A 60948-nucleotide genomic window follows, 5' to 3' on the forward strand; every position below is an offset into this window, starting at 1 on the left:
CCGGCACCGGGGGTTATGGTACGTGAGGGTGAGGAGGCAGGGAACAGGCACTGAGGTGCGTATGTGGCCGAGCAAATAGGAAGGGTGCTGTTCTGAACACAATCACTCTTTTCACATTTGTTCCACACTGGAGCGAAGTCTGAGAACCCCGGCCCTGAGCTTATCCTAATAGAGGAAATGGCCTAGGGATCAGAGCCTCGGTCAGGTGCAGTAGTAAATGGTGTCAGTTCGTCTAACTTTAACCTGCCTGTGGAACCACTATGTGGCAGGTGTGACCCTGTCCTCGGAAATCATGGGAGATGGAAGTATTGTAGCCGGTTCTGCATGCTCATATTGACACCAGACTTCTCCTTCCAGAACCAGTACAAGTCAAGATCACTTCTATCCAGACCAGACTCCACGTTCTAGCAGGATAGACCCTTCTATGACAGCTTCTTCTGATGGTGTCTGAGTGGAAGTAACGGCTGCCATGCTGCAACCTACTAAAGACATTGATTTCTGGAAGAGCATATTGGGGAATGCAAAGCAGCTGTGAATGTAGGAAGCTCCAAACTGGAGAAGACAACTGGTCCATCTGATCCAGTATCCTGTCTCTAACCATGAGCAGATACGTTTTAAGAAAATAAAATTCCCTGCTAGTTTGCAACAATTAGAGAATGGTTGATGAGGGATTAAATCCCTTCCAAACTTTTGGAGATTTTTTCCAAAGTCCTTGCGATTTTTAAACCACCCAGTTAAAACCACGTTGATGGCTGCTTTTCCATCACCGGTGTGGTAGAAAGCAATTGAGGCATAATACTGGATCTCAGCCATTGCCATGTAAAGCCACACATTTACACAGTAAGTCAAAGGAAAAAAATGTGAACGTATTTTATCTGCACATGGCTGCCGATCAAGTCTTGTGTCTCTATCTGTATATGATCCCATGCAGATAAAAGTCAAACCGAATCCAAGGTCCTAAATTCATTTTAAATAAAGCTGGAGGTGCAAAGTTGGTTGCATCTCTCCCAAATAAATAAAAGGCGGGTTCCTCTACCCACCTTCAGACGGGTCACATGATCTTACGTTCCAATGCAAAGTTTTTTCTTTAATAATGACGTTTCGTTCCAGCTCTTGGCCTTGATTCATAGCTCTGGTTCTCCAGTTCCATGCTCGTTTAAGCCTTTTGATTTCAATGGAGTTAAACCAAAATGCACTGCAATAACACAGTGGTGAATAAAGCCCTTCCTACTTAGCATGGTTTGTTATATCTAAAAACCCTTCCATTCTCGGAGTGTACAATCGTATACCAAACACATGATGTATTTCCTTGGCATTTTGATAAACTGTTCCTTGTTCCTCCATTAACAAGATATGTCTGGACAAGACGCCACAGAGCCTTGTGAGAGCAGATATCCATTCCTGAGCCCCTGCTTCTCCCTAATGTCTATTATATGTATAACCCCCTAGTGGATATTGCAGGTGTATATTTCTCACCCTCTGCCCCCTAGTGGCTATACGGTATAATATACATCACTTAAATTGGATTAACTGGTGCACAGAATGTCTGATGCCTCTCTGAACATAGGTCTTAAGTTTTTTGTTCAGCATCTTTTCACCAACATCCTGATTATATCCCCAAATAGTTGAATAAAATACAGCCTCCAATAACCAGCTCTCTTTCTTATGACCCTGCCATAACAGAGGCAAAACCTGCAGACATCTTTCTGCTGTAACGATGGTCAATATCCTCCCGTAACGCACCTTTCAAGGGCCTTCACATGCCTATCACAACATGTGGTGTACTTCATCCAGTGAACTAAATGCCCCCAGCAAGAGCTATGAGGGTGAAAGGAGACAGTCACTACGTTCTCTAATGAATTTGCACAGAAAAGTGATAGATTAAAAATATCACATCGCCCTGGGAAAAACAGTTTTCCCACAAATCACTCCTCTCAGTCCTCGTCCTCAAAGAAACCCTGCACAACACAAGCCTGGGAGCTTAATCCATAACTTTGCTTGACACTAAAAATCATGGACTTGGTAAAGATGCTGCCGTAATGAGCCATAAATCCAATCTGTAACCCACTAACCCCTTTTTCTCCTACAACTGCAGTGGTGTTAACTGTTTGCGTCACCTTGACTGGTCTCTTGTAACATGTGTTAACTCCTTATGCTAAACAATCTGCTGCACCTGGTATTTAGCTGGGACACTCTGTTTTTTGGTGTAGACATACCCAAACAAAAATAAACCAAGGCAGTGAGTCTCAGAGCCAGGGTGAACTGACTTGGGCTTGCAGGGCTTAACAGGTGGCTAATTTTAGCCCCACAGTGACATTCAAACTCAGGCTGGTGCCCAGGTTCCAAGACCCTCCCCATTTGCCGGGTTTCAGAGCCTCGATTCCAGCCCAAGCCTGAATGACTAGACTGCTATTTTCAGCCCTGCAGGACAAGCCCCAAAAGTAAGTGACCTGGCCTCAGACTCACTGCTATGGGGAGTTTTTGCTGTGTAGAAGTACCCTAAGAAGACGAGCCCTGTGTAAGCTCGAAAGCTTATCTCTTTCACCAAGAGATGTTGGTCCAATAAAAGATATTACCCCATGTCACCATGTCTCCATGGGTCACAACTGAGAATACCAAATTCGGGACAAACTGCTGAGAAATAGGGCAGATACACCCCAAACTGGTGGTTATTCTCCCATAAGGTATACCAAACCAGAAACAAAAATAAACTGTTTCACCACACTGGCTAACGAAGTCATAAAAGCAGTCTCTCTAGGCATTCCAGTCCTTGTATCACGCCCAAAACACTGGATTAAAGATGAATGGTTCTTTACAATCAGTCTCATCAAGCAAAAAGGTTCTTCTGGTCGCAAAGGACCAGCCACACACCCAGGTCAATATATAACTTAGATCTTACCCCAAAATCACAATGATGCCAATCACTTAGTATCTAAAATCTAAAGGTGTATTCATAACAAGAAAGAAAGGTGAAAGTTAAAATTGGTTAAAGGAATCAGTTACATCCAGTAATAGCAAAGTTCTTGGTTCAGGCTTGTAGCAGTGATGGAATAAACTGCTGGCTTAAGGCAAGTCTCTGGCTGCTTCCAAATCATTAGAAGGTCCTCAGTCCCTTGGTTAGAATGCTCCCATTAGTGTAAGTTCACAGTACAGAGGTTTGAGCAGGAAAGAGTCAAAATGGAGGCATTTCCATGGTCTTTTATATCTTCTACCATGTGGAGAGAATCCCATTGTTCTCACTGTGGAAAATTACAGGGAACAAGATGGCGTTTGGTGTCACATGGGCAAGTCACATGTCCATGCATGATTTCGCTTAGTCACAGCAGAAGCCATTGCCTCTGCCCCAGATGGAACATTCACAGGAAAGTCCATTTAGTGATACATGCATCCAGATAGCATAATCATAACCAGCAAATCATAACTTTTCCATAGACACCTTACTTGACATACTTTGTATAAGATTTATTGCAATTATATAACAGCTGTAAGAACAATGATCTACATGGTCATATTTTAATCAGATAACGTCACACCCAACCCACCTTTTCTCCTCTTCCTTTGTGTCTTTAGACAAGCTCTGGGGCAAGGAGAGTCTATTGCTCAGTGTATGGTCAGTGCCTAGTACGATATGGTACTGATATATATATATATATAGTTGCACTGTATTTGCAATTTCTTCAGATTAAACTGCAGCAGCAAGTGGCTCACATGGATAACTGGAGCACAGTTGCAGAGTTCATCTTGAAAGGCTTCCCCCACAGCTGGCAAACAGATCATCCTCTTCCTCATGTTTTACCTGGGCACCCTCTTGGGCAACCTGGTCACCACCACCATCCCTGTGGCAGACCACCAGCTCCACACCCCCATGTACTTCTATCTGTGCAACTTCTCCTTCATGGAGATCTGGTTCACCTGTTAAAGTGCCCAAGCTCCTGGCTGACTTGCTGTCCCAGAGAAAGTGTCCTTCACTGGCTGCACGGCACAAGGCTTCGTCGATTTCTTCCTGGGTGTGACCAAATTTCTCTTTGCTGTCATGGCGTTTGACCACTACACTGCTATCTGAAACCCGCTGAGATACATGGTCATGAGCAACCATTTCTGCCTACATCTGGTCTTGGTTGCTTGGATTTGGTCATTTTTGTCCATTTTCTCCCCAAACATCTTATACCAATTGCCATTCTGTGGCCAAATGTGGTGAACCATTTTTTTCTGTGACAGCACACCACTGGTGAAGCTGGCTTGCATGGATACCAGCAACCTGGAGCTGGTGAACTTCATCATGACATCTCTGCTCATTCTCAGCTCCGTGGCGGTCACCATGGTCTCTTATGTGCATATTGTCATCAGTGCTCAAGACAGGCAAAAGGCCTTCTCCACCTGCACCAATCACATCACCATGGCCAGCACTGTCTACAGGAGTCACATCTCCATGCATGTCCAGCCCACTCAGAAAGCTCCTTGGAGAACAAAGTGGTGGCCTTGTTGACCTCTGTGTTCACACCATCCCTCAACTCCTTCATCTACACCCTCAGGAACAAGATGGTCAAGCAGGCCCTGAGGGAGGCCAAAGTGTGGAACGAGCTCTCTCTCTTCCAAAGGCAAAAGTAGTCCTAGAGCGTGAGTGGGCATGTTACTGAATATTCAAGGACTATTGCATTAACTTTATTAATGTTGTGTGTATCTTTATGGACTGGCTAGTGATGGCATTCTGGGCTAAATAGATAAGATGAAGCATGTTTCCTGCAGGAAGCAAAGTCAATGGGGGTAATTAATGCAGATCTCCCATGCTGAAGACAATGCAGGTAACAATTATGATCATCTAATCCAGGGGTTCTCAAACTTTGGATCAGGACCCCAAAGTGTGCCACAACCCCATTTTAATGGGGTCGCCAAGGCTGATGTTGGCCCTGGGCCACAGCAAGTCTGAAGTCCAAGCCCAAGCCCCACCACTCAGGGCTAAGGTTACATGCCTCCCGCCCAGGGTAGAAGCCCTTGGGCTTCAGCTTTGCCACCCACCCCCTCCACACACACACACCTGGGGCAGCAGGGCTCTGGCAGTCTCGGTCTTCGGTCCCCACTCCTGGGGTCATGTAGTACTTTTTGTTGTCAGAAGGGGGTCATGATGCAATGAAGTTTGAGAACTGCTGATCTAGTCTGATCTCCTGTATGACACAACGCACTGACTGTCTCCTAGTCTAGCAGCTAGGACACTTAGTTGGGGTTCAGGTGTCCTGAGTCCTGCTCCCAGCTCTTCAGCTGAGCTGTTGTTGGACCTTAGACATGTCACAGTGCCAGTCTTTCCAATTTCCCTTGGTCTACTAAGACTGCAAGCTCTTTGGGGGCAGGAATGGTCTCTATGGGCTTGTACAGCCCTTGGTACAAATGGGCTTTGATCATATTTTAAACTTCTAAGCACTGTGGTAAAAACGAACAGCAGTAATGCCTGCATTTGACAATGGACATCCAACCTCGATGTAAAGACTCCAAGTGATGTATCTTGTAGTTAGTTATTCTCATCTCTATCTATCCATCCCTTACTTCCCATATGATTTTTTTTTCTAGCTTCCACTCCCAGACATTGTTTCTTCTTACTCCTTTTTTTCTACTAAATTAAAGAACACTATTGTACCAACGGTCCTGAGCTCCCCTACTCCACCTTCTCTCCTCGCACAGCTGTCTGTGGCTGACTCATTGTTTTTTAGTTTCTTGCTTCCTTTCACATTCCCAGTTTAGCTCTGCTAAGACAAACTGAAACCTGAAATCTAGAATCCATCAGATCTGAAAGGAACAGCTGTGCTTTTTGGCATGGGGTAATTTCTCACCCATTTCTGCTTGTGCAAACTGGACTCCCAATTTAACTTTACCCATAGAAAATATTGAATAAGAGGGGACATGATGGATTAAAAAATGGGTAATATATTCATAGATAACCATTGATAGTGGTCCCTTCTGACCTTAAACTATTGGCATTCTTTATACACAGGCCATAGATTCCCTCCCCAAGAACCTAGGGGGTCCAAGCTATGGAGCTTGGGAAGCTGTTTCCTGGGAAGCTGTTTCAATATTTAATTTTACTGACTGCGAGGAAACGACATCTTACTTCAATGCTGAATTTGTCTAACTTCAAGTTCCAGCCCCTAGATATTTTAATGCCTTTGCCAGCAAGATTGAAGAGCCACCACAATCAGGTATCTTTGGCATGGGTAAGCAACAATACACAATGATCAAGTCACCTTCCAAACATCTCTCTGGTAAACTCAATAGATTCAGTTTCTTCAGAGAAGGTAAGACAGTAGCCTCTGTTCACCTTGTTCCATTATAGAAGAACCAGGGGACATTGATAAAACTGAAAAGCAGTGACTGTAAAACTAATAAAACATGCATGAAGCCATGCAACATACAATGCATCTGTGGGACTCATTGCCACAAGATATCATAGGGCCTAAACCTGAGATTTTTGAAGATGTTTGATGGATTTGGCACCCATTTCCCAATATTTTAATTAGAGCTGGTTGTTCAACCCCTGCTATGTAGCTTGGGGGGAAAAACAGCAAATAATCTTAGAAAGTTTCAAAGACAGGACTGGACTTCTGAATGAATAACGAAAGCTACAAGATCTAAAAAAAACCAAGCGATTTGGAAGGAGTATACATTCTGTTGCTTCGTGGCATACATAAAAATCAAAGTCAGAGAGGTTAGGAAGAAAATTTGCCATGGAAAGATTATCCCATAATTATCCACTAAGGAATTTATTGCAGCTTCCTCAGAGGCAGTTAGTAGCCTCCATTGTCAGAGACGGGCGAGTAGAGTGGGCGGACCAGCATGCATTTTCCTCTGAGCCCGGATGCCTTGTAAAATTGTGAAGATAAAGGCTGAGATGTCCAAAGGATTCTAAAAGGGAGCGAGGTGCTAAATTCCCATTGAAATGAGTGGAGTACCAAACTCCCTTAAGCTCCTTTGAAAGTCTGTCCCAGGATCCACATATTGAGGCAGACAGACACTGAAATGGGTTTTAAAAGGCCATAAAAATATAACAATTGCCCAACTGGATCAGATCCAGGCTCTAGTCCAGAATCCTGCTTCCAACAGAGGCAGGAATATATTTTTAAAGGGAGGTGCAAGGAACCCAGAGGAGGCAGATGTGGGATACTGTGCCGCCACATAGGTCTCAACTTTGTCTCTAATGAGATTGGCTCCAAATCCCAAAGCAGGTGATTTAGTACCCCTTCCATTTGTTGTTGTCTTTATAGTTTAATTCTGATAACTCTGGCTATCCTGACAGCGACAAGGTGGGGGAGGTAATATCAAAGAATCAATCCTGAAGCACTTGCATGAGAGGAAAGTGATCAGGAACAGCCAGCATGGATTCACCAAGGGAAGGTCATGCCTGACTAATCTAATCGCCTTTTATGATGAGATTACTGGTTCTGTGGATGAAGGGAAAGCAGTGGATGTATTGTTTCTTGACTTTAGCAAAGCTTTTGACGCGGTCTCCCACAGTATTCTTGTCAGCAAGTTAAGGAAGTATGGGCTGGATGAATGCACTATAAGGTGGGTAGAAAGCTGGCTAGATTGTCGGGCTCAATGGGTAGTGATCAATGGCTCCATGTCTAGTTGGCAGCCGGTATCAAGTGGAGTGCCCCAAGGGTCGGTCCTGGGGCCGGTTTTGTTCAATATCTTCATAAATGATCTGGAGGATGGTGTGGATTGCACTCTCAGCAAATTTGCGGATGATACTAAACTGGGAGGAGTGGTAGATACGCTGGAGGGGAGGGATAGGATACAGAAGGACCTAGACAAATTGGAGGATTGGGCCAAAAGAAATCTGATGAGGTTCAATAAGGATAAGTGCAGGGTCCTGCACTTAGGATGGAAAAATCCAATGCACCGCTACAGACTAGGGACTGAATGGCTAGGCAGCAGTTCTGCGGAAAAGGACCTAGGGGTGACAGTGGACGAGAAGCTGGATATGAGTCAGCAGTGTGCCCTTGTTGCCAAGAAGGCCAATGGCATTTTGGGATGTATAAGTAGGGGCATAGCGAGCAGATCGAGGGACGTGATCGTTCCCCTCTATTCGACATTGGTGAGGCCTCATCTGGAGTAATGTGTCCAGTTTTGGGCCCCACACTACAAGAAGGATGTGGATAAATTGGAGAGGGTCCAGCGAAGGGCAACAAAAATGATTAGGGGTCTAGAACACATGAGTTATGAGGAGAGGCTGAGGGAGCTGGGATTGTTTAGCCTGCAGAAGAGAAGAATGAGGGGGGATTTGATAGCTGCTTTCAACTACCTGAAAGGGGGTTCCAAAGAGGATGGCTCTAGACTGTTCTCAATGGTAGCAGATGACAGAACGAGGAATAATGGTCTCAAGTTGCAGTGGGGGAGGTTTAGATTGGATATTAGGAAAAACTTTTTCACTAAGAGGGTGGTAAAACACTGGAATGCGTTACCTAGGGAGGTGGTAGAATCTCCTTCCTTAGAGGTTTTTAAGGTCAGGCTTGACAAAGCCCTGGCTGGGATGATTTAACTGGGAATTGGTCCTGCTTCGAGCAGGGGGTTGGACTAGATGACCTTCTGGGGTCCCTTCCAACCCTGATATTCTATGATTCTATGATTTCACTGGAGGAACTTCTGCGCGTGAAAGAGACATGCTTGTGAGCTACATGGGCCAGGTAGATGTGCCCTTCTGGCCCTATCTCCTATTTTCCTAATCTGCTGTGCATGAACATTAAAAATTGTGAGCCAGGTGTGTATGGGACAGATTTAAGAGGTTTAGGTGCCTAGTGGGATTTGCAAAAACAACCCGTTTGATTTAGGTTACCAAAGGCCCATTGAGTTCCAGTGGGTTGTAGGTAGATAACCCAGCTGGGAGCAGAAACCGGACAACTTCAAATGAGAAATTTAGGCTCAAACTGTAAAAATGAGAGGTGATTGACCATTGAAATAAACTACCAAGGGAAGTGGTGGATTCTCCATCTCTTGTCATCTTCATATCAAGACTGGAGCTTTCTGGAAAGTGCTTTAGTCAAACCCAAGTACGGAGTTAGCTGCATGAAAGTTAATAGCCTGTGATGTACATGGTCTCTTTTGGCCTTAAACTCTACAAATCCATAAAAATCTACTTAGGTGCTTTGGTAATGCCCACAAGGTACATAAATATCTTTCAAAATCTCACTGTGAGCCTTTCTGTGCTTCAGGCCCCATCTATAAAATAGTAAGAATAGTACTTCCTTACCTCCTAGGGGTTTTGTTCAGGATAAGTATAATGACCATGGAAATGTTTGGGTACTACGATAATGAAGAGCATATAAATACGAGAGAGAGAGAGAGAGAGAGAGAAACTCCTACTGAATGACAAAGGGACCTGGGTCTTTAACTCTTAGACCACTTTGAAAATCCCATCCAACAGGCCTCAAGGGGAGGCAAAGAGTCATCACCAGCTATGAAGGTTGGTCTTCTGGTGAAGGCACTGTCCTGGAACTTGGAAAATGTGGCTTTATGTCTAAGCTCTTCCACCTACTCATGTGACCTTGGGCAAGTTGCTTAGACTGTGATCTTCAAAAAGACCCAAGAGATTTGGTGTTCAAATCCCATTGAATTTCAGTGGCACGTTGGATGCCTAACTATCTAAAGTATTTCCAAAGTGCCTATGGAAATCCCAGCCTAGATTTTCAAAAGCTTCAACTGCACTTAAATGCATCAGTTCCTATTGAAAGTCACTGGAAGTTAGATTTCTAAGTGCTGTGTGTACCTGTGAACACTTACCCTGTAATCTTTTAATATCCCTCCTCTGTATAATGAGGATAATCTGGGTTGCAAGGAATATGTAAGAGTTTGTTAAAAATATGGAGGAAATTTCATTATCAAATTTTGACATTGAAATGAAAAATTAAATTGCAATTTCAAACTTTCATGATATTTTGCCACTGTTATTCAGACATTATGGTGACTGGGCCACCTAATAATCTAGATAAAAATAAAAATGCAATACCTAGACCCTGGAGAGGAACATAAACATTAAACCCAATCTGAAGTCTTATTCATTTAACTGAAAGGAAGATAAATTCTGTGACATCTAAAGTTATTGGGCACTATCCTGACCTACTGTAAACTGAAGTGTTGTTAACTGAACATTGGGGCTCTTATTAAAAAATAAAAATGGATTGTGACAAGAGCAGAGTGAATATTATTCACTGAAATTCAGTTTTGGGTTGACCAAAATTTAGTGAATTCAGTCAGCATTCAGCCAATAGCTTTGAGGTGGGTGGGAGGAGGGGGGGATTCCAAAACTTTAAATTTCAAAATGTTTCATGTTGATATTTTCAATTAGATTTAACTAAAAACACACCAAAGTTAAACAAAATGTTTTGTTTTGGGTCAAACAAAATGCTTAATGTTACCTGAAATGAAGTGTTTCAGTATTTTGTTAGAGTGACCAAAAAAAAAATAAAAATAAAAAAAACAATTGTCATTTCAGATTCACCTGAAATTCCCCACCCCCCCTCAGATATTTCATATTGACCACCAAACCAGAAAACCCAACAATTATTCACCCAGCTCTAGTTATGAATACTTTAAAACAATAATCTTGTTTGATCAAAGTCTTCTTCTGATTAAGGTACAATTCTTCAAGGGAAGACTCAGTAAGGGCCTCCTATGAGAAGCACAGCTGTTGAAAACTTATTCCTGTCCCTTGTCAGTTGGTGTCAAAGAAATCTGATGTCTTTCCCCCAAGCCACCTTAATTCAAATGTCTGCTTTCTCAGAACTCCAATATAGCAACAATGCCACCCTGGGTCTTTCAAAGGACGCACATCTTCCATTCTTGAAACTTGCAGGTGTCTTCATTCTGAGAAAGACAGACTAAAATATCTCAAACTCATTCTCTGAAACCAACTGTCAACCACTGCCATTTTGACTAGAACGGCTTTTTAGGGATTATTCTAACTGTCATTTTTAAGCATCTAAAAATATAAAGGGACAATTTATTTTGCTTATGGTGTTAAGGTGATATCCTGGACTGATGTGAGTTATCAAAGCTCTGCTAAAGTCAGTAGACTTATGGTCAACATAATATCATAATATCTAATATCTGATCTGGTCTCTTTTTTTAAGAAAAAGGAGAGGAAGAGTATGGTGAATAGAATAAACAAGGAGTCCTTGTGTAACCTTAGAGACTAACAAATGTATTTGGGCATAAGCTTTCATGGGCTAAAACCCACTTCATCAGATGCATGGAGTGAAAAATACAGTAAGCAGAACATATATTATAGCACATGAAAAGATGGGAGTTGCCTTTCCAAGTGGAGGGTCAGTGCTAACGAGGCCAAGGCAATCAAGGTGGATGTCGCTCATTTCCAACAGTTGACAAGAAGGTGTGAGTGTCAGCAGAAGGAAAATAGAATGTGCATCAGTCCCTAAACAAGAAAAGATTATTATAGACACGATTAAAAAGAAGAAGCCTACATAACATGAAAAATATCCATACTGTCCCAGATCTCCAGCTGCTGAAAAATCAGCCCTAGTTCCGGCGAAGTCAGTGGGTCAGATCTCCCGCTGGCGTACACTGACCGAGCTCCATCGGAGTCTATGGTTCAGACTCAGCTAGCGTAAGTCAGTGTAGCTTCACTGAAGTCAATGAGCCAGATCTCCAGTTAGTGTAAATCAACCGTGGAGTGAATAGACCAGATCCCCAGTGGGTGCAAATCAGTGTCGCTCCATTGGAGTCAATGGAGCCAGGGCAGTTTATCCCAGCTGAGTTTACGGCCTATGGGTGAAATTCATCTCTGCCAAATGGCAGCATAAAGCCTAAATAACATTTAAGTCTCACATAAGTTCCATATTGAGGGATTCAGTGGGCCATAAGTGGTGCACGGGGCTTCCGTGGTTCCTCCGAATAGCAAATTTCCCCCTATATTAAGAAAAGGATTATTTCCTTCCCCCCCACCCCACCCATCCTCACAACATGTGTCAGGAATACCTGGGAACTCTTGTCAAATTATGAGCCAAAAGGAAGGCGTTGAGACAGTCCAAGGGCAAGATTGCTCATTCTAACTCATCTTGAGTAGCATTTTACTCCATGAGTAGGTGCACTGAATTCATTGGAATGGCTTGTGGAGTAAGGTGCTACCCAAGGTAGAACTGGCAGAATCTGAAACATAAGGTACTACAGTATCTAGACAAGCTAGACCAATTCAGACTAGAAATATGGTTTAATTATCTTCCATCTGCAACTTATCTAGTTGTTCATAGTCCATCACTTGAAGTCTTTAAATCAGGACTCTCTAAACAGACAGTTTCAACAAAATTTGTTAGTCTCTAAGGTGCCACAAGTACTCCTGTTCTTTCAACAACATAGGAGCTTGAGGCAAGAGTCAGTGGGTGACATTCTCTAGCCTGTGTTATACAAAAGGTCAGACTAGATGATCATATTGGTCCCTCCTGGCCTTAACACCCATTGATCTAAAAGGTGAAACATGATTAAGTAGGGCAAAGGGGAAGTCCACATTTTTAACTCTTCATGTTAGGTAGCAATGAGATCTGTTGGACTGGAATGGTGACCTGAAGAAAATGGAAGGACAGCCATCACTTGGGTCACCTAAAATGAAGCCAGACAAATAACTGAACAGCACACTGAATGAAGTTAAACCCTGCTTAAATCTTAAAAAAACAAAACAAACAAACAAACAAACAAAACCGTGCCTTAAGTGACACACAGGCTTTGTGCTGGCCTTATACCAGAGAAATGCTTCATCCCATAAAAAATAATCTCGCACTGGCTGGGAAATGGGTTAGGTGGGTGAGATTCTGATTCCATTACTCATAGAATTATAGAAATGTACGACTGGAAGGGACCTCAGTAGGTCATCTACTCCAGCCCCCTGCACTGAGGAAGGACTAAATATTATCTAGACCATCTCTGACAGGTGCTTGTCCAACCTGCTCTTAAAAACCTCCAGTGATGGACATTCCACAACTCTCCTAGGTAACTTGCTCTAATTCTTAGCTACCTTTACAGTTAGGAAGCTTTTCCTAATGTCTAACCCAAGTTTCCCTTGCTGCAGTTTAAGCTCATTATTTCTTGTCCTGTCCTCAGTGGATAAGGACAATGTATCACCCTCATCTTTATAACAACCCACTACATACTTGAAGATTGTTATTGTCCCTCCAGTCTTCTCTTCTCCAGATTAAAACACACCCAATTTTTTTTTCCAATCTTTCCTCATAGGTCATGTTTTACAGACCTTTAATCATTTTTGTTGCTCTCTCTGGACTTTTTCCAATTTGTCTTTCCCGAAGTGTGGTGACCAGAACTGGACACAATACTTCAGGTGAGGCCTTATCAGCGCTGAGTAGAGTGGAAGAATTGCTTCTTGTGTCTTGATTACAACTACATCCCAGAGTGATGTTCACTGTTTTTGCAACAGTATTAAGTGTTGACTCATATTTAGTTCGTGATCCACTATAACCCCCAGATCCTTTTCTACCGTACTCTCCTAGGTGCTCATTTCCCATTTTGTATTCGTGCAACTGAATATTTCTCCTTAAGTGTAGTACTTTGCATTTTCTTATTGCATTTTGTGCTATATCAGCCCATTTCTCCAGATCATTCAGAATTCTAATTCTGTCCTCTACTGCACATGCAACCCCTCCCAGCTTGCTATCATCCGCAAACTTTAGAGGTGTACTCTCTATGCCTTTATCCAAATCATTGATGAAGATATTGAATAGAACCAAGCCCAAGGCAGATCCCTGGGGGACCCCACTCGATGTACTCTTCCTGTTTGATTGTGAACCACTGATAAACTACACTGAGTTCTCTTTTCCAGGCAGGTGTGCACTCACCATATAGTAGGCTCTTCTAGGCTATTTTTCTCTAGTTTGTTTATGACAATGTAGTGTGAGATAATATCAAAAGACTTGCTAAAGTTGAGATATATCTCATCTACTGCTTCCCCCCATCCACATTATTTGTTACCCTGTCAAAGAAAGATATTGGATTGGTTTGACATGATTTGATGAGAAGTAACTGTCAACATAGAAGAAAATAAGGTGATAAACCCAAGTGCTTACAAATTGATTATTTGCTCCATTATCTTTCTGGATACCAGAATATAGAACAGAATATCAGGGTTGGAAGGCATCTCAGGAGATCATCTAGTCCAACCCCCTGCTCAAAGCAGGACCAATCCCCATTTTTGCCCCAGATCAACTTAACAGGCCCCTCAAGGATTGAACTCACAACCCTCGGTTTAGTAGGCCAATGCTCAAACCACTGAGCTATCCCACCCCCCAACTTAACCTAAATAAATCCCAAAGTTAAGCTGCCTGGTCTATAATTCCCTGGGGTGTCCTTATACCCCTTTTTATAGATAGGTACTATATTTGCCCTTTTCCAGTCCTTCGGTCTCTCCCCCATCCTCCAGGAGTTCTCAAAGGTAATTGCTAATTATCTCAGGAAGTCTCAGAGATTTTTGGCTAGTTCCTTAGTATTCTAGGGTGTATTGCATCATGCCCTGCTGACTTGAAGACATCTAATTTGTCTAAGGCCTTGTCTACACTGCCACTTACAGGACCTTCCTTGCTCAGGAATGTGAAAAGCCACCCCACGGAGTGATGCAAGTTTCAGCGCTGTGACGTGCCCGTGCAGACAGTGCCCCAGCGCTGGGAACTGCGCCCCTCCTGGGGGTGGCTTTCCCCCGGCGCTGGAGCCGCCAGGACACAGCCACCTTAACGTGCTGCCCCAGCCGTGCTGTTCTTTTCCTACGCCAGCCTCAGAGCCTGTCCCCGGCACCCAGATGGTCAGTGTCAGTTGTCTGATCACGGTTAACTTTTTGGTGAAAGCCGAGGACTAAAAAAGGCATTTAACACTTTGGCCACTGCTGCGTTTTCTGCTGTTGTCTTTCACTCTGCTGAGTACTGGGCCTGCCCTGTCCTTTGTCTTCCTCTAGCTTCTCATGTATTTGTCAAATGCTTTCTTATTACCCTTTATATGCCTAGCTGGTGTAACCTTATTTTGTGCCTTGGCTTTTCTAGTTTTGTCCCTCCATTCTTATGTATTTTTAAAGAAAATATGCATCCTTTGTAATTTGACTTAGTTTCCACTTCTTGTATGACTAAATTTCAGCTCTGCCGCATTGAAGATTTCCTGTTTAAGAAGCTCCATGTTAAAAAGTTGTGTATTCCAGAAAAAAAAAAACCTTACTAAAATAAGTGGACTAAGGTGTTATTCATTGCAAGCAGGGTAGCAAAAATTTTGCACCAACAACCAGATTTTTAAAGGATTTATTTTTAGGTATTGCAACTCTGAGTGGAGCGATGCCTACCTGATTTAGGAGCCTGATGGTATTTAGGTTCCTAAAGATGTAGACAGGTGCTTAATGCACATTGATTTAAATGCGTGATGGGCAAATAAGTACTTTTGAAAATCCCAGCAGGTGCCTAAATACTGTTAAAAATCTAACCCTGAGTGACTAAGGCCTAGTCTACACTTGAAAGCTTTACCTACATCGCTATGCCGCTTAGAGGTGCAATTTCTTTTAAAAGGAACCCAGCTATGCCAGTAAAAGCTCTAATGGAGACACAGTTGTACCAGTATAAAGACCAGCCTGGTACCAGGAAAGGTACCAGCCCGGCAGGTCCAACTGAGATGCACCTGGCCTGAGATTTCTACCCTCTTCAAGCACCAATGCACCTCAGCAAGTATTTGCTGTGACAGCAGGCAGCGTTTTCAAAACAGTAAGGTTTGTTAGTCAGCTGGAACACAGTGTCTGGGAGCCCTGAGTTAAGCGCAGAGAAACAGAAGTTAAGATACAGTCTATGGTGGCCAAGCCAGCACTTCATTTCCTGCTCTTTCCCTCTGTCTTTGTCAGTCCCAGTTGAGAGCTGCTCAATTCAACTAAAAGCCAGCTCTTAGCCTCCCTCCCATGCTGAGTTCACATGTTCCATCTGCCGGAGATTCCCCGTGGATAGGTGTCAACCGGTCAGTCACTGTGGCTCCCATGGTCTTTCTAGATCCTCCATTGATATGGGTTAGTTTTCAGCCAGTCCTTTAATGACCCAGACACGCTGCCCTGGACAGTTAGGTGAGACAACACCATATGTCTCCTGCTCTGTCCCAAGAGCAGATTAGTAACCCTTTTGCCGTACCCACTAGCTAGCAATGCAACATAGAGGGAAACTGAGGCACCATAGGAATCAAAAGCACTACAGAACATTCCCACTTCATCTATGGTGACCAGACAGCAAATATGAAAAATCGGTACGGGGGTGGGGGTTAATAGGCACCTATATAAGAGAAAGCCCTTAATATGAGAACTCTCCCTATAAAATCGGGACATCTGGTCACCCTAACTTCATTGCAGCTGGGGTATAGCTTATTTTGCTTCTCCGAACAAGAGAAGAACTTTTATAAGTAGAACGGCTCTGAAATTTTCCAATGGAATGTTTGTCCATTAGAAAATTCTGATCACTTGGAAGGGAAATGTTTTGCAGGTGTGTTTCCTTCCCAAAAAGCTTTTGGCAAAAGCATCACTTTAAAGACAAAATATTTGGATAAAGTCAAAACATTGTTTCATCCTTTTCAGAAGGAAACATTTCAAATTTCCATTCTGAAATGGCTTTTCATTTCAATTTTATATTATATTCATCAATAATAGAGCAAGAAGGGACCATTATAATCACCTCATCTAAATTCCTACATAACACAGGCTTGAATTAATTCCTATTTGAACTAAAGCAGATCTTTTTAGGAAAAATCCAACCTTGCTTTAAAAATTGCCATGGATGGAGAAAACACCATTCTTCCAATTGTTAATTAGCCTCACTGTTAAATGTGCAACTTGTTTCCAGTCTGAATTTGTCTAGCTTCATCTTCCAGCCATTGGATCATGTTTGCCCTTTCTCTGCTACAGTGAAGAGCCCTGTGTGTTATCAAATGTTTATTCCCCATACAGGTACTTCTAGACTGTTATCAAGTCACCCCATAACCTTCTGTTTGATAAGCTAAAAAGATTAAGCTCTGAGTCAATCACTAGAAGGCATCTTTTCCAATCCTTGCATCGGTCTCATTAATCACAATTTATGACGATTATTGTTGCAAGTTTGGATATTCTTTGATTTTAAGGCCAGAAGAAGCCATTAGGTCATCTAGTCTGACTGCCTGTATAACACAGGCCCGACAGGAGTAACCGGATAAACTTGTTTCAAATCAAGCTTTTCTCTTGGCCTCAAGAACATCTTGTGGTAATGAGAACAGGAGGACATGTGGCACCTTAGAGACTAACAAATTTATCTGAGCATGCTTGGGGGTCGCATAACTAGCATGCTCAAATAAATTGGTTAGTCTCTAAGGTGCCACAAGTCCTCCTGTTCTTTTTGCGAATACAGACTAACACGGCTGCTACTCTGAAACTTGTGGTAATGAGTACAGCAGACCAATATTCCATTTGCAATTATTATGTTTTAATGATTCCCCCACACACACACATCTCAGCCAGTGCACTGAAATATTTAGTGTCTACCTAGTTTATTTTAATCACACTTTGCCGCACTGGTTTCCCCTACAACACTGTCAAAGGCTTTTTTTTAGTGGTAGATCCCAAGCAAGTTTATATCCCCATATATCAATAATAAAGAAAGCCTAAAGATTACAGCAGTGATCACTGTGGGGCCCCTTTCCAGTAAAAAAAGTAAGATCATAGTATTGATTTCCATTCAAGGGGTCAACCAAAAAGATAACCTTGGGCTAATAATACCACCTTCCAGTAGCTGAAGTCACTCACTCTTGCAGTTCAGAGCAGAAATCAACTCACATGATCCATCTGTTTCCTATCTGCTCCGAGCACCTGCTCATTTCCTCACCTTCTGAAAGCACAAACTGAGACGCTACGGAGTAATTTTAGCTGCTGCTTGCAAATTAGTTTGAAGCAAGCAGAGTGCAGTGGCTGAGGTTCTGATCTCCAATGACCAGGGTGTTTTATTATTTTTATTGTTGTTATTTGCTGCAGCACCTAGAGGCCCTGCATGATACCAGACCCCCCGTTGTCCTATGTATTGCACACACACACACACACACACACACAAAGACATAGGCCCGACCTGAGTGGGAATTCAATCTGTGGGCTGCCCCATGCTTACAATGTTACCTTAGAACTCAGGAATCTTGGATTTGATACTGTTCTTTGCTACAGTCACCTTGAGAGAGATCTTTATCTTTCAAATGTGGTTCAGAGCCTCCAAAGCATTTAGGAGCCAAACTATCATTGAAATCAATGAGCATTAGGCACCTAACTACCTCTGAAGAATTGAACCTCAGTTCCACCATAAGTACCCTGGACTAATAATATTTCCATCCTCATAGGAGAGCCATGAGGTTTAAGTGCAGTGAAGCCTGTGAAGTGCTCAGATAAAATGGAGTTAGGGGTATAGAAGTATCTTATGTGATATGGCGGGTCTGTGCCTTTAAGGGTTGAGCTTCCCAGACAGAGAATCATGGACTGGTTGGGCTCTTCTGCACCTCACACCTAGGGTTCTCCAAAGGAGGCCAGAGGAATTAGAGGCTAAACTGCCCCTGAATTTCAATGGAATTTGGATGCCTCTTAGGGCTTTTCTACCCAGAGGGGTACGCCCTGTAGGCAGACCCTGAGCCCTAGAGAGTTCAACCTGCCCAATTTCAATACCTAAGCCAGGGTTTGCACACGGATCCCCTGAGTCCTAACCTACCGCCCTCACCCCCAAATCACCCCTCCTTTTAGATATCAGCACACTATTTCTAGAGGATCTCTCTTGGTTTACATTCATCCAGTCATCTATACAAATGTCTACTCCATTTGCGCAATCCTGCTAAGCTTTCATACGCCACAATATACTGTGTCGATGAGCTCCCTGGCATCTGGATGGGACAGAGCTAGTGTGATGCTGTAGCTAACTAACAAAATGTTGTGGTTTGATGGTACATCCCTTGTGGAGAAAGGTATTTTAGAGGCAAAGGGCTCAATTTGCCACTGTTACCCCAGTTGTGGATATGTATATATCGCCCATTCCAGTAAATGAACTAGGATCAAAGTTGGATTTTCATTCAGGGGCTCACCGAAAGGGCTAAAACAATTACATCTGTCTATTCTGCATGTCATGGGGTGTGATTGCAACTTGCCTAGGCACACCTGAGCTAGCTTTAATCTAGCTCACTTGTGGCCCTGAGTCGTGAATCTGTGGTACCGCGTGCTAGATGCTGGTTGTACAAGCCCACCCGGGACACAGCTGCCAGCACCCAAGCTATCTAGCTTAAAACAAGCTCAGGAATGTATACTCGAGATGAGATACTGCAGTCGTGAGCTGGGGAGACACACTCCAAGTGACCTGCCCACGGCCACGCGGGGAGGCTGCAGGACAGCAAGAACTAGGCCTCGGCTTCTGAGTCTTAGGGTCCCTCTCTAAGCAGCTCCTCTGCATGCCCGTGGCTTTCTGGTTAAACCAAGTCAGTACCAAACAAACCTGCATTTCCATCAAACCGGTTCTTGCTTCCCCCCTCCCCCACATACACACACTAAATGCTGCCCTTTAAAAAATGAAGCAGTTTGGGGGAGGGGGCGTTTGCTGCTGAAATTGTGGAAATATTCAGTTTGGGGAGTTTGTTTTGCTGACAACCTCCCCCGCAAACCTCCCCCCCCCATTTTAACCAAAACCAGATTTGTGTGTGTGTGTGAAAAGCTCCCTTTTGTCAAGAAGCTGTTTTCAACAGGAGAAATCTTTCCATGAAGATTTTCAAGCAGCTTCAGCAGCCAGCACTGAGTCTGCTGCCAAACATGCTGAGCGTCTCCTTCTTTCCTTGCACCCCCCACCCCTCTCCCATCGGGGTGTCTTTATCCACCTGCTGGCTCTTGTCTTTTACTTAGATCAGTGGTTTTCAACCTTTTCTCATTTACAGACCCCCTAAAAGATTTCAGCTGGAGGTGCAGCCGGCCCCCTTTGGAAATATTAGACATGACCCAGAGGTCCACAGCTCTGGTGTAACCCCTGCCATGAGGCAGGATTCATTGGCTAAGACACCCAAGACAGATGGCTCTTTTTGAAATCCTCCAGGGAAGGCGCTTCCATGATTTCCCTAGGGAGGTTGTTCCATTGTCCTGCTGTTCTTAGTTCGGAAGTTTTTCCTGAGATTTAATCTAAAGCTGCTTTGCTGTAGTTTGAACCCGTTAGAACTATCTAACATTTTTCACCCCAGCCCTCAAAGCGCTGTTTAAAGATCAGTACCACTAACTAGCGGATGTGCTTCTATCCCACAATGCAACTTTTGCAGCCTCCCAGAATTCCCTACTGTTCCAGGAATTCTGAGCTCGACGTCCATAGCGTTTAAGGCCAAGACCTGGTGGTCCCTTCATTTGATCTGACCTGTTTATCACATGCCAGCAAATGCCACTCCACACCTGCGTGCTAAACACAACAGCTGAAATGAGACCAAAGTGTTACAGCACTTGGGATACTAGCCTGTGATGTTCCCCAGGCAAAGAACAGGAGGGACCAAGGCAGGGAAGTGATTAAATGAGATATCCCCAAATAATCCCAGCAAATGACCTGCACCCACATGTTGCAGAGGAAGGTGACTTAGACTCATAGACTATTAGAGTTGGAAGGGACCTCAGGAGATCATCTAGTCCAACCCCCTGCTCAAAGCAGGCACAATCCCCAATTTTTTTTGCCCCAGATCCCTAAATGGCCCCCTCAAGGATTGAACTCACAACCCTGAGTTTAGCAGGCCAATGCTCAAACCACTGAGCTATCCCTCCCGTCGTGACTTGCCCAAGTTCACAGAACCAGTTATGACAGAACTGGGAATAGAACCCACATTTCCTGACTCCCAAACCAGTGACCTTTCCACTAAACCACACTGACTTCCCCTCCCCTGCCCCCAGGTCACCGCTAATCTGACCTGAGGGAAATTCCTTCCTGACCCCACATACAGCGATTAGTAAGACCCTGAGCATGTGGGTGAAAAAATCAGCCAGCCAAGCTCCTGAGAGCCCCAGCCTTCCCTGTCCGATGGAATTGGTTGAGAAGGGGCAGATGCCACAATGTTTCCTCAGATACTTCAGACTGACTAGTTTGAGTGCACTCAGCTATTTCTGACTGAATCAGTTTGGTAGAATTGGTTCATAGAGTCTTAATCTCACAGTGGTCTCTTCTGGCTTTATCTAGTCTGGTGTCCTGGAGAAACACAGGCCAGACTTCCCTGATTTCATTCCTCTTTGACCTAGAGCACATCTTTCAGAAAAAGACATCCAGTCTCAGGCTACAACCCGTTTGGTTCTGGAATGGACACATGGGGCAGGGCCTGTACACACCAGCTGGAAATCTCACCTTTGTAATCCAGTCCATGGCTCTGGAAGTTAGCAAAAGCTGGGTCCTAATTCTCATTCTGCCACTACCTTGCCAGGCAGCTTTGCCCAAGTAGCTAAAGTTCCTCACCCCAAAAATCAATAAGCACTTTGGAAAGGGCTGAGCCACTTCATAGATTAGGGCCAGAAGGGACCGATAGTCTCCACCTATGCGAACCCGGAGATGAGATGAGCTCTATCACCCAGTGACCTCTGTAGTGAGCCCAGTAAGTTGGGAGTGATTAATTCATAAATTCCAGAAAGGCCTCCAGTCTTCCCTTGAAGACATTGAGCAACAAATGTCACCACTTCCCTTGGCAGCAAACTCCACTGGTTAGTCTCCCTCAGTATTTCAGAATTGTGCCTTGCTTGATTTTCTGCCCACTGGGTCTGGCTCTGTCTTTTGCCACTAGACTAAAAAGACCTTTAGTAGCCAATATTTTCTCCTGATTCACTGTAAGGACTTTCATAATCAGTTCACTCCTTGGTCAACTTTCTGACCAGATAGACTGAGCTCCTTTAGTCTCTCGCTCAGACAGTTCCTAGCCTTTGAACCCTTTGTTCCTTTTTATATTTGTAATGTTTCCCAAATACAGCCTTACCAAAATACCAGATTGGTCACTCACACACACACACGCGCGCGCACACATGAAAGAGGGATAGGATAAAGTAAAGGGAGGGGAAGCAGCATATTTGCCTTTAGGGCCTACATTAATCCTAAACCTCTAAAAAGTCAACCCAAAATTGCTTTGAATTTTTTGAAGCTTTTCCCTTCTCTGGAAGGCCAGTCATTCATTAGCTGCAAACTCTTCCCTATCACTGAGCCAGGTATCAATGTTTGGTGGGGAAATCAACTTTTCCCATTTTTACAGAATTCATTTTTTGTTTAGTAACCAAAGCTCCATGGCATATCCACACGGCCTTGTTACCAGGTAACTCTGTGGCTCATTTCTGCACCCGCTTCCATTTTCTGCACCTGCTTCCATTTTTTTTTAACCTCTCTTTAAAAACTGACTGGTCCAGTCTGTGGCTCCAGAGAAAGCACATGGATTTCAACCTCACTCCCAGTGGGGAAGGATCTGACACCTGCATCAAGATGCCCCTACCCCTTTGACAATCTCAGCAGAGAAACCAAACCATGCAGAGGACATAGGCCGTTTTGACACTCGCACCGAGTTCTCAAAAGACAAAGCGGAAGGTCTCTTTCTGTTGGGAGATCGCACCACTGCTGTCAATCCAGTAGCTGCTCCGTGGAACTAGAGCACATGGGATCAGATCCTCAGCCGACGTAAATCAGCTTGGACTTGAATGGAGCTATACTGTGTCCTCCAAATGAGGAACTGCTCCAATGTTTAGTAGATTACATTTTCAGCCACTACCGATTTATTGAGCCACAGATTTGGATTTGTGATCATCTAGTCTGGCATCCTGCAATGTACAGGCCAGAGAATCTCACAGTGACCAACAGGAGTATCTTCCAGAGGTAGGTGTAGAAACTTGGAGCACTTTCCCCCCCACTCCCCCTCCAGTTACAATTTTAAGGGGGGAAAAAGCGGCAACATATGTGCAATTTTATATTTCTTTCTCTCTCTCCCCTAATGTCAGTTATGATCGTAGATGGATTGATTTAAATGCCTTCAATCAACTGCATTGCCGTTTGATTTTTATATTATATACTTTTTAAATGTAAAGAAAATTCAATAACATCTTTTCAAGGAGCTATCGCTCTGATTGAGAAAACAAGCTGGGGACCAAAGCAGCCAGCTGTTAGTTTACAGAAGGTGCCTTTTCATTTGAATATGTCACTAGAATAGCAGCAACCAAAACTGAAACTTGCATGTGGACGGCACTAAGAAACAGAGGCCTTGTAAACACGGCTAATAATGGCATTCTTTAAAGCATCTTATTCTGTTTTCAGATCAATTTATTTCTACTCTAGCCCCATCTCTTAGGACTTGTCTTCACACACCATTCTTCTAGATTAACCAAAATTGGCTTTCAGACTGATTTCATGGACTCGTACATTTTTATAGGCAGATCATTTAGTGTGACTCCCTGTAGAACACAAGCCAGAAAGTTCCACCTCGTGAAGAATTTCATCTAATTAAACTGAAGCAAACTCCTCTGTAGACACTGAGGTTTACCTCTGGTTTACTTTGATTTTCTTCAAGTTGGCAAGGAACTGATTTAAGTTAAATTGATAGAAACCAGGAATACATTGAATAAAGAGCATTTTTGCACAGGAGTTTGCATCACTAATTAAACTGATTTAGGGCTCCATAGGCAAAATGGAGGGTTTACTTAGACTCCAGCCCCTCTGGGTACATGGAATGGGTAGTATTTTCTAAGGCCCAAGGGCTAGATTTTTTAAAGCTATTTAAGGACTGAGTGGGACTTTGAAAAACACCTGAGGTTCAGGCCACTAGAAGATGGTTTTGACAGTCTCACTAGGAACCTAAATACCTTTAAAAATCTGGCCCTTGGCCTCATTCCCCAAATCCCACTATGGGATGTTAACTGCAGGATTCCTCCAAAGCAGCAGGTACAAATCACTGGTGGAGACGGGGCTAGAACCCTGGTCTGATTTACTCTGGCTTTCCTTCAGTTGCTAGGATGAAATCCCCAAGTCAATGGCGAAACTCATATTGGCTCAATGGTGCCAGGATTTCACTGTCAATGGTTCGCCACTAGACTCAGCCCCCATGCCCAATTATAGACTCATAGAAATGTAGGGCTGGAAGGGACCTCCAGGGGTCTTCAAGTCCAGCCCCCTGTGCTGAGGTAGGACCAAACCATCCCTGACAGATGTTGGTCCAACCTGTCCTTAAACTGCCAGCAATGGGGATTCCACAACCTCCCCTGGAAGCCTGTTCCAGAGCTTAACAACCTTCCTCCAACCATAGTTAACTGCATCCCACAAAGTTCCCGGGGCTGCACTAAAGTTGTGTTATTTCTGAGTCTTTGAGTTACTTTAAAGCCACCAGGGACTGGCTACATGAAAAGGATGCAGGATTATGCTATTGGGACACTGCTGTGGGTGTGAAGTTTCTTACTGTAGATGATAATGATTTATATTACATGGCCCAGGATGTGTTGTGCTAGGAGCTGTACAAACACAGAACAAAAAAAGATGGCCCCAGCCCCCAGACCTTACACTCTAGTTTTCTTTTCCAGACCCGAGGAGTTCTGTGAACCTTGAAAGCTCCACTCTTCCCCCAAACAGGAGTTGGTCCAATAAAAGATATCACCTCACCCACCTTGTCTCCTCGTATCCTGAGACCAACACTGCTACAAAAGTGCCAAGTACAAGATAAGTGTAGGATGCAATATGCAGTATATTTTAGGCGTTGGACATGTGAAAGAACGTATGATTGGCAGGGAACAGCCAAGTAAAAAAGCTGAGCCAACAATCCAAACAACTGGGTCAGCAAACGAACCAGAAAGAGAGTTGCTATGTTATAGAATGAACAGCTTTGTAACAGTGTATTGAAGGCAAGCACCTGAATTTGGGGAACTCCTGTGTTTAACCCTACGCGGTGCCCTGTTTCGTGGACCGATCACTCACTGAAGCAAACAAAACAAACAACCTACTTCAGCTCAAGTGCCCGGCTGTGGACCCGTGCGGTCTGGAGGCAGGAAAGAACCAGTGAACAAGAGCTGGCTGCAGACAGACAGTTGGGGAGTACAAGGAAACGGTACTGGGCAACATGGTGAGCCATGGGCTCGGCCTACCGGCTGCCTCTCCATTGTCCTGGTTTTCATCGGCACCATGGCAGAGGAGAGTTTGAAGGAGGGGGTTTTGCAGATGTTTTTCCCAGGTGTGAGGGGAACATGGGAGACAACAAACTTTCAAACAAGCACCTGTCTAGCAAGGAGGCAGTGAAGGCTGCCCCATGGGCTGATGAGAAGTGGGAGTGGACATTACAGTAGTATATGAGAGATGTTGGGCAGGGTTGGAGGAGGCCATGAAGGGCCTTGTGTTCGGAGGGGGACATAGGCAGTCTGGGCTAGTGGGTGGAGCAGTCACCCAGGTCAGTGGGGAGGGGGGTCAGAACCAGCATCAGCTGCCAAATATCAGAGCCAGGGGTGGATCCAGAGTCAGAACCAGGTATCAAAGCTGAGGGGCAGAGCCGGGGCCAGATAGCAAATGCCAGAGGCCAAGGGTCAAGCCAGGCAGAGCCAGAAAAGTACTCAATGGTCAGGAGCAAGGTTTACTGGCAGGAACCAGGGGAAAGGCCAGGGTCAGGCATGGAGCAGGAGCCAGGTGGGAGCTTGGAGGAACAGGGTCAGGAGCAGAGCAGGAGTCAGGAACAGGGCTGGATACAGATTGCAAGTGGCAGGCAGCAGCAAAAGGGAGTTTGCACAGCTGCTCAGACAGCCCACCTGGGTCACTTCCTGGCCTAAGTAGTGGGGGCAAGCCAGTCAGGTGGCCACAGGCCATGGGTGCTCCAACAGGACTCCCAGGGGGGCTTGACCTTCTGGGCTCGATGAGACGCTGCTCAGGCATCGCCCCAGCCATGAAGAAGGAGTGTTAGTGATCCAGCACCCCCCCAGCCCTGCGTTCTGGACTCGCCCCCCTCAGATCCTAGACAGTTAAGACAAGGAGCGTGTTGTTAATGTGGTGAAGAAAGGGGGCCTTGCGAAGGCCTGCAAAGAACCCTGGCTCCTAAAACCTGGGGGGGGGGCTTTTAAAAATCTCCCCCAAAGTTAGCTGACTCCGAGTCACATTTCCCACGTGTTCATCACCCCTCCAAGAGGTTGTGTCACTCCCCGAGTTCCCACTTTCTGCAGGCCATGGTCAGGGGAGGGTATTTATATAGCAGTGCTGCTGTATTCACGGGGCCCCTCCAACCATTCAGAGGTGATGAGACCCCCGGCTACAAATGTTCCGTACCGGCTTGTACTCAGCTGTCTATCCATCCGTCTGTCCGACATGGTCACAGTGACCTGCTGGGGGAAATGATCGTTAATTGTATCCATAATGGATGGGATTTTTCAAGTCACCTTGGGGAGCTGACCGTACCACTCTTGTTCGTTTTTATAGGTGCCCATCATCCCAGCCTAACAGGCAGCTTTGAAAGCCTCCTCCTACCAGCAGAACAGCATTGTGGGTGTTAGCAGCAATGTTTGCAGTAGGCCATGGTGTTACCAGGGGGCTACGTTATACCATGACAGACCCAGGGCCGGGAAATTCACCCCCTGTGCAGGCAGTACAACGAATACACCGGTTAAGCACCACTTAAGCCCACCAGGCAGGACATGAGCGATCCCCAGGCCCTGTGCTGCACCGTACAGGCGGGAATTTCACTGGGGGGCACGGCACCGTAATAACCAGAACGAGCTCGGAAAGGGCTGCGATGGTGGAGTACCCGTTGATCCCCTGCCGGGTGAGGCCGTCTGCTTTGGAGCCCCTGTCGGACGAACATGGTTAAAGGCTTAGCTGGGAGGCCCTAAGACCAGATGGGAAGCGTGGTAGAGAATGAAGAGGCTCGGATGATACAGGATCTGGTAACGTTCAAAGGCCCAAAGGTGCAGCAAACAGGCCAGCCAACAAAAAGACAAATACGTCCGTGTTAAGTGATATTACCGGACTGGCTGACAAACTTTAAAAAAAAAAGAGAGACAGAGGGCATTGGCAGGGCTGGGGAGGAGTGAGAAGTCCCGAGGTGGGACAGCAGGTGACTGTGGGTCTGGACTGAGGGGTATTGGCTGAATTGTGGGGGCCAGGGCTGGGGAAATCCCAGGGCTGGGATAGCAGGGGGCTAAGGGCCAGGATCAAAGAGGATCCTAACCATGAGGCCTAGGACTTTCTCTGATAAACCTCCAACAGAACAGGGAAGCAAAGCGACACGGCCTACTCAAGGAACAGCCCGGGCACTGCAGTCTGGGAAGATTTTCCCAGTGAATTCACCAGGAGAAGCCGTGTGAAAACAATTCCGCCCGTCACACGCTTGGTGCCTGGTTGTTCACGCTTGCAGGGATTCCATAGCGACAGATGTTCCTAACCAAGCAAGAAGCTGAATTCACGCCTGGCTGGGTTTGCTGAGCGTTCGGTGGGCTGGCTGTCAGAGGCGTGGAAGCGTTGCATTAATAGATCACAGCCAGCTACTCAGAACAGCAAAGCAGCCCGAGGCCTCTCGGGAGTTCAGTGAAATCAAGGGAGTCACACTGCTATACACCCGAGAAATATCAGCAAAGGAAACAACAGTTGAACGAGCCAGTTGTTTAGTTTCATTTGCCAAGAAGCACAAGGCCACCAATAACACAGCTGAATGTTGCAGCCCATGAACTAAGACGAGGTAAAGAACCGTCAGCGTCATGGGACCCGCTTCTCGTGGGCAACGCAAGTAGTTCGGTGGCGATTCTCCCAGCTCACTCACCCCAGCCGCAGCGCGGAGTGACTCCGGAGTTTAACGCCCGAGTCGTGAGGGGCAGTTGGTCCGGCTGACTCCAGTGGAGCAGATCCCCATTTACCCCACAGTGAAGGGAAAGAGAATCAGGCCCTTAAGTGATAGAAATGTAGGACTGGAAAGGCCCTCGAGCGATCTAATCCAGCTCCCAGCACTGAGGCAGGAGCAAGTATAATCTAGACCATCCCTGACAGGTGTGTCTAACCTCTCCTGAAAAACCTGCCATGAAGAAGGACTTCCCACAGCCTCCCTAGGCAATTTGTTCCAGGGCTTAACTGCCCTTTAGTCAGGAAGTTTTTCCTAAGGTCCAACCTAAACCGCCCTTGCTGCAGTTTAAGCCCATTGCTTCTTGTCCTGTCCTCAGTGGATAAGGAGAACAATTTATCACCCACTTCTTTATAACAACCTGCTACAGATGTGAAGTCTTCTTTTCCCCACAGGCTTTGCTCCAGACTAAACAGATCCGGTTTTTAAAATCCTTTCCTCACAGGCCATGTTTTCCAGGCCTTGAATCGTTTTTGTCACTCTCCTCCGGACGTTCCCGACGCGTGGTGCCCAGCACCGGACACAGTGTTCCCGCTGAGGCCTCAGCAGTGCTGAGCAGAGTGAAAGGACAACTGTGTGTCTTGCTTAATTCCTAATCCTCAAGTGGGATAAACTCCAGTCCCGTCAATGGGCTCGGAATGATTTGCATCACCTGACGATATATCCCATTGTCTCCAAATCCCCACCCCTTTTGGCTACAATTGCTTACCCCTCAATCATCCCCTGCCTTATGTTTTTTGGGGGACAGTCACTTTTCACAGAGGGGCAGCAAAAGTTCTAAGCACCCTTTAGATCCCACTGAAACACTGTCAAAGCCCCAAGACTTGCCTAGCCCTCTATGTCCATTATAAAGGACTGTCAACTAGAGTTAACAGCAAGGGAGAGGGTTGCGTTCATTCCACTGCCTATGAACTTGATGCAATGCCCCTGGATGTGAGTGGATGGATTCCCTGGCCATATAGCTTAAGGGTGGGATTTTCAGAAGTGGATAGGACCCAGGAGATCTGCTCTAGTTCCAACAGGAATTAATTCAGGGCAGCCTATGGCCTGTGTTACACAGCAGCTCAGATTAGGGGACCACAAGGCTTCCTGTATAATCTATGAATAAGTCACAGGGCCACTTTGAACCACAATATTCTCTCCTCAACCAGTGTATGGGTCCTTTATCCCAAGTGTTCTTGGAGTAAATGCTTTGTACAAACTCAGGGAAAGATTTGGAGAAGCGATGAGCCAGCCTGCTTCAGAGCATGAGCCAGGCTTTCATGGGAGGGGTTAGGAAGAAACATTCATTATCAGAGTTTTATCTTGTAATTGCCTATTGCAGGGATTTTTGAATCTTCTTCTGAAACAGCTAGACTTCCCTTGGAGATCGGAGACGCAGGACCACAGGTCTGATCTGGAATGGGCAGTCCTGTGTTCCTGCATGATATTAGGTGATCAGTAAGGATTAAATTAAAGTGGTATTAAATATTTTAATGAATAGTCCAAAGGATACTTGACATGACATTGGGCCAGTGAACATAGCCCCCTCCACAGAGTTACACTGATGGCCATTCGCCAAGTATCTGGCCTATTGTTTGAGATTTCCAGTGCTAGCTAACACCTGGGGTTGCTATTTGAAAAACTGACACGTACAAAAACCAAGAAAACCCCACAGACTCGTTATGAGCTTCCCTGCTGCACTAAAAGAAACAGTTATCAACTCTTTTCCAAAACTTAAAGCTATTGATTAGTTCCCAGGCGGTCAATTAGCCACGCGCTCTGGCTACTTCCAAACATGAGGTCCCTAAAGGGAAATGATCATCCCACGTTAATTAAAGCTTTTTTACTTTTGGTAATTAACCCCCAGGGAGACGAGCTGGAGCTGAGACACTGCACAGGTTAACTTTTGTTTTGCTGCTGGCTTTGCCTGCTTCTGACTCTCGCCTTTGGAGAGAGATTTTAGGCCTAAATCAACAAGAGGTTTTAGAGACACTTACTTGGGACACCATGGAGGGGCTGCATTTTCAGGGTGCCGAGCACCTGTCCTGAGACTCAAGCCCTTTGAAGGGTCTCATCTCAAACAGCCCCAAATGGAGGCACTGAAATCAAGCCACTCTCAAACCCACAGGCCTAACAGGCCAAAACATGCAGAACGGCAGCTCGCGATGTCCAGTCGCGAGAGATCGCCACCACCTCTGTAGCTGCCCCTCCGCAAAGCAAACACCTGGCGGAGCAGGAGAACGGGGGCCAGCACCCGCCGCAGGAAGAGCTGGAGAAAACTGAATTTAAGGAGGAAAAAAAGACCTGTTTGTCTAGTGAGCTTGTTTGGATTCTGTACCTGGTCACGTGTGTGTGTGTTTGTGTGTGTGTGTGTGTGCACAAACACACACAGAGTATTGCCAACCCCAAACATTCAAAAATCATGAATCAGGTCGCCCGCAAATCATGAGGCTGTTTAAAAAATAATAAATTTTGGTGGTGGTTTGTTTTAGGCCTTAAGGGTTCATGTTTGCAAGTTTTCTCCTTTCCTCATTCTGAGGGCTAGAAACTTTCAGATCTCGTTGAGAAAAAAAAAAAAGGTGATTTTCAGCCGATCACGTGAATCCAGGAGCTGGGGCTTTAAGAAACATACATGTATTGGTAGATTCATGATAATTTCACACGAGCTGGCAATTCTGGTTGTATTATAGATGCTCCTGGAGACCCCCATCCCAAAATCAGGGGCCTACTATGTGAGGTCCTGTACCTTCAGAGCTGAGACAGGCCCTTCTGCCCTGAGGACCCTCCCAGCTAATCAGACAAATGAAGTGACAGGATCCCTATTATACATCTGGGGAAACTGAGGCATGGGGCATTTGTTTGATTCGTTTCCAAAGTCCTAGAGCGAGGCTGAGACAGGTGACAACTGAACCCACATCCTGAGCAAAAATCAAAGAGGAGGCCATGGGCTTAGTGGAGAAACAGCTCGCGAGACCCAGATCTAATCCCTTCAGGTCACTTCCCTCTGCGTTCCTCAGTTTCCCCCAATGGCAGACTGTGTAAGAGCTAGGTGTTATTAACTGCTTGAATCCCACTCCACAGCCCAACCAGCTTCTCAGGACTTGCTAGAGATGACTGGGAGCAGTGAACGAGGCTGAGTCTGTGCAAACAAAGCCATTTGTGAGGCTTACAAAAGAAGGTACACCAAAGCGGTGGATGCTTCCCGATGTTTGACCATAATTGTGCCGTGCCTCAGTTTCCCTCTCCATAAAGTGGAGATGGTGACAACAACACATGGAGGGGCTAAAATGAATGATCCCTTTTGGATATGACCCTTCCTCACCTCACAGCAGGGTTGTGAGGATAAATGTGTTAATGGGGGGGAGGGGGGATTTCAGAGTGTCAGGGACTGACTGTATCTCAGGGGAGGGGAGGCTGTTTCTAGTGGAAGGGTCTCACGAGGCTTTATTCCTAGTTCTTCCCCTGGCCTTCTTGGTCAGATTGCACAGGTCACGTCCCCTTTTTGTGCCTCAGTTTCCCCCATCTAAAAGAGGGATGATACAGGCCTCCTTTGTAAAGTGCTTTTTGAGATCTACTGATGAACACGCTAGATCAGAGCTGGGTGTTATTAGTGTCGGTGACGTGCTCAGCCGCTACAGAGACAAGGAACTTAGACAAGCTTCTAAAATTAAACTCCAAACAGTGTTTCGCGCTTGTGGGGTTTCCTGACGGCCAGATGGGCCTATTAAGAAAAACACACTGGCAATGCAGATTCCCCGAGACGCTCAGACACAAACCTTCACTCACACACCACCAGGCAGTCACACTCCGCCAGCACACGCAGGGTCTCGCCCGCCGGTGGGTGGTGGGTGTCACGAGAGGCAATGCGATCGCCACCATAAACCGATCCACAGGAGCAATACATTTCATACGCCAGCCACACAACACACATTCACAGTGTGTTTCCCATGACACACAAACACGCAAAGCTGGGGGGAGCGCATACCAGCTACACAGCTTCCCAGCATTTACAAGCGTATGTATGGCACCTTCCTTGTGCTCTCCACAGCCCTGCTACACAACTCCCCTGCGCAACCATGCACACCACACACCACTCACTTACCGCACACACCGACATTTGTCTGTTCAGTTCGATGCGAATGTGTTGTCGTGACAATCCACACACCCGTAACCCAATGGCCCGGCATGGCGAGGAAATGTCTGTTTCAGAGGGTCACCACGACAAGCAACACACTGTGCCCACTATTCACACAACTCACCATACACCTCCACACATCCTCTTGTGAATACACACGCACACTCACACACAGCTTGCCACTTCTTTGACCCCACAGGCTGCTTTTCCCATCCCTGCCCGGCTGGCTCCCGGGAACACCCATGGCAGCTGCCCATCAGGGGAGATTTCGGGGACCCTTTGAACTGGAACAAAACCAGGTGCTGCATTTCAGCCAGCAACATCCATTTAGACACTAGAGTGCCCTTGGGGGCACCCGTATCCCTGTCCTGAGAAGGAGCCAGTGACCTCCAGACAGGGCCAGGGGAAGTGCATGGAGTGTGACCAGAAACCCACGATGCCTTGACTCAGAGCCCTTTTCACCCCTTGTCTGTGTCCCTTCCTCCCTCCCAGAGCCGGTCACAACGGTTTCATTGAAATATTTATTGACCAAAAATGGCTTTTAGACCCAAATGAAAGATGCCACCCAATAATATTCATTGTGGTGATAGAGTTTGGTCATTTGCCCCAAACCAGAAACTGATCAATGATTAATAATAGCGGGGAGGATAAAGGAGAGGCAGCAATACCTAGTGGGTAAAGCCCTGGACGAAGCAGACGTGGCTTCTATCCCCAGCACAGCTGTTGGGCGCTGCTCCAGGACCTTGGAGAAATCGCTTGACCTCTTTGTGGCTCAGTTTCCCAGCCTGTGAAATGGGGAGCTGGATCCTGACCTCCCCGTAGAGCGCGTAGAGATCTACTGGTGGAAAGCGCTAGAGAAGAGCTAGGTGTTAATGATTTCAGCTTAAAAACCCCCAACACCTTTCCATTTAAAGAAATGTCCGGTTGTTGAAGAGGGCAGCAGGACCGTTTGGCGCGGCGGATTCCGTCTCGGGTTTTCCCACGGACACGCAGGTCCTGGCAGCAGGGTGGACAGGCCGGCTCTGCTCAGCCCAACGCTCAGCGGCCGCTTCCCACCTGGTTATCCTTGCTGCCCCCTGCTGGCCACGCACTGTATCCCCTACAGCTCCAGAAATGGAGGGGGAAACATCTGCCCCTGGCTGGCAAACTTTTTGGCCCGAGGCCACATCTGGGTGGGAAAATTGCCTGCAGGGCCTGAATGCAGGGCTGGGGTAGGGGGCTGGGGTGCAGGAGGGGTGCGGGGTGCAGGAGGGGGCTCAGGGCAGGGAGCTGGGGTGCGGGAGGGGTGCGGAGTGTGGCAGGGGGCTCAGGGCAGGAGTTTTGGGTGCAGGGAGGGGTGCAGCAGGGGAATCAGGGCAGGGGGTTGGGGTGCAGGAGGGGTGCAGCAGGGGGCACAGGGCAGGGGATTGGGGTGCAGGAGGGGTGCAGAGTGCAGGACGGGGCTCAGAGAAGGCAGTTGGGGTGCAGAAGGGGTGCCGGGTGTGGCAGGGGGCTCAGGACAGGGGTTCTGGGTGCAAGAGGGGTGCAGAGTGTGGGAGGTGGCTCAGCGCAGGGGTGCAGGGAGGGGTGCAGGAGGGGGCTCAGGGCAGGGGGTTGGGGTGCAGGAGGGGTGCAGGGTGCAGGAGGGGGCTCAGGGCAGGGGGTTGGGGTGAAGGAGGGGTCAGGGTGCAGGAGGGGGCTCAGGGCAGGGGGTTGGGGTGCAGGAGGGGTGCAGAGTGCAGGACGGGGCTCAGAGAAGGCAGTTGGTGTGCAGAAGGGGTGCCGGGTGTGGCAGGGGGCTCAGGACAGTGGTTTTGGGTGCAAGAGGAGTGTGGGGTTTGGCAGGGGGCTCAGGGCAGGGGGTTGAGTTGCAGGAAGGGGTGCAGACTGTGGGAGGGGGCTCAGGGCAGGGGTGCAGGGAGGGGTGCAGGAGGGGGCTCAGGACAGGGGTTTTGGGTGCAGGAGGAGTGCGGCGTGAGGCAGGGGGCTCAGGGTAGGGGGTTGGGGTGCGGGAGGGGGTGCGGGGTGTGGCAGGGGGTTGGGGATCAGGAGGGGTGTGGCATGAAGCAGGGAGCTCAGGGCAGGGGGTTGGGGTGCAGGAGGGGGTGCGGGGTGTGACAGTGGATTGGGGTGCAGGAGGTGTGTGGCATGAAGCAGGGGGCTCAGGGCAGGGGGTTGGGGTGCAGGAATGGGTGCGGGGTGTGGCAGGGGGTTGGGGTGCGGGAGGGGTGTGGGATGAGGCAGGGAGCTCAGGGCAGGGGTTGGGGTGCAGGAGTGGGTGCGGGGTGTGGCAGGGGGTTGGGGTGCGGGAGGGTGTGGGATGAGGCAGGGGGCTCAGGGCAGGGGGTTGGGGTGCGGGAGGGGGTGTGGGGTGTGGCAGGGGGTTGGGGTGCGGGAGAGGTGTGGGATGAGGCAGGGGGCTCAGGGCAGGGGGTTGGGGTGCAGGAATGGGTGCGGGGTATGGCAGGGGGTTGGGGTGTGGGAGGGGTGTGGCATGAAGCAGGGGGCTCAGGGCAGGGGGTTGGGGTGCAGGAGTGGGTGCGGGGTGTGGCAGGGGGTTGGGGTGCGGGAGGATGTGGGATGAGGCAGGGGGCTCAGGGCAGGGGGTTGGGGTGCAGGAGTGGGTGCGGGGTGTGGCAGGGGGTTGGGGTGCGGGAGGGGTGTGGGATGAGGCAGGGGGCTCAGGGCAGGGGGTTGGAGTGCAGGAGTGGGTGCAGGGTGTGGCATGGGGTTGGGGTGCGGGAGGGGTGTGGGATGAGGCAGGGGGCAAGGGCAGGGGGATGGGGTGTAGGGTGCAGGAGGTGTTTGGGATGGGGTCTCCAGCCCGGTGCTCTGGGGTGGCCGTGGCACACAGCGGGGCTAAGGCAGGTTCCCTGCCTGCCCTGGCCCTGCGCTGCTCCCGGAAGCGGCCGGCACCATGTCCCTGCGGCCCGGGAGGGGGGGCAGAGGGCTCCATGCGCTGCCCTCACCTGTGGGTACCTCCCCCGAAGCTGCCATTGTCCGCGGTTCCCAGCCAATGGGAGATGCGGGGGGCGGTGCCTGTTAGCGAGGGCAGCACGTGGAGCCCTCTGACACCCCTCCCCCCCCCGCGGTCCGCAGGGACATGGTGCCGGCCGCTTCCGGGAGCGGCACCGGGCCAGGGCAGGCAGGGAGCCTGCCTTAGCCCTGCGGCGCCATGAGGGGGGGCATCCTGCGGGCCGGATCCAAAGCCCTGAGCAGCCAGATCTGGCCCGCGGGCCGTAGTTTGCCCACTCCTGGTCTAAGCTAAGCTGGGGCCTCGACAGACATACTGCAGGAACTGAGCTGTGGTGTTGCCAAAGGCCTGGGTTCTGGTCCCGGTTCTGTCTCCGGGTGACCTTGGGGACCCCTCTCTGTACCTGAATTTCCCCTTCTGTAAAATGGGAATAAAGCTACTGGCTGCATTGCCGCGTGCTAGTAGATCCAGGTAGGAAGCGGTGCCAGGCCAGAGCTAAGTACCACCACCTCTCGGCCTATGATTCGTGGATCTACCTCCAGCAGAGGTGCTCGCAACAGAACGGTTTGGTGGCTCGACGTGTGGCCACCAGCTCTCACTGGTGGCTACGCTGACGCTTTCCCCCTAAAATACTTAATTAACTTTAGGGAAAAGAATTCAACATGGGCGGATTCACAGCCACGTCATTGGAATTGTATTTGTAGGGTTTTCTGGCAGACTCAGTCACAAAAACAATGCTGCCTCCCCCTTCCGCCCCCCATCCAGGGCTTGGTGGGTCCTGGGGCTTGGTGTGAAAAGGGATGTTTGTATCTTTGTTAATCTCGCAGCACACTTCGTAGCCACGTGGGAGGCTAGGAAAAGTGACAGTCACAAACATAGACGTAGAAGTCTGTTGTGAAAAGTGATATTAACAAAGATGCAAGTCCCAGGATTCACTCGTCCCTGGATGGGGGCAGGGGGCTAAAAGGGGAGGCAGCAGGGGCCAGAGGCGATGGCAGGATGGATACGGGGACGGGAGAGGCACCGGGGGCCTGGGCTAATAGTGGGGGATGGATGCAAGGCTGGGGGAGGCAGCAGCTGTCTGGGGGATGGATACGGGGCCGGGGCAATGGGGGGGATGGATACGGGGCCGGGGCAATGGGGGGGATGGATGCAAGGCTGGGGGAGGCAGCAGGGGCCACAGGCAATGGCAGGATGGATGCTGGGCCGAGGAAGGTACCGGGGGCCTGGGACAATGGGTGGGGGCGATGGGGGTGGGTGATGAGCCCCACTGTTGCGTGGCCAGAGCCAGGGGCTGGTGTCTGCGGCCAGGGCCGGGGCCCAGTGCCCGTTTCCAGAACCCCAGCTGGGGACAGGGACTGCGTGGCCGGAGCCAGGGATCGGAGCCCGCGGCCAGGCAGACGAAGCTGTGGGGCAGCGCCCAGGGCTAGTGCCTCCCGCCGCACGGCCGGAGCCCGGAGCTGGGTGCCGGAGCCCAGGCGTGCATGTCTGGGCCAGCCCTCGCTGTTGCATGGCCAGGACCAGGGATTGGCACCCAGGGCCAGCTCCAGCCACCGTGTGGCCAGCACCTGGGAACAGAGCTGTGGGGCGGCACCTGCTGCCACGCAGCTGGGGCAGGGGATCAGCGCCGGGGCTGGGGCCGCGTGGCCGGAGTCCGGGGCCAGCGCCCGCCACCGCACGGCCGGAACTGGGGGCCAGAGGCTGAAGCGCCGTGGCCGGTGCTGGGGGTCAGCAGCTGCGTGGCCGGAGCCTGGGACTGGAGCCAGGGGCCAGCACCTGCTGCCACGCAGCTGGAACCAGGGGGCAGAGGCTGAAGCCCCGCAGCCGGAGGCCGGGGCCGAGGGGGTCAGTACCCCTGCCCCACGGCCGGAGCCCGGGGCTGCATTGCCAGGCTCCTGAAGGCTGCTGGAGCCTGCCGCCCAGTGGGTCAAGAACTCATCTTGTTCCTGCCGCCTTGTGCCCCACGTCTCGCCAGGGGCGGTGCAGGACGGCGCATCCAGGAGCAACAAGGAGGGAGGGGCCAATGCTCCCCCCCATCACCACCCAGGAGTCTGTCATGGTTGCACAAAAAGCCCCTGGTGGCCGCATTTGAGAAATGGTGACCTGGAGCCTGCAGGCAAGATCAAGACTCCTTTACGCTAGGCGCTGCATATATACAGCCATTAAGTGTCCTTCCCTTGAGGAGTTTACAATCTATACAGACAAGACGGTGAAAAAAGACAGAGAGGGAGGGAGGGAGACGCAGAGAGGATGGTAATGCCGAGCACTCAAAGCGCTTTCCAAAGGAATCCAGTCGCACGATCTACTTTTTTTTAGGTTGGGGAAACTGAGGCACGGCAAGGGGAAGTGACTTCTCCCGGTTCACACAACAGGCCTGTGGCTGAGAGCGCCTGCGCTTTGGGCCCCAAGACAGGCGGAAAGGGAGAAACGGAAGACAGAAAGGGAGAACTCGCTGGAGTTTCGCCTCTGTTCTGACTCACCCACAAACCACAGCGGCTGAGCGTCTCCGCCGTGGGCCTCTGCTGCCGCCAAGTGACCGCTGCGTTTCCTCCTTGACGTGTTTGATCCTAAACAGAACAAACTAAGGCCTGAGACTGAGTGTGCGCACACAGAGACACAGACACACACACACACACACAGACACACACACACACAGAGACACACAGAGAGAGACACACACACACACACACAGACACACACACACACACAGACACACAGAGAGAGACACACACACACACACACAGAGACACACACACACACAGAGACACAGAGACACACAGAGAGAGACACACACACACACACACACAGAGACACAGACACACACACACAGACACACACAGAGACACACAGAGACACAGACACACACACACACAGACACACACACAGAGACACAGAGACACACAGAGAGAGACACACACACACACACACACACAGACACACAGAGACACACACAGAGACACACACACACAGACACACTTTACTCCATTCGACTTCATTGGTCTCTTCGTCTATTCCACCCCACCCTAGTATCCCGCACGCCGGTCGAACCCACTGTGCCCTTGGGCCGCCGCGTCACCAGAGGGACCCCGATCGGCGGGGGTCTCGTGTGCCTGGCCTGCGAGAGGGCTGGGCTGGGGAGTCTGAGCTCCGGGGCTCTGGGGGTCAGCACAAGCTATGGGGGGTGCGGGGTGCAGGATCTGGGAGGGGGGTGGGGAGGGGAGGGAGCTGGGGCAGGGATTGGGGTGCAGGAGGGGGGCGGGGTGCAGGATCTGGGAGGGGGCTGGGGAGGGGAGGGGAGGGGGCTGGGGCAGGGATTGGGGTGCAGGAGGGGGGCGGGGTGCAGGATCTGAGAGAGGGCTGGGGAGGGGAGGGGAGGGAGCTGGGGCAGGGATTGGGGTGCAGGAGGGGGGCGGGGTGCAGGATCTGGGAGGGGGGAGGGGAGGGGAGGGGGCTGGGGCAGGGATTGGGGTGCAGGAGGGGGGCGGGGTGCAGGATCTGGGAGGGGGCTGGGGAGGGGAGGGGAGGGGGCTGGGGCAGGGATTGGGGTGCAGGAGGGGGGCGGGGTGCAGGATCTGGGAGGGGGCTGGGGAGGGGAGGGGAGGGGGCTGGGGCAGGGATTGGGGTGCAGGAGGGGGGCGGGGTGCAGGATCTGGGAGGGGGGTGGGGAGGGGAGGGAGCTGGGGCAGGGATTGGGGTGCAGGAGGGGGGCGGGGTGCAGGATCTGGGAGGGGGGTGGGGAGGGGAGGGAGCTGGGGCAGGGATTGGGGTGCAGGAGGGGGGCGGGGTGCAGGATCTGGGAGGGGGGTGGGGAGGGGAGGGAGCTGGGGCAGGGATTGGGGTGCAGGAGGGGGGCGGGGTGCAGGATCTGGGAGGGGGGTGGGGAGGGGAGGGAGCTGGGGCAGGGATTGGGGTGCAGGAGGGGGGCGGGGTGCAGGATCTGGGATGGGGTTGGGTGGGGAGGGAGCTGGGGCAGGGATTGGGGTGCAGGAGGGGGGCGGGGTGCAGGATCTGGGAGGGGGGTGGGGAGGGGAGGGAGCTGGGGCAGGGATTGGGGTGCAGGAGGGGGGCGGGGTGCAGGCTCCGTCCGGGCAGCTCTTATCTCGGGTGGCTCCTGGAAGTGGCGGCATGTCCGGCAGCAGCGCTAGGCTCAGGGGCAGCTAAGCGGCTCGGCGCTCTGCCCCTGCCTGCAGGCACCGCCCCCACAGCTCCTATTGGCTGCGGTTCCCCATTCCTGGCCAAAGGGAACTGCGGAGTCGGCGCTCGGGACGGGGGCAGCCAGGAGCTGCTGCCGGACAAGCTGCTGCTTCCGGGAGCCGTGCACAGCCAGGGCAGGCAGGGAGCCGGCCTGAGCCCCACTATGCTGCCGGACTTTTAGCGGCCTAAAGTCTCCTGGATTGGCTTCAGTAGCCTCCGGGAGATTGAGCCCGACGCTGGGAGACTCCCTGCCCAACCGGGCCGTTGACAACCCTAGATGGAGGGTATAATACGATCTAAAGGCTGGAAGTTGAAACTAGACAAAGGTTTGTGTGGTTCCAGTCTGAATTTAAAGGAAAGTAATTCGCCAGTGGAACAATTCCCAAGGGTCGTGGTGGATTCCCCATCACTGAGTTTTTAAAAATCAAGACTGGATGTGTTTCTAAGAAATCTGCTCTAGGAATTTTGGGGCAGTTACTGAAAATTAGCGCAGGGCCAGTACCTGCGGAATGGACCCCTCTGCTCCCAGGAGCTGTCAGTGACTAGCTGGGTCCGGTTACCCTGGTCTGATCTCTGCTCCTGGGGCCCAGGAAAGAGAGACCGGGACAGAAAGAGAAAAAGGCAACCATAAGTGAGAACGGTCGGCGGTGTTTCGGTTTCAAATGTCGGTTTCTTTTCACCTTACCAAATACTGCTGCTGGGGTCTGCTGCCCTCTACTGCCCGTTTAAAAGTGTAGCCCTTAAAACCCAGAGGATCATACCCAGGGTTTTAAGGCCGGAAGGGACCGTTGGATCATCTAGTCCGACTTCCTGTTTGGCACAGGCCAAAGAATGATGGTCAGTCACCCTTATCCGGAGCCCAAGAACTTTTGTTGGACTAAAGTCTCTCCTCCAGAAAGGGATCCAGTCCCCCCTGAGAGCCGCGGGAGATGGAGGCTCCACCATTTCCTTTGGGAGTCCGCCCAAGAGGCGAGTCTCCCTCAGTCTCAGAGCAGAAGGATGCACAGGCCATTGCTCCTGCAGAGCAAGCTCATGGGATTCACCACTGGCTCCTTGCCGTCTTCATTCTCCCCCGTCCCCCCACCGCCTGCAGCTTCCACAATCCCCAACTCAGCTCCTCCCTTATACTAGGTTGTCTGTCCGCCCCCTCTGCAGCCATAGCAGCCTCCATGGGTTCCCCATTCCCACCTCCGCCATATGCCAGGGCTCTGTGTCCCTCACACTGGCCTTTCCCCCCCCTGCCCCCGGATCCAGCCCCCCCCTCCCCCCTTCATTCCCACAGCCAGAATTTTTCTGTGCTCTCGTTCCCCACTTCCTCCGTACCAGGCGTTCCCATTGCTCGGTTACCACTTTCTTATTCTTTTCTGTCTGCCTGGAAACAAGCCTTTTAAGGGTGTCACCATTCAACTGTATTGGGAGGATGGGCAGAACGGAGCTGTGGGGGTGTTATTCTGGAATGTGTCAGGAGTGGCCATCAACCAGTTATTTAATCGATACCCAGCTAAAGATGGTGGAAGCTGCTTGGTCTGGTACCCAGCTGCAGGGTGCTCCCTGTACTCCATTTCCACCTTCTGGTTTTCCCCCCCAAACCGTAGGATTTGGCCCACTGATGCCTAGAACATTCCCTAAAAAGTTGGAATTGATCAGACATGGTTTTCAAAAGTTATCATATTACAGACAAACAGACAAATGGAGAAGTGTCACCAAATTGAGTGTAGGGCTTCACTTCACCCAGCCAGAAAGGTAGGCCTTATTTCTAATCTGAATGTGTCTGGCTTTAGATTGTTCTGTTTCTTTGCTAGCTTAAAGAAGCTTTCAGTAGCCAGTATTTTATCCCTGTCAAGGGATTTACACAACGCAATCAAGTCACCTCTTGATTTTACAACCATAAGAATGGCAATACTAGGTCAGACCAAAGGCCCATCCAGCCCAGTGTCCTGTCTTCCAACAGTGGCCAATGTCAGGTGCCCCAGAGGGAAGGAACAGAACAGGGAATCGCCAAGTGATCCATCCCGTCGCCCATTCCCAGCTTCTGGCAGACAGAGCCTAGGGACACTCAGAGCCTGGTGTTGCATCCCTGCCGAACCTGGCTAATAGCCATTGATGGACCTATCCCCCAGGAACTTACCTAGTTCCTTTTTGAACACTGTTAGTGTCTTGGTCTTCACAACATCCTCTGGCAAGGAGTTCCACAGGTTGACTGTGCATTGTGTGAAAAAATACTTCCTTTGTGTGTTTTAAACCTGCTGCCTATTAATTTCATGAATTTTGTTAATATCCAAGAATCTTGCAGCCATGCTAGTCACATTGCTTGATGCACCTGGCAGGTATGATTTGGATAGTTTACAAGTACACAACAGAAAGGAACACCACAGGGAATTCTGGGGGACGTTTATTACAACCTAAATGGAAGGCCTCTCGCTGGAGTTGTTTAAAATTAGAACCAGGCACGTTGTAAAACTCATACTACCCAAAACAATGCTGGTCTGACTGTCTGTCACTAACTGGATGGATCCAAAACATAGGGTTAACATCTCTGCTTCTCTGTCGCTGGGAAAGAGACAGAGCCCAGCGGGCCAGGAGCCAGACCTGTTCGCCTTTCTCTGGTGTCTTGGAAGTCTCTTTCCTCTCTCATTGCAACTTGCAGGCGCTGCTCCTCATTCCTTGGTCTCTGCTGCCATCTAGCGCCCACTACATGCTCCTAATTTACATTGTGAATCGTTTTTTCTTTTCTGACACCCAGTATGTATCAAGAGCTTTTCACTCTCCCTTCGCACCAACAGGAAATCAGAGATGAACTCATCACATAACAGGTCTTGTGTGATCCAGTGCTTAGAAACCAGGGTGACTGAGGTTTACTTATCAACCTAGACAGCAGCTCATAAATGCCTTAGACTGATTAGATGAAAAAGAACAGGAGGACTTGTGGCACCTTAGAGACTAACCAACTCTAATCGGATGCATTTCCACTGAATGCATTTCCACTGGATGCACCCGATGAAGTGAGCTGTAGCTCACGAAAGCTTATGCTCAGATACATTGGTTAGTCTCTAAGGTGCCACAAGTCCTCCTTTTCTTTTTGCGGATAGAGACTAACACGGCTGCTACTCTGAAACTGATTAGACTGGATCTCAAATGTTCAGACTCCAGCTGACGACTCTAGTCACGCTCCTATACCGATTACATCACCATCCTATCCGAGGGCAGATGCTCTAAGAGTTAGGCACCTAAATACATTTGAGTATCTGGGCTTCAGAACCTTCCAGCAGCCTATTAGGCAAAATAACGAGATTAATAAATGAATAGACTTTAAGGCCAGAAGAGAACATCATGATAAACGAGTCCACTGTTTTTCAGGTTAACAACCTCTTATTCAAAGTACAATACAAATCACAACCCCCTTTCTACTCTTCCTTTCATAGTAAATGTAAGTGTGTAAGTAATAACAATGGTAAGCCTAGATAATGTTTTCCCAGGTGTTTTTTTGAAAGGCTGACAAAGATACTTGACCTTGAAGGATAACTGTGTGTGGGGAGTGGGAATTGACAGTATCTTGCACCCCCCGTTCCTGATTACCTTTTGTGCCACCTCTGGGGGAGGGAGGGGAGACTTACTGGTTGAAAAATGCTCCTCTAGCCTAAAACTAGATTACAAAACGAATCATAGAATCATAGAATATCAAGATTGGAAGGGACCTCAAGAGGTCATATAGTCCAACCCCCTCCTCAAAGCAGGACCAATCCCCAACTCAATCATCCCAGCCAGGGCTTTGTCAAGCCTGACTTTAAAAACCTTAAAGGAAGAAGATTCCACCACCTCCCTAGGTAACGCATTCCAGTGTTTCACCACCCTCCTAGTAAAAAAGTTTTTCCCAATATCCAACCTAAACCTCCCGCACTGCAACTTGAGACCATTACTCCTTGTTCTGTCACCTGCCTCCACTGAGAACAGCCTAGATCCATCCTCTTTGTAACCCCCCATCAGGTAGTTGAAGGCTGCTCTCAAATCCTCCCTCACTCTTCTCTTCTGCAGACTAAATAAGCCCAGTTCCCTCAGCCTCTCCTCATAAGTCATGTGCCCCAGCCCCTTGATCATTTTTGTTGGATTCTTTCCAATTTGTCCAGATCCTTTCTTTAGTAGGGGCCCAAAACTGGACACAATACTCCAGATGTGGCCTCACCAGTGCCGAATAGAGGGGAATAATCACGTCCCTCGATCTGCTGGCAACACTCCTACTAATGCAGCCCAATATGCTGTTAGCCTTCTTGGCAACAAGGGCACACTGTTGACTCATATCCAGCTTCTCATCCACTGTAATCCCCAGGTCCTTTTCTACAGAACTGCCGCTTAGCCAGTCGGTCCCCAGCCTGTAGCGGTGCAAGGGATTCTTCAGTCCTAAGTGCAGGACTCTGCACTTGTCCTTGTTGAAACTCATCAGATTTCTTTTGGTCCAACCTTCTAATTTGTCTAGGTCACTCTGGACCCTATCCCAACCCTCCATCATATCTACCTCTCCCCCCAGCTTAGTGTCATCTGTAAACTTGCTGAGGGTGCAATCCATCCCATCATCCAGATCATTAATAAAGATGTTGAACAAAACCGGCCCCAGGACTGAACCCACTTGATACTGGCTGCCAACTAGACATCGAGCCATTGATCACTACCCATTGAGCCCAACAATCTTTCTATCTGCCAGCTTTCTATCCACCTTATAGTCCATTTATCCAATCCATACTTTTTTAACTTGCTGGCAAGAATACTGTGGGAGACCGTATCAAAAGTTTTGCTAAAGTCAAGATATACTACGTCCACCGCTTTCCCCATATCCACAGAGCCAGTTATCTCATCATAGAAGGCAATCAGGTTGGTCAGGCATGACTTGTCCTTGGTGAATCCATGTTAACTGTTCCTGATCACCTTCCTCTCCTCCAAGTGCTTCAAAATGGTTTCCCTGAGGACCTGCTCCATGATTTTTCCAGGGACTGAGGTGAGGCTGACTGGTCTGTAATTCCCCAGGTTCTCCTTCTTCCCTTTTATAAAGATGGGCACTATATTTGCCTTTTTCCAATTGTCCTGGACCTCCCCTGATCACCACAAATTTTCAAAGAGAATGGCCAATGGCTCTGCAATCACATCAGCCAACTCCCCCAGCCCCCTCGGATTCATTAGATCTGGACCCATAGACTTGTGCATGTCCAGCTTTTCTAAATAGTCGTTAACCTGTTCTTTCACCACTGAGGGCTGCTCAACTCCTTCCCATACTGTGTTGCCCAGGACAGCAGTGTGGGAGCTGACCTTGTCTGTGAAGACCGAAGCAAAAAAAAGCATTGAGTACTTCAGCTTTTTCTACATTGTCTGTCACTAGATTGCCTTCCCCATTCAGTAAGGGGCCCACATTTTCATGGAGGATAGGTCCATCAATAGCTTTTACCAGGCTGGGCAGGGATGGCGTCCCTAGCCTCTGTTTGCCAGAAGCTGGGAATTAGCGACAGGGGATGGATCACTAGATGATTACCGGTTCTGTTCATTCCCTCTGGGGCACATGGCTCTGGCCACTGTCAGAAGACAGGATACTGGGCTAGATGGACCTTTGTCTGACCCAGTAGGGCCATTCTTATGTTTCCCTGACCTTTCTCTTGTTGCTAACATAGCTGTAGAAACCCTTCTTGGTATCCTTCACATCCCTTGCTAGCTGCAACCTCAGTTGTGTTTTGGCCTTCCCGATTACACCCCTGCATGCTTGAGCAATATTTTCATACTCTTCCCTAGTCATCTGTACAAGTTTCCACTTCTTGTAAGCTTCCTTTTTGTGTTTAAGCTGACTGAAGATTTCACTGTTAAACCAAGCTGGTCGTCTGCCATATTTGCTATTCTTCCTTCACATTGGTATGGTTTGATCCTGCAACTTCAATAAGGATTCTTTAAAATACAGCCAGCTCTCCTGGACTCCTTTCCCCTTCATGTTATTCTCCCAGGGGATCCTGCCCATCAGTTCCCTGAGGGAGTCAAAGTCTGCTTTTCTGAAGTCCAGGGTCCATATTCTGCTGCTTTCCTTTCTTCCTTTTGTCAGGATCCTGAACTCAACCATCTCATGGTCACTGCCACCCAGGTTGCCACCCACTTCCACTTCCTCTACCAATTCTTCCTAGTTTGGGAGCGGCAGATCAAGAGAAGCACGGCCCCTAGTTGGTTCCTCCAGTAGTTGCACCAAGAAGTTGTCCCCAGCACTCTCCAAAAACATCCTGGATTGTCTGTGCACCGCTGTATTGCTCTCCCAGCAAATGTCAGGGTGATTGAAGTCTCCCATGAGAACCAGGGCCTGTGTTCTGGAAACTTCAGTTAATTGTCCAAAGAAAGCCTCGTCTACCTCATCCTCCCGGTGCGGTGGTCTGCAGCATATGCCCACCGCGACATCACCCTTGTTGCTCTCGCTTCTAAACTTAACCCAAAGACTCTCAACAGGCTTTTCTGAAGTTTCATACTGGAGCTCTGAGCAGTCATACTGCTCCCTTACATACAATGCAACTCCCCCACCTTTTCTGCCCGGCCTGTCCTTCCTGAACAGTTTATATCCATCCATGATGGTACTCCAGTATTCCAATCACATCGTAGTTCTTTGACTGTGCCAGGACTTCCAGTTCTTCCTGCTTGTTATCTAGGCTTCTTAACATAAGAATGGCCATACTGTCTACTGTCCAGCCCAGTATCCTGTCTACCGACAGTGGCCAATGCCAGGTGCCCCAGAGGGAGTGAACCTAACAGGTAATGATCAAGTGATCTCTCTCCTGCCATCCATCTCCACCCTCTGACAAACAGAGGCTAGGGACACCATTCCTTACCCATCCTGGCTAATAGCCATTAATGGACTTAACCTCCATGAATTTATCCAATTCTCTTTTAAACCCTGTTATATGGGCCCTTTATTTAATTTATGGATAAATTTATCCAATTCTCTTTTAAACCCTGTTCTTGCATTTGTGTACAGGCACCTGAGATAACTAGCCGATTTCCCTGCAAAGTGCAAAATTCAGAAAATTTTACTTCACCAAAATTTTACTTCATGTTGAACATTTTATGTCAACAAAATTCAGAACATTTTATTTCAATTTTTTGAAAAGAAATGTTTTCCTTTTTTATTTTTAAATGATATTTTATCTCAAAATTTAGCTAGACATTAAATATATATCCTATAGATCCAAGCAAACTGAATTTTCTTTTCTTTTTTTTTTTTTTTCATTTTAGTGAGAATGACTCAAAAATTTTTATTTTGGGAAAAAGCTACCAAGGAAATGTTGGATTTCTCCAACTCTTGAAGTCTTCCAATCAAGACTGGATGCCTTTCTGGAAGACACGCTTTCAACAGACAGGTGTTACTAGGTTCAAAGCAGAACTAACTGGGTGGAAGACTAAGGCCTTTTTTACCAGGAGATCAGAATTCACCTTACAGACCTTACAGGTCTGGCCTTACAATCTATGAAGATAGGGATGAATTTCTCTCTCCATGTCTCTGTACTGCTCCTGACCCACCAAGACCAGTGGGATGCCTGGCATGAAGTCATTGACCAGCCAAGTTCACATCCATCCTGTATCTTTGCGGTTTGGCATTTTCATGAGAAACTCAGACACTTAGAAATTCTGCCACAGGCATCCTTCAGGGCCTCTTTCATTTGTTCATTGCGGAGAGCGTAGATGTAGGGGTTAAAGAGAGGGACCACCACACAGTACAGCAAGGACACAACTTTGTCAAAGTCCTGCACACCCCGCTGTCCTGGCTGGAGGTACCTGAAGATGGAGCTACTGTACAATATCACAACAACCAGGAGGTGAGCGGAGCAGGTGGAAAAGGCCTTTTTCCTTCCTGTGGTGGACGGGATGCGCATGATAGTGGAGATAATGCAGCCATAGGAAACTATAGTGATTGTTAAAGTACCAAGTAAGATAACTGTTGCTGAAAAAAATATCATGACCTCAAGATGCCCCGTGTCCACGCAGGAGAGTTGGAGCAACACGGCTGTGTCACAGTAGAAGTGGTTTATGACATTGGGGCCACAGAACGGTAACAGCACAACCATAAATGTTGGGGGAACCATTATAAGAAAACTCATCACGCAGCAGCTCAGCACTAGCTGGAAGCAGACCCTGCCATTCATGATGGTGCCGTAACGCAAGGGATGGCAGATAGCCATGTAGCGGTCAAAGGACATGACAGCCTCATGGCAAAACATAGAGGCACCCAGGAAGAAGACCAATAACAACTGAAGGAAACAACCAGGGAGGGAAATAGATTTTCTCACTGTCAAGAGGCTGTAGAGGAACCTGGGCGTGATGACAGAGGTGAAGCAGATTTCTAAGACAGCGAAGTTCCTGAGGAAGAAATACATGGGCGTCTGAAGGCGATGGTCCACCTGGTAGAGGGTGACAATAATGATGTTTCCCATTACGGTCAACAGGAAGACATCTAATAGAACCACAGACAGGATGATGTTTACATGGTGGTTGTTGGACAGTCCCAGGATGATGAATTCCACCACTGTGGTCTGGTTCTTCATTCTTGGTTCATCTTTAAAAAAAATTAAAAACATGTCAAAAACAGAGCCGATTGGACAAGAGGGACAGAATGCTGAGAGGAAAAATCTGTAAAGAAATAGAACTAATCTCGTCAATGGGAATTGGGTGCCTATCAGGCACAGGCTCAATGAAACAATCCTGATGGAGTAACTAAAAACAATTACTGCTAGTTGGAGAGAGAGCGAGAGCTGGAGAGCAAGGGAGAATGAAAATTATTTCTTCTAAACATTCATAAGTTTTACTTCAATTTTTCATACATGAAAAAGGCCAGAAGGAACCAATGTGAACATCTGTTCTGACCTCCTGTATAGAAGAGAGCGAGAAACTTCCCTGAATTAGCTACTGTCAGAACTAGAGTGTTGCTTTTTAAAGAAAAAAATCCAAGCGTTCTTTTAAAATTGCCAGTGCTGGAAAATCCACCACACGGCGGGGAAAGTTCTTCCAATGATTAAATACCCTCACTGTGAAAGTTTTGTTTGTTTGTTTGTTTTCTTCCAGGTCATTGATACAAATATTAAAAGGTACAGGGCCAAGAATCAAACCCTGTGGGACCGCACTAAAAACACCCACGCTCAGTGATGATTGTCCATATATAATTCCAGTTTGAGACTGTTCAGTACCCACCTTTTAGTCCATTTAATCTGTGCTACGGTAATTGTGTATCATTCTAGTTTCTTAATCACAACGTCAAAAATGAAATCAAAAATAGTCCCTGTCTTTAAAAAGGGCAAACAAAGAGGAGCTGTGGAATTATAGACCAGTCAGCCTACCTTCTATACCTAGAAAGATACTGCAACAAATGATTCAATAATCAAGTTGTGAGCATCTAGAGGATATTAGGGTGTTCAATCATAGCTAACAAATTTCTCAAGAACAAATTATGCTAAATCAAACTAATTTCCTTCTTTTGTATGGTTACTGGTCTGGTGGAGAGTCGGGAAGCTGTAGATGTGATGTATCTTGATTTTAGTAAGGCTTCTGACACATAAGAACGGCCAGACTGGGTCAGACCAAAGGTCCATCCAGCCCAGCGCCCCGTCTCCCGACAGCGGCCAGTGCCAGGGGCCCCAGAGGGAAGGAACAGAACAGGGCAATTTTCGAGAGACCCCTCCCCCATTGCCCACTGTTGCACATGCCATTCTCATAAGCAAAAGAGGGAAACGTGGTTCAGGTGAAACGACTGTGAGGTGGGTGCAAAATTGGTTGAAAGACTAAACTCACAAAGTAGGCAGCAGGCTTCAGCGTCAAAGTGGGGGAAAGTATTTAGTCAGGTCCCATAATCCTCTGTCTTGGGTCCAGTACAATGCAATATTCTCATTAATGGCAGGAATAACAGAGTGGAGAGTCTGTTTAACTGCAGATGAAACCTACCTGGGAGAGATTCCTGGCACATGGGAGAACAGGGTTAGAAATCAAAACAACCTTGACAAATTGGAGAATTGGTTTGAAATCAACAAGATGGACTTCAATCAAAACAGGTGCAAAATTCTACACTTAGGAAGAAAAATATCAAAACCCATCTGCCAAATGGGGATGAACTGGCTAAGAGGTAGTCCTGCTGAAAAGGATCTGGGTGGTATAGTGGATCACAAATGGGATATGAGTCTGCAAGGTGATGCAGTTGCAGAAAAGGCTCATATCAGTCTGGGGTGTATTAACAGGAGGGTCGCATGTGAGCTACGGGAGGTAATTATCCTGCTTGACTCTGCCCTGGTGGCATTTCAGCAGCAGTACTGTCTCCTGTTCTGGATTCCACACTCTGAAAACAATGGGAACTAATTGGAGAGGATCTAGAAGAGTGACACAAAAAGGATAAAAGGCCTTTTTAACATGAGAAAAGAGGACAGGCATCAATTGTTCTCCATAGCCACTGAATGCAGGAGAAGGAGTAATGGGCTGCATCTGCAAAAAGGGTGATTTAGGTTCACTGTTAGGGAAAACTTGCTAACTACAAGAATAGCTAACTACAGGAATACATTACTGCAGGAGGTTGTGGAATCTCCATCATTGGAGGTTTCTAATGCCAGGTTAGACAAACACCTGTCAGGCATGGCCTAGGCTTACTTAGTCCTGGTTAAGGAAAAGTTATCATATGTGCATATGTGACTCCATTTTGGTTTGGGGCCCACCATTGTCGAAAAGCAAACACATCATGCACCAGGAGGAGTGTTCCTTAGATACTGTATTCCTGTCAAACCCCACCCCCCTCCCCTTGTTTCCAGCCTGTCTCGACTCCTGGTTTCTGTTCTTTGTCTGTTCCTAACTCCCTGCCTCCTGGCCTTCATGCGAGCCTCCCATCCCAATAAGAAAGGCTACTGGTGCATTGCTTTAGGGCCATGTTGTGTAGTTGAAGTAATGGTTTAGCACGGGGGGATGCCCTTAACAGGGATAGGTGGTAGATAAGGGACTATTAGCTAAGGTTTCGGATGCACGAGGGCAACATGCTTTGCTAAAAGGTCTATAATCTCTGTATAACCTGCATTTGGGATCCCCTCCTGATTAGCAGGGGGGCACCACGCTCCAGCGTAATAAACTTAGTATCTTTGGGAACCCTGCCGTTGTGGACTTTGTTCATGTGCCTCAGCCTAGACTCGAACTGTGTGTGACTTATCGGGTATAATTCGCCGCAGTTCGTGTGCGTGACCTGTGAGGTATAATTCGTAACAGTCCTGCTTCAGCTCTGGGGATGGACTAGATGAGCGCTCAAGGTCCCTTCCAACCCTATATTTCTGAGAGTCTGTCTCATTTGTTCCACCTCAAATGCTTTACAGAAGGCTAAGCAGAGGACATCAAGATTATTACCTTTATCAGCCACACTTGTGATGTCAACAACAAAAAAGATATCAGGTTAATTTGACAGGATCTATTTGTCATAAGCCCATGCTGATTGGAATTAATTCTTTGCCTCTCATCTACTTCTACACGGATCGAGTCCCATATTAGGTGCCCCATGATTTGCCCAGCATCTATCTCAGGCTCACAGGAGTTTAATTACCTGGCTCATCTCGGTTACCCCTTCTTTTCCACCAAACAGATGTGTGACGAGGGCGCTTGGGAATTCAGGCTGCCAGCACGGACTTAGATGTGAATTCCTTCTTGCCCACCCCACTCTGAAATCAGACATTACCGCCAACAGTGATGAAGAAGTATGTTAAGAGCATCTTTCTGCTAAAGGGACAGGTGGCAAGATAGACAGCTATGCCGGCACTAAAAAGAACTTTCTTGGTACGGATAATCCCATAGAAGTGAATGGGAGACGCTCATTGTTCTCTCCGAGCTATTGTTTCCAGCCTGTCTGCAGATTCAGGTAGACATTACAAATTAGTTTGGTAATTCCTTAGAAGCTCCTGGCTTCATTCCCCTCCACTACAGACACCCAACACCTCCCCTTGCATTGACTAGACATGTCGTTTGAATGGCTAAATTTTATAGCCGTTGGATCACCCAGCTTAGACCTTCAGGGTCTGGTCCAAACTTCCCCAAAGTCAGTAGAGAGCTTCCCGTAGGCTCCAGCGTGGTTTGGAGTCAGGCTGCGAAGCTGCCCGTGCAGAGGAACTTCCAGAGTTGGAGACATGGAGAGCGAGGACACAAATATTCACCCGGGGGAGGGCTTCTGTGCGCATCGCAAACACCTGCAGAAGCTCCCTGGCGTTTCTCAAACAGGGTCCCGGGTGCGTCTCTCCAAACCCTCCCTCTCTCAATAGCGCGGCTTTTTCAACAGTATTTCTCCAGCAGTTTGAGGGAGCTTATTCCTCCGAGGTGCCCATTTGGCAATAAGCCATGCCAGCTATGAGCTTGGGTTTGTGGATTTATTTTACAACGGGTTTTGGGCTCCCGGATACCCCTTGACCAAGACAACGAAAGAAATCTAGAATTTCCCGAATTAAACACATCCCTGGATGGGGATTCCCAGAATAATGGCCGTGGCAGTGTGTCTGCTAAGGTGAAAGCAAACCTCAGAGACTCAGAGCCTGTAAAAATCTCCTAACCCTTTGTCCGCCTCAGCTCCAGCCTAGGACCCCACCCGCGCCACGCTCCCCGTGAGACGCTCCAGAATGGCAGCGGGATCCTCACCAGCGTTTCCACCTCATGCCACAGAAGAAAGCAGTGCGACCACCCAGCGAGCTCTTCACTTCCAAATCCCACCCCCGCCGCCATACGCTGGGCCCTCGCCCTCACACCCTGTGCTGAGGGAGACCTTAGAAAGACCCCGAACAAGAACCAAAATGATCCCACGAATCCTGAAGCTGCTGAGTTGAGATTCTCCACTTTCGGGCTGTCCATTTATGGCGCTCTGCGTAGGAGAGATACAGGGGTACACGTGGGTGACCACTGCCCGCGGCGCATCCCCGCCCTTCCCAGTTCCCACCTGCGCTGGTTGGAGCCTCTGGGGTTCTCGTCTGGGGTTCCTGGCTGGGACCCCTGAGACCCATTAGACAAAGGGCTTCGCCGACAACACTCTGAGAAATCCCTTCGGAAGGGTTTTGTGTTGTTTCCCTTTTCCCCAGGGAGAGTCCAAAGGGCTGGGTCACCGTTTCCATCTCCTGTGTTTTCGTGGCAAGATGCAGAAAGGTCGGGCAGCGCTAGGAGTGACGCTCCTGCGGTGAGAATACGACTCCGGAAATCCGTGGCGAATCCCAAGCTCGGCCAGAGACCCTCTCCTCGCCCTTGGCCAAGCCACTTAGGGCCAGATACTTCAAGGTACATAGGCACCTAGTGGGATTTTTAAAAGCATCCAGGCACCTAAATCCAATTGAGATCACTACGTTTTTGGTGCGCAGGGGAAATCCCATTAGGCGCCTACATACCTTCATTCTGACAGAAGTGGGTTTGGAAACCTCACACTACAGAGATGGATGATTAGCTTTTAGCCCCGTTTCTGAGACAGGGACCTGAGACATGGAGTGGGAAACCTGGGTTTTAGAAAGAACTAAGTCACTCATCACCCACTAAATTTTAGTACGATGTGGGGTTCAAACCAGCTTATCTGAGAGACATGCTAGTTTCTTAACCATAAGAACATCCTTTCTCTGTGTTCATACGGGGGCTATTGCACAGAAAATAACTCCTCAAAGTAATGGTCGGATAATTAAGCACAGATCATCAGCACGGAAATTTTGGATATGTCAAATCCAAGTCTTCAGAATGACCCAACCCCCAGAGGACCAGTTGGCCATGGAATGCAGTTGAAGGTGTCCCAGGAGAATGAAGCATATTTAGAACATCAGGCTTTATTATTCTAACACACCACATCGTACAATGTTCTTTGTGTCCTTGCAAAATAACAGGAGTAACCATGTTCCTCACACCCATCCCTTGTGATTGAGCCTCATGCGGGAGATTAGCTGTTCATTTCCCTCCTTTCAGTCACTTCTAAAGGGGAAATTTTCTGCATGGGTACAAGGGTGATTCCCCAAAGCATGAAGGGGAGTTATGGCTTCAAGTTTCATTGAAGGTGAATTCCAACTGAACAACAAAAGTGACATCCTGTCCCCACTGATGTCTCTAGAAACATTCCTACTCACTTATGGTTTTGTATTATCTATAACGTGTAGTGTGGCCATCCCAAAGAGTGCCAGTCATAAACCATGATCCCAGTGTGCCAGGCACTGTACAAACATAGACCAAAGCCATGGTCCCAGCCCAAAAGAGGATACATAGTATAACACAAGAGACAACAGGTGAAAAAAGAGGGGAGCATCAGGATCCAATGAGATCATATTGGTCAGTGTGATGGACAGTGCTCTAAGCAAAACAACTGCCTGAGTGTAGTCACATTTGTTTGCTAGGAATCACAGCGAAGGGGAGTTTGATGGAGGTCCGTGAGGTATTTAGCAGATGTTCACCGGATGCTCTTCCCAGTCCTGAGGGGTATCATGGAGGAAAGTCTGAAGGTCCTTCTTTGAAAATTTAAAGGTCAGTGATGTGGGCTGGCATCGTTGGCCAATTGGAGTATGCGGTCAATGTACGAATAGTCTATGAGTGATGACGGGGAGGGTGGGAATAAACCACGGAGGGAACGTCACTGAAGTAAAGTGGCTCATATTTCATGGAATATCAAACCCAGTAGAGGCATAGAAAGGCTGTGGCGAGATTGTCAAAATGACAAGCTGGGTAAGTGACCTTTGAAGCCAGAATGACTTCAGTGGAGTCAGATTGTCCTCTCCCCTCCACTTGCGCCTTTGAATATATCCCTTTGCAAAATCAAAGAGGAAACCAAACATCTCTCCCAAATATTCATCTCTATTCATCAGATTATAAGATCAACATTGACAAGGATTCTCATAATGCCCAGTGGAAATGGATGCTGATCTCATTTTGAGTATCTAAGAGTTACGAGAAATGCAGTGCTACTAATGATAATTTGTAAAGACATGGCATGACAAGTAAATGGTACAAACAAGCAGACTGGTTTTTGAATGTTATAATTCTTGACGTCTGATTTGTGTCCGTTTATTCTTTTACTTAGAGACTGTCCAGTTTGGCAAATGAACATGGCAGAGGGGCATTGCTGGCACATGATGGCATATATCACATTGGTGGATGTGCAGGTGAACGGGCCTCTGATAGTGTGGCTGATGTGATTAGGCCCTATGATGGTGTCCCCTGAATAGATATGTGGACACAGTTGGCAACGGGCTTTGTTGCAAGGATAGGTTCCTGGGTTAGTGGTTCTGTTGTGTGGTTGCTGGTGAGTATTTGCTTCAGGTTGGGGGGCTGTCTATAAGCAAGGACTGGCCTGTCTCCCAAGATCTGTGAGAGTGATGGGTCGTCCTTCAGGGTAGGTTGTAGATCCCTGATGATGCATTGGAGAGGTTTTAGTTGGGGGTTGAAGGTGATGGCTAGTGGCGTTATGTTATTTTCTTTGTTGGGCCTGTAAATGGACACAAATCAGATGTCAAGAATTTATAACATTCAAAAACTAGTCAGAGAACACTTCAATCTCTCTGGTCACTCGATTACAGACCTAGAAGTGGCAATTCTTCAACAAAAAAAACTTCAAAAACACACTCCAATGAGAGACTGCTGAATTGGAGTTAATTTGCAAACTGGACACCATTAAATTAGGCTTGAATAAAGACTGGAAGTGGATGTGTCATTACACAAAGTAAAACTATTTCCCCATGTTTATTTCCCCCTCCTACTGTTCCTCACACATTCTTGTCAACTGCTATAAATGGCTCAGCTTGATTAACACTACAAAAGGTTTTTTTTCTCTCCTGCTGGTAATAGCTCACCTTAAGTGATCACTCTGGTTACAGTGTGTATGGTAACACCCATTGTTTCATGTTCTCTGTGTATATAAAATCTCCCCACTGTATTTTCCACTGCATGCATCCGATGAAGTGAGCTGTAGCTCACAAAAGCTTATGCTCAAATAAATGTGTTAGTCTCTAAGGTGCCACAAGTACTCCTGTTCTTTTTTCAAAAGCTTGTATCTCTCACCAACAGAATTTGGTGCAGTAAAAGACATTACCTCACCCACCTTGTCTCTAATATCCTGGGACCAACACAGCTACAGAATTTAGCAGAGAAAGGCAGAACAAGATCCTTTGGCTGGACATGACAGCCAGACAATCTGAAATTAGAAACAGACTTGTGTGAAATTTTTCAGATGAATAATTTAATTAGTAAAAAATCCAGTTGCAAGGCAAGGAAAAGCATTTGTGATTTCAGTCTGAATAGTTTTGGCCAAAAATTAAAAAGATTGCAAAAAATAATTTGAAAAATTCAAAGTACTTTGTTTCAAGATTTTTGACATATAAGGTTTTCTTTTTTCCTTTTCAAATGATATATTGTCCCAAAATTGAGTATATATGTACTGTGACAGGGCTGGGCCAGATGGCTACAGGAGAGTGATAGAAGGCAGATATATTAGCCCCAGGTTAAGTAGGTCCCTTTTCCCTGGGGAAGGTTCCAGAACAATCAGGAACTTTCTGGAAACAATTAAAGCAGACAGTCTGATCAGAACACCTGCAGCCAATCAAGAAGCTGCTAGAATCAATTAAGGCAGGCTAATCAGGGCACCTGGGTTTTAAAAAGGAGCTCACTTCAGTTTGTGGTGTGCGTGTGAGGAGCTGGGAGCAAGAGGCACTAGGAGCCGAGAGTGAGAACGCGGGCTGTTGGAGGACTGAGGTGTACAAGCATTATCAGACACCAGGAGGAAGGTCCTGTGGTGAGGATAAAGAAGGTGTTGGGAGGAGGCCATGGGGAAGTAGCCCAGGGAGTTGTAGCCGTCGCACAGCTGTTCCAGGAGGCACTCTAGACAGCTGCATTCCACAGGGCCCTGGGCTGGGACCCGGAGTAGAGAGCGGGCCCGGGTTCCCCCCAAACCTCCCAACTCCTGGTCAGACACAGGAGTCGTCAACCTGGACTGTGGGTTCATGAAAACGGCAAAACTGAGGGCTGCTGTGAATCTCTGAGGTGAGCAAATCCGCCAATAAGCGCAAGACCCACCAAGGTAGAGGAGGAACGTTGTCACAGCTGATATTGTACCGTAGCTCCGTCTTCAGGTACCTCCAACCAGGTCAGTGCGGCAGGTGGGACTTTGACAAAGTTGTGTCGTTTCTTTACGAAGTTGTCACCCAGCTGTTTAATCCCAACATCTATACTCTTAGGAACGAACAAGCCAAACAGGCCCTGAAGGATGCTTGTGACAAGGTGTTTTTTAAGCATCCGCATCAGGCCTGAAAAAAATCAAAATCAAAAGATGCAAGAGTAAAGTGAATATTTTTGGTTTCATTCCAACCTTACCATGGGCTTAGGTGGGTCATGAGTGGTATGGAAGATGCTGCACTTTGGAACCAACGTATCCAGGACAACTTCCTCTGGAAAAGGAAGCCAGTCAATACCTACTATTCTGGTCACTGTATAGACACCCAATCAACAGGAGAATTAAATGGATATTCATAGAGTCTAGTTCTGCTTGCTTTTGGTGAGAGGCATTCCTGGCTTATCACTTCTACTGAGTTGCGAAGAAATGGGCACATCCTGGTCTATTGGTTACCTGGCCTCCACTACCCTACCCTGCTCTGCTTCTTACCACACCTTGTATTGTTGTAGCAATGCTGAAAGACCCCAGTGGAGATCAGCACCCCATTTCACAGGCCTTTGTACCTTACACAAAAGACAATACCAGCCTTGTAGAGTAGATCTTATAAATTGGTAGATGCCTTATGATGTGACATAAGAGAGTCAATCTATTGAATTTATTACAAGGAAGATTGGGAGTTGGCTTGTTCATGATATACAGATACGTTCATGGAGAGAAAATACCAGATGGCAGCGTGCTTTTGAATCTAGTGGAGAAAGGCAGAAGAAGAACCAAGGGCTGGAAGTTGAAGCCAAACAAATGCAAATGAGAATTATGGCCTCTATCTTTAACATTAGAAAAAACTACCAAAAGAAGTGGTGGAGTCTCTCTCTGACTTACTGTTGAACAGTGACTGGATACAGCTCTGAAACTTCGCTCTGCAGAAGAAAAATGCTGCTTTTAACCGTCTTAATGTAAATGAAACAAGCCCAGACACAGTTTCCTTCCCTTGTCAGATCTTTTTTAACCCCCCCCCTTTTGTAGTAATTTACATTTAAACACAATACTGTACTATATTTGCCTTTTTTCGGAGGGGGGGTGGCTCTGTTGCTGCCTGGTAGCATACTTCCGGTTCCAAACGAGACGTGGGGTTGACCAGTCAGTTCATAGCTCTGGTGTTTGTAGATCTGAGGTTCTACTGTAGTAGGAAGTTTAAAATCCCTGTAAATAAATGTTCCTAGTATTGAGCCAGGGTATTCTTGTTTCAGAGTAACAGCCGTGTTAGTCTGTATTTGCAAAAAGAAAAGGAGGACTTGTGGCACCTTAGAGACTAATCAATTTATTTGAGCATGAGCTTTCGTGAGCTACAGCTCACTTCATCGGATGCATGCTGTGGAAAGTGTAGAAGATCTTTTTATACACACAAAGCATGAAAAAATACCTCCCCCCACCCCACTCTCCTGCTGGCAATAGCTTATCTAAAGTGATCACTCTCCTTACAATGTGTATGATAATCAAGTTGGGCCATTTCCAGCACAAATCCAGGTTTTCTTGTTACCCATGAAAATGTTCAAATCTGCTTTGAATCTTGCTAACTTCGTGACCTGAGGTACATCCTCTGGCAGTTTTGTTTTAGAAAGCTAGTCAGTCTCAATTAAAAGGGTTCAAGTAACGGAGAACCCACCACTTCCCTGTTCAACTTGTTCCAATAGCTTGTTTACCCTGATGGTTAAAAATTTTCACCACATTTCTAATTTGACTTTATCAAGCCTGGATGCTCCCCCACCCATTATCAAGCCTCCTTCCCCCATTCCCCCCCCCCCCCGCCCCCGCCACACACACACATAAGGCCTCAAATTCTGAGGAGATCTTTATTCCCCCATTTCTGTCAAAACTTTTGGTTTATTTGTGGGAAAAGAAAAAAACCTGGAAGTTAAAATGATGTGGGATTTTGCCAAATGAAGAGCAAAGGGGTATTGGAATCAGTTTGAATCCTGAACAGATTTCAGCTTTTCAAAGGGAAAAAACATCCCCAAAATGCTGACAAAATTTGAAATTTCACTCAGTGTTAAGAGTTAGAAGCCCATAGCAATAGCTTGAATTTGTCTAGCTTGTAATTCTAACTGCAGAGCTGATCAGCAAATCATGTTTTCCCCCATGAAATTATTTGACAAAACCTCCCAAAAAATAACCCAACCCTAACTTTCATCAAACATTTTGGGGGATTTTTGGAAAGCCATAAACTGAAAATGTTCTGGGTTTTGTCCAATGAAAATTAATTTGTTATTTATTGTTTGTTTATTAAACTGAAAATGTGAACTTTCAGTGGCTAAAATCCCAAAATGTATTGGGTTTTCATTAAACAACTTACAAAGAACATTTAAAATTTTTCCCATGAAATTTCCATTGAAAGGAAAAATTAATCTCCAAGCATGAATTGTTTAAATTGCCTCCACCCAACAGCACTGGGACCCTAGGAATAGCTTTCTCTTAACATTAGGTTCATCACAGTAACTGCGAAGGTCCGGCTGGGTTAAGAGAAGCAGTCCAAAATTTCCCTTGAAATTTCTCAGAAACAACTGCTCTGCTTTGTTGAAATTCCCCAAACCTTTCAACAACAACCTGCCAACACTGCCTCAGAGACAGTTTCAAGGCTCCCTTGACAGTGTCAGTCCTTACCGTGAAGATAAAGAGGTTCAGAAATGGACACACAATGGCTGACATCACAGCAGGTGCTTTTTGTAAACCCAGGATCTCCTTCTGTGAAGGGGTGACTGTCACGGAGTGTGGGGGAGTCCGGGGCCTGCACCCCTCTTCCTGGGATTCACTGTGACTCTCAGCCAGCCAGTAAAACAGAAGGTTTATTGGACACCAGGAACACAGTCCAAAACAGAGCTTGTGGGTACAACCAGGACCCCTCAGTCAAGTCCTTCTGGGGGAGCAGGGAGCTTAGACCCCAGCCCTGGGGTTCCCTGCGTTCCTCCACCCAGCCCCAAACTGAAACTAACCCTCCCCCCCCCGCAGCAGGCTCCCTTCTGCAGCCTCTGTCCACATTCCCGGGCAGAGGTGTTACCTCCCCCGCCCTGTCCTGGCTCAGGTTACCGGCTCTCAGGTCTCCCATCCCCAGTGAAACTCCCCTGCCACATTCCCAGGTCAACACTCCCCCCTCCCTGCTGCCTCACAGTGACATAGATGAAAATGGCCACGCTGCAGGATATTGAAATGATGGTCAGGTGGGTGGTGCAGGTGATGAAGGCTTTCTTCCAATCCATGGTGCTGGGGATGCGCAGAGTGGCGGGGATGATGTAGGTGTAAGAGACGATCATTAGGATGAAGGAGCCAAGGATGACCACAGACGACAGTATGAAGTCCCTCAGCTCAACCAGTCATGTGTCAGTGCAGGAGAGCTCCACCACGGGGTCAGAATCACAGACAAATGGTCAATGCCATTGGAACGGCAAGAGGGCAACCTGGAGATCATGATGGTTGGGACCCCCCCAGCCAACAGGCCAGCATCACCCGGACACAGGCGCGGCCATTCATGAGGAGGGAGTAGCGCAGCAGGTTGCAGATGACAGCACATCGGTTGTAAGTCATGTAGGTCAAGAGGAAGAACTCCACTGTGCGCAGGAAGGAGAAGAAGTAGCACCGAGCCACGCAGCCGGGGAAGGGCACGGATTTATCCCCTGAAAGGAGGCTGCTGAGCAGCTGCAAGGTGATGACAGAGGTGAAGAGGACGTCCAGCCTGGAGAAGTTGCAGGGGAAGTTGTGCATAGGGGTGAGGAGGGCACAACACCCAGGATCGCCATGTTCCCAGTCAAGGCCAGGAGGTACATGGACAGCAGCACCACGGAGAGCAGTATCTCCATCTCCTGCCCCATCGGGAAACCCAGCTGGGTGAACTCGGTCCATCGCCCCTGCGGCCGTGCTACGGGCTCACCTGTGGGGCGCGAGGAGACAGGGCACTGGAAGGCTACGTCTACACTAGGAGCTAGGACTGCGACTCCCCGGCTCGTGTGCTCATAATCTAGCATGAGGATAAATAGCAAAGCCATTGTCCTAGCCGTGGCATGGCTGAGCCGTATCAGGTGCGTACCCACCACTTGCTGGAGGATTTGAGCTCAGCCCAGCTCAGCCTGTGCTACTGCGGCTAAAGTTCTACTCATACTGACCCAAGCTCAGGGAGAACAAGTGCCACTGTGTTTCCCTGAGCACGGGAATCACACCCCGAGCTTGCAGGACAGACATAGCCTCAGAAAAGCATGGTATTAATGAGACACATATAAGGAGCTGTCTCATACAGCCATGCATGGTGCTACGTATCTAGCTTCCCTCTTCACCATCTATCCTGGTACGTGCCAGTCCCACGTACAGCCTTCCTTTCTCTCCCGTGATCATGTTCCTCTTCTCCATTTAGCCTATTACATGCCTCCTATACGCACCCTTCTCTCTTGGATCCATACCTGCCTCTATATATCAGTACTGCATAGCCATCAAACCTATCTATCTCTCCAGCTTCATACGTGCCCCTCTATCAGTCTGTTCCCTCCCTCCTGGGAATCTGTCTACATAAACATGCCCCACACATACGCAGGTCCCTCGCTTTCCCCCGTAACAGGATATTCCTAGCTATCTCCCAACCACAATATCGATCACCATGTAGAGCCCCCCTTCTGCCCCATCTTTCTCTCTTCACTATATGTTGCTATCTAACCCAATACATACTCTTGTCTATTAACACCATACATGCCCATC

At 48.0% G+C, this 60948-nt stretch overlaps 2 protein-coding genes across 2 annotated transcripts; both read right to left on the reverse strand.

Moving 5' to 3' along the window:
* Positions 1-46699: 46699 nt before the first annotated feature.
* LOC311529350 (olfactory receptor 6E1-like) lies at positions 46700-47641 on the reverse strand (the record flags this gene model as incomplete). Its single annotated transcript, XM_084645299.1, has 1 exon — positions 46700-47641. One exon carries the CDS (start codon positions 47639-47641, stop codon positions 46700-46702), a length of 942 nt encoding a protein of 313 aa, XP_084501425.1.
* A 4148-nt stretch (positions 47642-51789) lies between these two features.
* Positions 51790-60606, reverse strand: LOC311529947 (olfactory receptor 6J1-like; the record flags this gene model as incomplete). The annotated part of the gene is made up of 6 exons (XM_084646235.1): positions 51790-51954; positions 58873-58953; positions 59376-59570; positions 59713-59938; positions 60028-60133; positions 60549-60606. 6 exons carry the CDS (start codon positions 60604-60606, stop codon positions 51790-51792), a joined length of 831 nt encoding a protein of 276 aa, XP_084502361.1.
* Between the last annotated feature and the right edge of the window lie 342 nt (positions 60607-60948).

This window comes from Lepidochelys olivacea (assembly GCF_965140295.1).
Source record: "Lepidochelys olivacea isolate rLepOli2 genome assembly, chromosome: 13".
Classification (NCBI taxonomy): domain Eukaryota; kingdom Metazoa; phylum Chordata; order Testudines; family Cheloniidae; genus Lepidochelys; species Lepidochelys olivacea.